General features: G+C 44.8%; 2 pseudogenes; one reads left to right on the top strand and one right to left on the bottom strand.

Annotated features, from left to right (window-relative positions):
* Positions 1–21,806: 21,806 nt before the first annotated feature.
* LOC114637623 lies at positions 21,807–22,274 on the bottom strand (annotated as a pseudogene).
* A 2,624-nt stretch (positions 22,275–24,898) lies between these two features.
* On the top strand, positions 24,899–65,934 carry LOC114637625 (annotated as a pseudogene).
* The last annotated feature ends 2,223 nt before the right edge of the window (positions 65,935–68,157 follow it).

Raw genomic sequence — 68,157 nt, 5'->3', positions numbered from 1 at the left:
CTGTGTCTCTGTGTCTCTGTGTCTCTGTGTCTCTGTGTCTCTGTGTCTCTGTGTCTGTCTCTCTCTCTCTGTCTGTCTCTCTGCCTCTCTGTCTCTCTGTCTCTCTGTCTCTCTCCTCTCTCTCCTCTCTCTCTCTCTCTCTCTCTCTCTCTCTCTCTCTCTCTCTCTTCCCCTAGTGCCATTACAAGCATGTATTACCAAGTCTGGCTTTCCCATTGCCAGGCCTGTTTAGGTGAGGTGTGAAATGAAGTTAAGTGGTTAAAAACTCTCAGCATCCAAGTCAGACTATGACTATAGTTCTGGGAGATCCAATGTCCTCTTTTGGGCTCTGCAAGGCACCCAAGCATGCAGTCAAATGAGACACAGACAGACACATGTTACATATAAGCTTTTGTTTAGAAAAAGATAACATTGAAATTCTGTAGTTTTAGACATATTATAAGATCTTTAAGACGTATTCTAGTACTTAGGGTAAAATGGTAAAACTATTTTAAAATTCTCCATTAAAACAATAAGCAGCTAGACATAGTGGCCTTTTATCCTAGCACCTGGGAGGCAGAGGCAGGTGGGTTTCTCTGAGTGTAAGGCTAGTCTAGTCTACATAGTGAGTTCGAGGACAGCCAGAGCTACATAATGAGACTCTGTCTTAAAAACAAACAAACAAACAAGAAAAAAATAATGAAAACCACCAACAACAAAAGATAGTAAGTTTTAGGACAGGAGTGTAGCTTAGCAGTAGACAGCTTGTTTAATGTATGTGGCTCTGGCTTCCATCTCCAGCACCACAAAATGAATAACTAAATAATAAATTAACTTAAGAAGTAGAAAATAAGGGGGCCGAAGAGATGGCTCAACAGTTAAGAGCACTGACTGCTCTTCCAGAGGTCCTGAGTTCAATTCCCAGCACTCATGTGGTGGCTCACAACCATCTGTAATGGGATCTGATGCCCTCTTCTGGTGTGCTGAAGACAACTACAATGTACTGATACACAAAATAAATAAGTAAATCTTTAAAAATGGGGGGGGGGGATGAATGAAACACAAACCAAACACGTTTTTACAGTGTGGTTCTGTTCTTAGATTGGGGACATTTCTAAAATCTTAAGGGACCCATCTCTCTGGCACATTTACTAGTCCCTGGGAATGTCATTAGAGTCTTGATGAAAATCTCCACAGAATCTGGGAACTCCTAGAGGCAGGCACAGGAGAAGCATCAGATTTGACCAGTAAATCTATCTGTGGCTGAGGTATAAGCAAAGTCAGATAAGCTTGGGCCAACCAGTCTTACCTAGTTCTGTTATTTTCAGTTTTGATTCCATGTCACAGAGAGAGTAAGTCTGTGTGACATCACTGGTAGGTGATCATGAATACAAAATAAACTGCCCTTGCAGCCCACTGGTCTGCACTCTGACATGACCCAGCCACATGGGAGACCCTCCCACTCGCTGCCTCCTGGTTCCCATTTCATTCAGATATAGCCAGGCTGAGTCTCAGGACTGTAGAGTGTCACACTGTCACTGCTACTAGTGTTCTACTTGTTTGTGCCACAAATGTCTCAGGAACACTTGCTCTCAGAGGCTGCACTGTGAGTCATTTATAATGACTCATGTTTGAAATTCCAGCATCCAGTGACAGAGGCAAGACCTGTTCAAGCCCAAGGGCAGCCTGGGCTGCATAGTCCGTTCCAGGCCCCTAGAGCTATATAGTGGGACCCTGACTCAAAAGCCAAACAAACCTGTAAGATTTCCATGTGTTTTTCTTTTTTAATACCCTGAAACTCTCTGCAGATGTTAAGTAGAACAATGATGAAACGTATGCACATGTAGGGGATAGTTTTATGTTAATTTACCCAAGCTAGTTACCGGAGAGGAGGGAACCGCAATTACAAAATTGTCCTGTCCTAGGGTTTCTATTGCTGTGACAAAACACTATCATCAAAAGCAAGCTGGGGAGGAAAGGGTTTATTCATCTCACATTTCTACATTATAGTCCATCACTGAGGGAAGCCAGAGCAGTAGCTCAAAGAGAGCTGAAGGCAGGAGCTGATGCAGCAGCCATGGTGGGGTGCTGCTTACTGTCTCGCTTCTCCATGGCTTGTTCAGCCTGCTTTCTTATAAAAGCCAGCCTAGGAATGGCACCACCCACAATGGGCTGGGACCTCTTCCATTGAATCAATCCTTTGGTAAAGCGGTTTGACACTCAACCAAAGCTGTTGGAAAAGTTAGGCAGGACACTGGACTCTACCTTATGCTACATGCAAATGTCAACTCCTTAGATAAAGACCTAGGTGGAAGACACAGAATTCTTTAGTTCTAGAATTAAAATGCCGGTGACAGGGGAGGACACAGTGATGAAGAATCGAGCTGAGGGGGAGGCCCACTTCTGTCTGGTGTGATTTTTAATATAGTAGGATGATTTGGGGGCTTTGAAATGAGAACGGCTAAAAGAAATAATGAAAGTAATTACTGCAAACTCCCTCGGTCAGCCTTTCGCACTGGTTTCTGCTTTTTTTAATAACCCAGGGGAAGGAGTGTGCAGCCTGTAGCAGCATGGCTGGAAAAACATTGCCTTAGATACTGTCTGTAAAGAGATGGTGGCCAGTGAGATGGCTCAGTGGGGAAAGGTGCTTGCCACCAAGCTTGAAGACCTGAGTTTGATCCCTGAGACCCACAGAATGGAGAGAGAAAACTTTATTCTCTGAGTTGCACACTTGGGCTGTGGTGTGCACCCGTATCACAACCAGATGTGTTCACATAAATAAAGAATATTAAAAAAAATCCCTCAAACCAAACACAGGCATAGGCTCAAGCATTGTCTTCTCTAGGGATACATTCTACCTCACACCTTCCTGTACACACAGTACAAAGATACATGAGTGAAAACTGGTTTGTTTGCTTACTGAAAATTAATAAAGTCAATCAAACCTTCCAAGTAGGGCACAAGTGTACAACTTTATCTGCAGAGACAAAATTATATGCATAGAATCTTCATGGTTGATGGATGTCATGGTGCTTATGACTGCTTTGTACTACCTATCATAAACAGAAATGTGTTATTTTCAAATGATACATGTGCAAAGACAAGACAATGAAAATGCACAAACTGCTGGTCACACTGTGACACATCTGTGACATATTTTGGGGACTCATTAAGTACCCTGTGTTTGCTGAATTCTAATCTTGACATATAATCACTTTTATGTTCCCATGCCGAGGATCAAACCAAAGGCCTTCTGGGTACTAGGCAAGTATTCTGCCACAGAGGCATAGCTTCGGCTCTAACAGATTTATTTTTAAAGTGACATTTACGAAATTCTTCTACTTGGAATCTGTCTTACAATAGCATCTGAAATTATTTAATGTATGATCCGGCATTTCTATTTTGTCTTGAGGCAAACGATCTCTTCACCATGCGGTGGTGGGAACACTGGATCTTCTCATATAGAGGAATGACTAGGGATTCCAAACTTTACCCTGTGTAAAAGACAGTTCAGGATGGTTAAGAACCAAATGCAGGGTCTGAAGCTGCCTAGGCATCTGGAAGGAAACAGGATGATTTTTCTGGAAATGGTGTTTTGGATATGACACCAAAAGCACAGGCAACAAAATAAAAACGGATGGGCTACATCAAACTGAAGAACTTCTCCACAGCAAAAAAAAAACAAAAACAAAACCAAAAACAACCAGCTACATGGAACAAGAACCTAACAAAGAGCATAGAGTGCTTGCCACTCACAGACATGACACATTAGCCTTGCATATATAAAGAAATCCACCCCTCAACAAAATGACAGAATTGGCTGGCTAATCAATTAGGTAGGCACTTCTTTAAAAAAAAAAAACCCACAAAGGTCAACAAGAATATATATATTTTTTAAAAGCAACTCATCATTAATCATCAGAGAAATGTGAATCAGAGCCACAGTAGGGTGTCCACATCATTTGTGCCTTTAGCATGGCCACCCTCAAAGCTAATAAAAAAGCACCACTAGAGATGCAGGGAAATTGGAGTCCTTGTGCAGCCAGCATGGAAGACAGTAAGGACAGTCTTTATAGAATAGAATCATCATCTGGCATAGCAAGGCCTTGTTTTGATCCAGATCCAGGAGAATTGAAAGCACCTCTCTCTAGAGTTACTGCCACCAGTGTGCACTACAGCATTATTTATACTGACCAAGAGGGAGAAGCAAGTTTCATTCATCAATAGGCAAATAGATAAACTGTGGTATGTGCATACAATGAGATATTACTCAGTTCCATAGAAGAAAATTCTGTTGTATACCACACCATGGATGGAGGTTGAAGACATTGAGCTAACTGAAACAAATCCATTACAAAAGACAAAGCCTGCACAATTCCACTTATAGGTAGTATCAAATTCATGGACCCAGAAAGTGGGATGGTAGTTACGTAAGGGCTGAAGGGAATAGGAAGGCAGGATGTTCAATGGGCTTACAAAATGATCTCTGTATCATATAATGCATGTACCCTTAACTGTGCTTTGCTGTACACTTAAAAATGTTACGATTGTACAAGTTACATAGCCAGGCATTGGTGGCGCACACCTTTAATCACAGAATTGGAGAGGCAGAGGAAGGCAGATCTCTGAGTTCAAGGCCAGTCTGGTCTACAGAATAAATCCCAAGACAGCCAGGGCTATACAGAGACTAAACCTTGTCTTGAAAAACAAAAGCAAAAACAAACAAACAAAAACATTATGGTAGACATTTTCAGCACCATAAACGTAGTTTTACCTTAAACACACTATTATCCAATAGATGGGAGGTTGTGGAGAACAAATTTGAGAGTGATAGAAAATGATAAAGCTGTCACAACCTAGCACCAAAAATCCTAAGGAATAAGAGAAAAGAGTCTAACAGTACTCATACCACCTACCAGATGAGATGAAACAACTCACCCAAACCTGAAGCATGCTCCTGGCACAGCTGAAACTGTGGCCATGGGTAAATGGCTTCAGGATGCAATACAGTGGCTACTAAGCTATAGCAGCCAGTGGTAACCAACATTCAGATTCTTGTCCTTATGAATTTTACCACTCTGAGTATCAAATACAAGTGGAGTCATAGAGCATGTTGGTTTTTGTGACCAAATTATGTCTGAAGCTCATCCATGGTGTAGCAGATGATATGACTGGTATCTGTGGTGTGTGTGTCACATTTTGCTCATCCGGTTGTATTAGTCACTATTCTTTATCAACATGACCAAATGCACCATGGAAACAGCTTAAAGGAGGAAAGACTCATGACTCTCTTCCCTAGCCCTTGGCTCCCTAGCAACAGCTCCTAAACCCTTAGGAGTCTCCAGGGCTCTTAGAGGGTTTTCTGTCAGCTCTCAACTTGACTAGGGCATCTTGAAGGAGTTAGGATCGAGACTGGTCACAGAATAGACCAAAGCATCAGAGGAGGGAACAGGGCTAAAGGGTGAGCTGATTTGCAACAGCTCTAGATTAGAATTGGACTGCAATATAGGACACTAATTGTACTTGAGATAAAAGAATCTTGTGTCTGTGTGTCTATCTGTCTCTGTGTGTGTGTTTCTGTGTGTCATGATAAAAGAATCTTGTGTGTATGTCTGTGTGTCTGTCTGTCTCTCTGTGTGTGTTTGTGTGTGTCACATGTGTGTGTGTGTGTGTGTGTGAGACAATCCTTCTCCAACACTATAGTGACCAGAGCTATTCAGAGCTATAACATTTTATAAAGAGAAGTATAAATATGAAGAGAATCATTTGAATTCTCCTCCGTGTCCCTAACATAGTGTTTGGTTAAAAAAATACATTTTAGTAGTAATAACATTTAGAATATAAACAATATTACAACATAATATTATATAATAAATAATGTAATATAAACAATATATTTACATATATATATTAATAAATTAAATATAACTTATTTAGTATTTAAAAGATCTAGTTTTTTTTGACAAGATTGGTGATTTTGATTCTTTTCCTAGAACTCATATAAAGAAGGAAGTGGATAACTAAATCCACAAAATTGTCCTCTCACTTCCACACATGGGCCATAGCACATGTAAACACACACACATAAGCACATATGCACATATGCATACACACACTACTCACTAACAATAACTGAAGTTTTAAATTAAAAAAACAAAACAGGAAATGTAGTCAGACATGGGAAATCATGCACCCAACATATATGTGGACTTAAGTTCTATTCCAAGCAGTATAAAAACAAACAAATAAACAGACAAATGAGATAAACAAACAAACAAACCTCTCCCATATTATTACATATACAGCAATACAGACAAATCAGAGACATCAGTGGGGAAGTTGTTGGAGAAATACAGGCAAAAGTTGGAGATGCAACCCTGGCGTGTGACAGTGCACCAAAAGAATGAAAAGGGATAGAGGTCCAGTAGAAAGGAGTGCCTGGCTGGCCAGGGAAGGAGCCAGTAAGGTCAAAGGTCATAGCTGCTGAGGCCATGTAAGTAGTGAGCACGGAGGCCTGATGGGCAGAGACGTTAATTGTTGACACAAATGTAGCAGTTCTGTCAACAACAAATAGTGTTCATAAAGCTGTACACAGATGGGCAAGGCCAGCAAGGTTGTGTACAACAGTTCACCCTGGATGAGGGGACACTTTAGTTACGTGTACATGTTTGTGTCTATGTGTGGGTACATGCATGTTGTGTGCCATCCCTAACAAGACCGGAAGAGGGCATTCGATTCTTTTGAGCTGGAGTTACAGGCAGTTAGGGGCACTGGAAAAATGAACTCAGGTTCTCTGCAAGAGCAGTGTGTGCCCTTAACCACTGAGCTGTCGCTCCAGCCCTGTGTACCAGTTTTAACTGATACCAGCAGCAACTCTATCTTACAAATGCCTGGGACAGACATCCTAAGCATTGCAATTGTCAGATTTAGGGAGAGAAAAAAACCGCACAGGCTGTCGAGTGGTGTGAGCTGAGCATCTCCCAAACTTCATGTCCTGCAACTCGATGGAACCAGATGGAGGAAGGGCCCTGAGGAGGTGATTACATCAGTAGGTTAGAGCTTTATGTCTGAGTAACCCTGCAAAAGGCCTTGGGGAAGTAAATGTTTTCTTTCTGTCCCTTTCTCCGAGTTTGTCCTGCCTGGAAGACACAGCTACAGGCACCATCTTGGAAAGGGAACCCAGGTCCTCACCAGGCACTGACCCTGATAGTTTGTTGATTTTAGATTTTCATCCTCCAGGACTGCAAAACATGAATTTCTGTTGTTTTTAGTTACCCAGGTCTGTGGCATTTTGTTGTAGCCAAAATAGACTAATTGAGCTCATCTGAATTCCAGAACCGCAGCAACCCTTAGGTATGCCTTACATACCACACGTACTGACCTTACATTAGGGATTATTTTCCTGTGACTGTGTGCATTCTATCACAGCCCCAACTACAGTGACTGCTGAAGCCCTAGGGGTCTTAGTACCTATTGTGTAGAAAACTCACCAGATTTAGAATGAGACCAATCTTTGAACCCGGATGCTTCCACTTGCTAAATATAGGACAACAGGAAAATCCTTTCCTTCTCTGGCCCTAATTGTCCACAGCGGTGCAAACCCAACACAGTGACCTCCCATGTTTTGTTCCACAGCCCCTATTCCAGTGGTTCTCAGCCTTCCTAGTGCTGAGACCCTTCAGTCCAGTTCCTCATGGTGTGGTGCCCACTAACCATAACATTGTTTTCATTGCTACTTCATAATTGTAATTTTGCTACTGAGACAAATCATAATGTAAATATCTGTGTTTTCTGGTGGTCTTGGGTGACCACTGTGAAAGGGTCATTCAACCCCAAACGGGTCACAACCCACATTTTGAGAGCTACTGCATTCATTCAACCAATCACAGACTATAAATACTCAGAAGCGAAAGCTACCATGCCTACACTGGATAGGAACCGAATTTTTCTCATCACCTTTATCTACATAACACAATGAGTCCTCGTGTAGATTTGTATTGCACTAGGTTTATTAAATCATCCCAGGAAAGGTTTAAAGTACTTGGTAAGGTTGCAGATAGACATGCCCTGAGTATCAGTGGATTTTTGGTATCCAATGAGATCTAGGACGTTACTCCCCCGCAGCTTCCAGGACTGGAAGTATTTACATGGGCTTCTCTTAGCGCACTGAACTACTGTGAGAATAATAGTGGGATCTCGTGTCTAAATAATGTGTAGGAGTTTTAGTCCCATACGAGTGTGTTACTCCCCACTCTAATAAACTGTCTCTATAAAAACAGCAGGCTGGTTCAGGGAGCTGAGTGCTATTAGATGAATCTGTCCAGAGTGTCTGAAAGGCAGATGGAGTAGAGACAGAGGGTGAGGACCACACCTGCACGAGACACTCAGTACCTGTGCTCCAGTGCCTTCTCCCGTGCAAATATCTTTAGGCGAGCCAAGGAGGTGTGACCCTGACCCACAGAGGACTGGAGGGCTGCCATACTTGTAAAAGAGCCCCACAGGCGGCATCATGTGACACCATCTAAAGTTATGCAGGAATATTGTCTACCCTTATCAGCGTTTGTGAGATTGGTGTTTGTCAACAAAACCAGACAGCAGCTCCTGGCCATATCCCAGAGAGAACCATGGCAGATGGTACAGGCAGGACCAAGAGCCCAGTGAAGATAAGGGAGGCCCAGAGGCACTGGACTTTTATGGTTGGTCACTGGAAGTGAGACTCAGGAGCTCAGGGTTTCCACATATGAAGAAAAAAATTGGAAGCAAGACAGAGAGGTCTGTCTCCTGCACCGGCACACCACATTGTACTCCACAACCACATCCAATTATTACACAACTCCAAAGAAGTAGGCTTATTTTGTTGTTTGCAAAATCAGTACCATGGCTGCCTGCTGGGTAGGATTCAAGCTTTGCTGCTCTGAGTTTCTCAGAGAGAAGCAGGGACTGCCCAGACAGATGCTCATCTCATAGACTTAATCTCAGGAGGAAGTAAAAGAAAACCGGAGCTTCACTTTGGATCCTGGAGTAGAATTCAAAAGTTGAAGTCAGTCGAGTTTAATCCTAATCCCAATCCTGACTCTGAGTAACTTCTAGGACTTTCGAAGCCTTAGTCTGCTGGTTTGTAAATTTGTTTTGGAGTTTGTGATGACTAATATCGATTGTTAACTTGACAGGTTGCCTGGGAGACACACCTCTGGGTGTGAGGATGTTTCTAGAAAGTTTGACCTGAGGCAAGAAAAATCTACCGTGGATGTGGATCACCCCAGCCTGTGGGATGAGGTGCTGGACCGTATAAAGAGGGAAAAATGAGCTGAGCAACACTGTTCACCTCTGCTTCCTGACTGTGGATCCAGTGGCACCAGCCAACCCATGCTCCTCCTGCCATGATTTCTCTACCATGACGAACAGGCATCTCCAAACTGAGTCAGAACAAACCTGTCCTTCTCTACGTTGCCTTTATCAGGTCTTGTGTGAGAAATAAGAACAGCGAGTAACACAGAGGCCCAGCATTTGACACAGTAGTTTCTTGTCCCCTGAGACCTCGTCTCAGCCTCAGCCCACAGGACACTGCCATCATTCCTTAAATAAAGATCACAAGCTCAGTGATGGCAGATCCCTGGGGTCTGAGCCCTGCTAGGCATTTGGTACGTTTCAAATCAGAGCATCTAGTCTGGCTGCAGAACATTATAAAATAGATGCTAAGTGGGGTGGAACAAAGGTAGCTTCAGCAGGAGGAAGGTCAGAGCTTGGAGGCAACAGATCCACGTGATCCATGTCAGAAGAGAGGTGACCTCAGGCCGGAGGCCCACAGCCAGACCCTGGTCCTTATCAGGACCCTCCCCACTATGCCACCTCCAGCAGTTCCACCCCACAGATAGGGGTTCAGTGGCCTCCCAGAAAGTCAGGCTCAGGGGAAATGGACCAAGTAGCAGAGAGAGGAGTCTGGGACTGGAGCTCCATCCCCATCAGTCTGTGACATAGATGAGTGTTGGGAATATAAAATGTGAATACCTTTGTTTGGTCTGTCAATCACAGAGTGAAAGGGAGCCATTCCTAAACACCAGGCAGAGTGGTTAAAATGCACAAGACTGAGACTGTCACCTGCTCAGGACCCACAAACTTTCAGCGGAGTTGCAGCTGGCTTAGTTGTTAAGGTGCTGGATGCTAGGTATGGCTAAGAGTCCCAGAGAGAAAACACTGCTCATTCTCTCTCTCTCTCTCTCTCTCTCTCTCTCTCTCTCTCTCTCTCTCTCTCTCTCTCTCTCTGTGTGTGTGTGTGTGTGCGTGTGCGTGTGCGTGTGTGTGTGTGTGTGTGTGTATCTATCTGTCCTTTGAGGGAGGGCAATGAGCTATCAACAGATGTCTGTGAGTAATGCACTCTGCAGAGCAAGCTGGAAATAGCTTCCAGATGCTCAGGCCACAGCTAGGAGGATGCCTTTCTTCCTTCCACAAGGATGTGGAAGGCAAGCATGTCCTCTGTCATGTATGTGGTGCTGGCTGAACTACTGGGCTTTCTCTGTGATGTTCAGGTAGGGCAGAGATCTATGCTCACATCACCCCCACTGTGACCAGGGCAAGGAGACTATGAAAACAGCTACAGGAAATTCTTCATCTCTACTTAAGACGAACAGTTGCTTTAGGCTAAAAGCCAATCAACTTTGTGGCCTATCAGGCCAGAGTAAGGACTAGCCCCTGTTATTCTGTCAAGGACCTGGCTTTATCCCATTCCCAGATGCTCTTTCTCCATCTAGCCTCACCTCACTCTTCAGGACTTCTCTTCTGCTTGATTCAGGGACTGCCTTGGGACCACCGCGCCTACAGCCCCAATCCATTTTGTTCTGAAATACAGTCTTCCTAAACTTCTATTGCTGAGGCTTTTCCTGAGGATCTACCATAAAGAAATCTTCAAGAGAATTCAAAATTCTGCCATTTTTTTCTCTTGGCCAGGTAGATTTGGTGGTACCTGGCTAGAAGGGGACAGAAGTGATTGGAAGGGGGAAGGACCCACCCAGGATTAGAACCAACTCCTGGAAACAGTCACTGAGAAACAATTAAGCTGAAGGTGCACATAAAAGAGGCTCTCTGTTTCAGAGGGTTTGGTGCATGGTGGCCTGGTCCCATGTGCTGGTGCAGAACAACCTGGAAGAGGCAGTGTGTAATGGAGGGAGAAGTGTGATGGAGGAGGCATCAGAGAAGGAGTGTGTGATGGAGGAGGCATGGAGAATGGGAAGTAGAGAAAGAGTGGAGGAAATGGGGACCAGGTAAGACCTTTAAAGCCACCTACTTCCTTCAGGTAGGCCACACCTCCCAAGGTCCAGAGCCTCCCAAAGAGCAGCCACCACCAGCTGGTGACCAAATATCCCACATAAGCCTGTAAGCTGAGATTCCAATGGTAACTCGCTGCTGCTTGTTATGAAAGATGTTCTTCCCTCCCCCTGTCACCTCGTTGACTTCAGGTCAGCATGCAACAGCATGTGAGACCTGTCCCTGATGACCTTGGACTACTTGAAAGTCTGACAGGTGTTCTCCAGAGCCCTGTGGTGGTGTTTCACTAGAGATCTTGCCAATGGCATCGAGCAGTTGCCACAGATTCATTCCTAGGTAAAGAATGGCAGAGTAGGTTTCTTCCTTTAGGAAAAACATGAAACCTACACTTCCGTCAGCTCCTGAAAGTAGAGACAGAAAATGCTTTCTTGAGCACTTTGTGCCTGGTAAGCCTCAGCCTGGGTGCTTGGAAGTGGCCAGTGGGTGGTCTGAATCCCTTCCTGGGCACCTATCCATTGCAGAACAGCCACACCCCTCACTCCTGGCACAGCTCCTCCTCTCCCCTGGGTGCTCAAAAGAATTTCCCCCAAGGGAAAACACCTCCTTGTGCTGCACCTGGGGCACCGCTCCTGCCCTTCCCTCATTCCACCCACAGCTTACCAGGGAATTTGAATTGTTCCCCCTCCTGCCCCACTCCTCCACGGTGTTGCTAAGTTACAGGAGACAATTAGGGCCAGCTTTGGGAGCTCTTTACCATTCCAGTCACGAACAGCTCTTTCTAGCTCCCCTTTCTTTCCCTGGGAGCGGTAGGGAACGCTTGTTAAACTATAAAGGAGAAAAACCTCCCCTGCTCAGAACAGGCTGGCAGAGGTACTTTTCGTCACACGGTTCTTGCAAACTGCACAAGTGGGCAGATCCTGCTCGATTGGATCCAGCCCTCTTAAGAAGAGCCCCAAACCATTGTATACCTGCACATGGGGGCTGTCTACCGGGCAACTAGGGAAGCAGTTACAGTCCCCTTTGGAAATGGCAGAAAGCACTGTACCTGCTCGGGTTGGATCTGGCTCCACTGCCAACACAAGGCAGTCTGCCCAAAAGGCGGCTCACTTTGCTTTCCAAAGAAACTACTGCAGAACAGATCTAATGAAAGCAGTTTTAATCTGCTCTGATTAATATCACAAAATGATTCTTCCCCACACCTATAATACAGTTCCCTGAGAAAACGGAAGCCCAGAAATATGAGGAACCTGTACCAGCTGCCTGGGGTGGGGGGCAGCCCAAGGCAGCAGCCCTCCTCCCTTGCCCCAGCAGACTGCTAGTGACTTTCAGGACCCAATTTTGCCGGCGGAGACAAGCTTAGGCCATTTCTGACCTAGCCCAGCAGGCTGTTGCCACAAACCCTTCTGTGCCCAAAGCAGATATTACACCCTGACCTGTAAGAGGGGGTGTTCTTGCCCTTGGGTGTCTCTATTGTCACCAAAAGGCATGTCTGCCAGCATGCTCACAACCTGGTTTATCCTCATGTTTTATTGTGCTGTTTATAAACACCCCTGGCCTAGGGAGAAGGCCATGGTGGTTTGGAAAGCAATAAAAATGTCCTTTAGTGAGCTGGAGAGATGGATCAGCAGTTAAAAACAATGACTTCTCTTCCAGAGGTCTTGAGTTCAATTCCCAGCAACCAATGGTGGCTCACAACCATCTGCAATGGGATCCAGTGGCCTCTTCTGGTGTGTCTGAAGACAGCTACAGTGTACTACTCACATACATAAAAGAAAATTCTTTTTAGAAATGTTCTTTAACCACGAAAATAAAATTCCAATTTTAAGTGGAAGCGTTGATGTCTGGTCTACCTTGGAAGGTGTGCTAGTTAGGGCCAACATCATCCTAGGCAGTTGATCTTGGATTGTAACTGAGTAACTGAGTGGTCCATGGAAAGCAAACCAGAAAATAGCATTTCCCCCATGTGCTGTCGTCAGTTCCTGCCTCTTGGCTTCCTGTCCTAACTTCCATCAGTGATGGATCTTTGTAACTGGAAGTGTAAGGCAAATAAACTCTTCAGTAACCGAAAACAGTCTAGGACAGAAGACTTGGGTGAGTCTGACCACTGCACATTTAGTATGAATGTCCAGCATATAAAAACTAGAAAAAAATAAGGTTTTCCAGAGAAGGCGACTCTTCTGCATGGAGATTCCTTACAAGTTTTTGCTGTATTTATGTGGAAACAACACATCTATCTGTAGCTGAATACAAGAGTTTCCATGGCTTCTAAGGACCCACATAGTGGATGAAACTCTCCAAACGTCCAGACCAGGAGAGTTTTATGCCAGGACCGCCTGCCCTACCCACACCACAGCTGTATTTGTTGGTTTTAAAACGCTAACTGACATGCTGGCTAATGTCTACCTTTTAAATCCCCCTTTGGTCTATTGATGGCTGTATGGAGGCAGGGCAAACCACATCCTTGCCTTAGCACAGCTGTGTGCCTCTGTAAAAGCAGCCTACCCATTCTAATCTCAGAATCCTTATTTGATGAGGAGACAGTGAGCTGGGCCTTGCAAAGATGGAAGTACTGAAGATGAAGAATATGAATAAGGAACATAGAACCAGGAGACGGTGACTGCTCAATCAGTGGCCACGGACTTGACCTGTGCTACTCTAGATTCTGATTTGATGCTTATGAAGAAAAGGTAGGCACTGGACTGAAGGAGAATGGTCCAGCCATTTGAGAGCAACATGGCAGCTTTCAGTGACCTAGGAAAGCATGTGACCTATGACCCACATTGGAGAGTATCTGAGGGCACACCAGTACCAGGGAAATGGGCCCCAGGAGGCTTGGGGAAGTGTCTTGGGTATTGGCATGCAAAGTAAAAAGCAATATAAGGCTCAACCCATGGAAACAGACAAGGAAAGTGGAGGTGTCGGGACACTTGAGCTGATAGGAGAATAGATAGCGTAGTGGTTCTCAATCTCAGGGGTCACATATCTAGATTATAATTAACAATCATAGCAAAATTACAGTTATGAAGTAGCAACAAAATAATTTTATGGTTGGAGGTTACAACATAAGGAGCTGTGTTAAAGGGTTGCGGCATCAGGAAGGTTGAGAACCACCAAAGGTACAACAGGAGACACCTGTACTCTTAAAATCTGCATGCAAGTTTTACCCAGTAAGACACACGGCAATTCCCCACATAGAACGGTTGATGTGTGCTTAAACATCCGCTCACATGTGTAGCTGTCTTTCCCACAGATGTTCAGATATCCACATCCAGCCATGTGCCAAGCATGCTGTAGTGTCAGGGGGTAGAGAGAGGGTCAACAGGTATGCAGATGAAGTGAGAAAGAGGTAAATAAAAACAGGATAAAAACCTTGTACAGGCTCTTAGTGCATGTGGTATAATTAACCCTTCGCTTTATGTCAAAAGAACAAGGTGGTTTCTTTTATGTGGCTTGGCTGTGATTTTTGTTTTTGTTGTTGTTGTTATTTTAACAAGTCTAATTTTGTTTATCAGTTCAATGGCAAAGGCGAGCTGTAATTCTCTTTCAGTTCTGGCTGATGTTTTAATCCATTTTATGGCCACGATTTTTAGCCCAGTGCTAGGAATACAACAGGCAGAGAGTAGATGTCAGTGAGGGAATAAAACAAAACATTGCTTTCCATGCTGGATGCCGCTCCCTGTGCTGGGCAGAACTTGGGACTGAGCCAAGCAAACATGGAGGCTTTGTGGAGGCACAGGTATTTGTGGCTGTAATGGAGAGAGGAGCAGCCTTCCAACCTCTGAGGTTGGCCTTTTCTTAGCAAGGAGCAAAGGCTGGAGTGATGCAATCTTCCTCACAGCCCCCTGCAGTGCACTGTAAGGACTCAGCTTCTCAAGCACCATAGCTTGTCAAAGGGGACAGCTCGTTGACTTCTAGGGGGAGGTACATGGTTTATCACACAGTATAATTGATACAGTGTGACAGCAAGGTCACAGGCCACATCTCAAACCTAACTGCACATTTAGGGGGAAATTGCTTTTCCAAGTGACATATGACACACCAAGATTGATGGATTCCAGAGTCCAGCCTGGCCAGGCTCTGGTCCCGTCATCACATGTGTGCACAGGATCCCTGACTTTCCCAAGTCAATATCTCTGAGTTGAGAACACATCATTTGAGCATTTCCCCCTCTCTGAAGCAACACTGCCCGTGACAGAGACAAATCGCTAGGCTCAGTCCTCAGTCACTTATTCTAAGCTATTGGCATCCATGTAATCTCCCCAAAGTTCTTTCTTCCACAAAAGGGACTTTCTAGTTTGCTGTTGTAATGTATCTTTGTTTTTCTCTAGCAATAAAACTCGTTGGAACATTCTTTAAGGGCCTTATCCCAGCACTTATGTTTGACATTCAGTCAGTGGAAGGAGATAGATGGTGAGGATGAACTTTGAGGCTAAAAGGGTTCAGGATTTAACTTTGTCAGCTTTTGATAAAGGTTCAAAAATTCCAGATTATTCATTCCTTTCATTTTCCTTTAGTTTGGAGGAACTGAAGTTTTCATAGAAAATCTCTCATTTCTGTTCTGAAATAACGGAATTTTGGCAACCACAAATCATGCCTTACACAGGAAAAGCTGAGGTCATCACTCGAGAGTTGAGGAGAGAGATTAGCCCTGTGATTGATTGTAAACAGCATGTAGCTGTCCTGAAGCAGCATTGTCCTCGAGGGACACTGAAGTCAGGTACATGGGACGATTTGTCTAGGGATGTGGTGGCCATTGGTCTAAAGACAAGAGATAGTAACTTTAGATGGAACCCTTGTAATTTGCCAAGAGATCAGATTTTTGAGTTCTTTCTTATGATGCAGGAGAGAGAAAAGGAAGAGAGGAGAAAGCAAACTCATTATAGTTGTCTTTTGGTATCCAACGGGAATTAGCTCCAGAATGGCTCCTGTTGCAGCACATCAGCAAGAGGCTCAGAGAGGCCAGAGCTGGGGAGAAGGCAGGCTGTTGATCTGGTCTTTTCCATCTGAGAGATTCTGCTAAGCTGTCTTGGCAGGTCTAGCTGAGGAGCCTGTCAATTACTGATCTTTTCTTTTTAATTGTGTATATTGCTGTAGAGTAGGATGGCATAGTGATCTTTTCAAAGAGGACCATGGTTCATATCCACCTTCTCAAAGTTGCAGATGCAGATAAAACTCTGAAGTGTTTTTGCAAGACCCTGGGGCAACCTGGTCCTTGTTTGTTTGGTCAGTGTCATTTCACACACCAGTTTCTGTGGCTGACTACACTCTGGTCTCCATACCCCAGGGCCTTTGCACTACCTGCAATGCTCTCCCTCCCACTTTTCCCTTTCTCTCTCCCTCGTTTTCTAGTTCTCAGGCCTGTGACCCTTCCTCTGGGAACCCCTTTCTTATTCTCTGATTAGATCATATCCATCAGCTATCACTGAGAACCACCAGCCATCCTTAGAAGACTTGCCATGGAGGGATGATTTAATGCATGGTTTACCAAGCAAATGGCTGTGGGACTGTATAAGGGTATCCTGGGTCATGGTTGAGCAGGTACTTAGAACCCCGAGATTCTCCGTGGAATTCTGCGTGAGAACCGGCAGGAGTTCGGTACCTCCCATCATCTAGGATCCTGAAAACAGCCACATTTCCATAGAGTCACATAGGCCAGGCTTTAGGCCTCAAGCCCTAGAGATTTACATACTAATGAAGGCCAGAGGGCAGAGCAAATTAAACATTCCTCCCCCAGATCCTCCCCTAATCCTCCCCCTTTCTCCCTCCCTATATAACTCGGAACGGCCCTGAGTTTTGGGGGGTACGCCTAGATCCATCTATTATCCGTCATGTCAATAAACCTTTTTGGAACCAAGGACTTCCTCGTGTCACTGGGGCCTGCCGCCGCCAAGGCCCTCAGGCCGCTGGAACCATAGGATCTTCTTCCCTGATGTGGGACCCACCACGGCGGCGCAAGCTTGTGCCGCTGTGGTGGCCTTTTTAAAATTTTCCCCACAAATGGCAAACTCTGGTAGAGTTGAATCTAACTTGCAGATAAGTCCACAGTATCCGGAGCAGTAAGGGAAGATGCTGGGTGGGCCAATGGATGATGGAGTGAGCAAGCTGGAGGGGACCTCTCATCACACCACAGGATGACAGCTGGGAAAGCTGCGTGTGCTTGGCTGGGCAACTGACGACAGAATTACATATGGAAGAGAGTGACGTCATTGACTAAGATGACAACTGGCTCCACATAGTTACACCACAGGGTATCACTTGCCTTCCAAGGGTCTAAGCTGCCAGATACTATGTAGGAGCTATACACACATATATAACCTGTATATATACAGGTTAAATGTATAGACTTGAGGTCCCACTGACTGTTGTACTTTATATCAATTGTCCCACAAGCCTCCATCAAGGTGTGTGGCTTTGGATTGAACACATCTCCTGTACTATGTGCTCCTGCACTGCACTGCCATGGGTCCAGTGCAACTGAGTCTCACAGCCTTGCACATATCGATAGATAGATAGATAGATAGATAGATAGATAGATAGATAGATAGATAGATAGATAGATAGAAAGATAGAAAGATAGAAAGCTAGAAAGAAAGATAGATAGATAGACTTTACCTGCAAGTGTGTCTGTGCACCGTGTGTATACCCAGTGCCTTCAGAGGACCAAAAATAAGGTTGGATTCCCCAAGACCTTGACTAACAGATCGTTGTAAGACACCATGTGTGTGCCAGGAATCAAACCTAGGTCCTCTACAAGGGTAGCACGTGCTCTTCATTACTGAGACGTCTCTCCAAAGGGCACCCCACTCCTTTTTGATTGGTTATCTCTGGCATCTTTACACAGTCATGAAAAACAGATTGACACACAGCATTAGAAAACTGGCAAGAAAAAAAAAAGCATTGTGGTGATTTGTATATGCTTGGGCCAGGGAGTGGCACTATTAGGAGGTGTGGCCTTGTTAGAGGAAATGTGTCACTGTGGGAGTGGGCAATAAGACCCTCCTCCTAACCACGTGGGAGCCAGGCTTCTCCTAGCTGCCTTCAGATAAAGATATAGAACTATCTGTTTCTCCTGCACCATGCCTGCCTGGATGCTGCCATGCTCTTGATGATAATGGACTGAACCTCTGAATCTGTAAACCAGCCCCAATTAGATGTTGCTCTTATAAGAGCTGCCTTGGTCGTGGCATCTGTTCACAGCAGTGAAACCGTAAGACATGTGATATTTGATGCAAGTCTTGAACGAAGAGAACACAGTGTTTCTGTTTCCCTCTCAAGAGCACATATCTGATGATGCCTATTATCTTCAGACGTGGCCATCGGCCCTTGTACTGCATGCATTCTAGGACAGCTATGAACACAGCCCAACACATCTGTAGATGGCAACGTTGTATTTGAATGCTAAAGGTTTCACATCCCTGGGGCAAAGCCCAAGTCAAGCCTTCCTCTGTTTCTTAAGTAGGAAAGTGGGTTTCCATGGGTGGGAAAGGCAACAGTTCACTCTGCGTGCACGTGCACGTGCATGCCAGCATTTCAAGATGCTGGCATTTTCCTGCACACTATTTCCTCATTTTATGTCTGATTTTTCTGTTCTAGATCATTGTTAGTCATATGTCTCCTACTTCAATTCTTTCTATAGCAATTTTTATTCTACACAAGAGGACTATGAGAAAAGATGAGGTAGCAATCGTTCTGTAAGCAGGGCTCTCCTCTCCTGTTCCCGTGGGACACAGCTATCCCCCAGGTCCGGTGCAGGGGTAACAAGTGCTTCATGGCCAGGCTCTGGAATTTTAATTGGAGGTCAAGGTGGAACTTGCATCATCTTTAACCAAGCTAGAATAATAGACGAACTTAGTGTCTCCTTGAACTAAGTGCTTAACTTTCACAGAGCTACACATGCAGTGTTGTCCCTACATTTCTGGTTGCGTAGCTGGAAACAACATCACTGTCGCTTGTATAATCAGCAGGTCTGCTCCAAGGTGCCAGACTGCCGTGTGGACATTAGAAATAAGAGTGTGTAAGTTTAAAGTAAGACTCCTGCTTAACTCGAGCTCATTCAAACTCCTGTCCCATGGAAAGATTCCTTTCCTTGTACTAACACTTGCTTTTCTTTTCTTACCTTTCTCTCTCTCTCTCTCTCTCTCTCTCTCTCTCTCTCTCTCCCTCCACCCTCCCACCTTCCCTCCCTCTTTCTTTCTTTCTTTCTTCCTTTCTTTCTTTCTTTCTTTCTTTCTTTCTTTCTTTCTTTCTTTCTTTCTTTCTTTCTTTCTTTCTTCTTTCTTCTGCCAACAAATATCAACTGAGCCCTTGCTGTTTGCTCCATGACAATCTGCTTTTGAGGATATGTGAGTGTAAAGTAAGTGTGAAGTCTGTACCATGTTGGGGCTTGTGTTTTAGAAGTGTTGTTATGATCAAGAAGCAAAGGAATATAAATATTCAAGGAGGAATTGGGGCTAAATTGAGTTCTAGAATAACTGCCTCCTCTTAAGCAAATGCTGATTTGGGGAGGTGTGAACACATGAGCAATACCCACTCCTACCCTCATGGACCATGTGTCACACCACACCACAGACAGGCTACCTGGAAGCTCACAGGAAAACATTCTGCAGTTATAGCTACCCAGTAGGCTTGAAAGCCAGACTGGGGCTTTGAAACCTGTTCTACCCCAAGGGTCGGTTCCCTGAGACCCGTGTTTTGTGTCTCTTCATTCCCACATTGGTGATGTATGAATGGCAACGCTTCCTGACTCACAGGGATGGTATGACATTTGAAAGAGTTAATGTTTATTTCATTGGTGCCTGTGATGTGGTCAGTACTACACAGGGCGGTCATCATTGCTAGAATTAAAAGGGTTAAATAGGTTAAATTTTCAGTCTACCGTTCTCAACAGCCCCCAAATGGAAACAATGTAAAAAGACAATGGGGGGGGGGAGTTGCTGAAGAGATACAATGGAATACGACTTGACCTTGAAAACGTAGGAGATCCAGCACATTCCTAGCATAGATGAACTTTAAGTCTATTCGGATGAATGATGAAAGGCAGTTACTTATGGACAGATGCTGAATGATTCCATTTCTGCGCTGCACCTAGAGTTATCAAATTTAGAAAGAGAAAGCAGAATCAAGGTTGCCAGGGCCTGGGCCTAGGAGAGGGAAAGTTGCTTAAGAGGCCAGCATTTCTGTTTTATAAGACCGAAGAGTCCTGGAGATATCAGCATGATTGAACTGCACACTTAAAATGGCTAAGAAGTAACAGTGCATTTTAGGCTGGATTTTACCATGACATGCCTCAAGGGTATTAAGTGCCAGTTAAGGTTCAGATGAGCATGGAGCAGGTGGAGTGTCTGCGCTGCAGGGGAGGTTGATGGGGGAGGGGGTTTGGCTCACCAAGACTTCCCATGCCGATCTGGTTCTGTAGAATCTGTGTACCATGAGAGCTCAGTCCTCAGAGTGCCTTGATAGTCACAGAACCCCTGAGCCTCATTTAGAACCCTCTCTAGCTCACCCTTTCCATTGTTCCTAAGGGTCCTCAGATGGACAGAACGCATGCAGCCGAGGGACCACCTGTAAGAACCATGCCATGGATGTCACACATGTTCCAGTGTGAGGGCAGACCAAGAGGTGCCTGTACTAGCTGTCGCTAGCAACACCTAGGATGAGTCCTACTGCCCGGTTACTGCATGGAATACCTGAGGCTTGAATGGACACTTCCTATAGGCAACTTGTGGGTAGGGTGTTACAGCAGCTGGCTGGGCCCTGGGTGATAAGGGCAGGGTTAGAACAAATTTCCTGGGTTCCTGTCTTGGGGTCGTTGGATTCATAAATCTGGGGACATTTGTTTTTAAATAGCAAGGAGAAAAGTGCAGAGCATTACTACCCACAAGGAGTAGACACTGGAAACCACAGATGACACCAAAATCTGTATTTGTCCCTGTACACATACATTCATGGCTAAGCGTAGCTCAGAAAGTGCAGTAAGAGACAAGCAACAATGGTTAGTAATAAAATACAATTACAACAATTTTATGTTAAGGGCTATGCGAACACGGCCTGTCTTTTTTTTTTTTTAAGTAAACATGTTTATTATAGAACATTAAGAAAATGACCCAGATGACTGGTTAAAATACACAAATCCCACACTACTATACATGACAAAGTCCTGAGAGCATGCAAATACTCTAGGCTGGAGAGCCATGTCTGTTCCTGACAAGCCACTTCTGAAAAGTCTTCAAATATTTGAATCCAAAGTGAACGTATGAGCTTGACATGATTCAAAGAGTAAAATATAAATATAAGGGCAATTAAACAAAGGCAATAAGTAGTTTACAAAGTCATTCCTGGACAGTAACTGGAGAGCGATGTGTGTGTGTGCCCTGTGTGTATATACACACAGAATCAGGTAAAAAAAAAATCTAGGGAGCGGCCTATGCCCACATTTTTGAAGCCCATCTGTCTCAAGAACAGCACATTTCCAAAATTATGTGTTTCTTTAGAAGGAAACAGTGTTTTAACCAGCACAGATGACAGGAAGATGAGCTCAGACCCTGCTGTGGTCACAGGCATCCATTTTAGTCTTGGGGCTTTAAGAACATCTTCTTAGTTTTAATAGGTTTTATATTTCCATTTTCATCTTCTTCATAATTGGCTCCGTCCCTTTTCTTGGCAAACTTTTTTCCAATGGTTCCTACCAAAGTCTCATATCTTCTTGCCATTTCTTCATCCGACACTTCGACTTCTGCTGCCGCGGCCCTGTTCTCAGCACTGGTCTGAAGCATTAACTTCTCCACGTCAGGATTAAGCCCTCTGAATGACATCCTTCCGTAGAGAAGATCCTCACACAGGGAGAAGCTCTGCTCTTCTATGATGAAGCTCTCTTTCTCCTTCAACTCCGGCAAATCCAGGTAGCAGTGCTCATCGCTGAGCAACTTCTGTTCCTCCTCTTCTAGTTGTTTCTTGGTTTCCTAGTCCAGGCCCCTTCGCATGAACTTCGTGCGCAGCAGGTTCTTGGATAACTTAATCTTGCGCTCCGACACCATGTTGGACATACTTTCAGAGGCTTCCTGCCGCACCGTGCTTGGCCTGTCTTTCAAAATAGATCCTGTATACACATCTCTGAGGAACAGTATGAGAGGACACGGTGGCTGTGTGATGACACGTGTTGTCACATGACACAGGCAGTGTGACAGTGTCCAGTTACAGTGTACCACTTGAGAAGAAACACCACAGTGCCTGTACAGTCGCTCTCAGAACCTGGCCTGAGTAACTTACACAGCATATAGATGCCAGGCACAGTCGCTCTCAGAACCTGGCCTGAGTAACTTACACAGCATATAGATGCCAGGCACAGTCGCTCTCAGAACCTGGACTGAGTAACTTACACAGCATACAGATGCCAGGCACAGTCGCTCTCAGAACCTGGACTGAGTAACGTACACAGCATACAGATGCCAGGCACAGTCTCTCTCAGAGCCTGGACTGAGTAACGTACACAGCATACAGATGCCAGGCACAGTCGCTCTCAGAGCCTGGACTGAGTAATGTACACAGCATACAGATGCCAGGCACAGTCTCTCTCAGAGCCTGGACTGAGTAACGTACACAGCATACAGATGCCAGGCACAGTCGCTCTCAGAGCCTGGACTGAGTAACGTACACAGCATATCGATGCCAGGCACAGTCGCTCTCAGAGCCTGGACTGAGTAACGTACACAGCATATCGATGCCAGGCAGAGAAGGGTTCATGTTCAAAGCATGTTGGAGTAGGACACCACAGGATTTCATCACAGTATTCAAGATGGAGTGCTATTTAAACTTACTAGCTCTGGAAATTTCTATTCAATATTTTCACAGTGCAGATGACCGTGGGTAACTAAAACCTTGGATAAGTACACAGTCTATACTTAATGGCCATGGTCTTATCTAAAAAAATGATGCATCCAACATTGTCTAAGACAGAGAAAGATGGTGTCATAAAATAAATGTGCACAGGGGTTCATCTTGAGAGACTCAGATCAAGAGCTCAGTGGCTGTTGTACATCAGTTTTTGGGCAGCTTGTACCTGCTGAGGAATCAACTCCATTAACATTCAAAGAGTATAAAGGAGAAGGAGCCCAGCCATGGATGTCAGACGAGCCATGGAAAACACAGTTGGACACGGCAGGCTCACAAATGTCATCCGGAATATGGGATGGCAAGACAGGATGAGCCCTGAGTTCTGGGCTAGCCTGGGCTACAGAATGAGAGCCTGCCACAAATAAGCAAGCAAACAGAAAAGCTATTAGGAGAGTTAGCAGGTAAGTGACCCAGGGGAGCAGGTTGTTGGAAAATTGTACACACAGATGCTGACGCTGAGGAGGAAAGGTATCTCATGCTTGACAGGACGGCAGTGGTGAGACTTCAGAGCATGTCTGTGATGGAGTCACAGGAATGGACGTAGAATGAGAGGAAAGGCAATACAAGGGAGGATCGAGTCTAAGCAAGCATATCATGACGTACTTCCATACTTCCATACTTCCATGTCCTTCCCTACTTCCTCAAGGAAGTAGGGAAGGACAGCTTATCTCATTTTTAGAGGTAAAAACACAACACCACCAACTAGATAGCTTGTAAAGAAAGGCTTGTTTTGGTTCATAGTTCTGACCCATGATCAAGGAGCTGATATAGAAATGGCTCTTGTGTTGGTGGGTCCCAGGAAGCACACAGCAGCACATGGCCAAGGGTATGTGAATATCTATCCACTGCTGTTCTACAGATCCACTACTTGGAAGACAACCCATGAACCCCCTAACCACAAAATGAATTAAAGAGTAAGGGAGGAACTCTAATTATCTCTTCAAAATTTTTTTTGATGATTCCTTTTTATTCTTTATATGTATTGGTGTTCTGCTTCCATGCATGTCTGTGTGAGGGCGTCAGATCCCCTGGAACAGGAGTTACACAGTTGTGAGCCACCAAGTGGGTGCTGGGAATTAAACCAGGGTCCTCTGAGAGACCCTGGCTCTTAACCTCTGAGCCAGCTCTGCAGCTCCTATAATTGCCTCTTAAAGAGCTACTTCTTGTGGTGGAGATTAAATTTCAACAGGAGTTTCAGAGAAGATGAAAAGCCACAGTGGATGGAGATGGAGGGGTGGTCTGCAGCAGGTGAAACAGGACAGCCATTGTCTACCCGGACATTAGCACACACCACTGGGGGATGAAGAAGCCCAATCCAGCTTGAACTCCATCGCTCATGGGTCCAGCTCATATACACTCTTGGCTTCCCATTTGCCTTTCTGCAAGAGCCTGCTGGATTTACTCAAATGTGAAGATGGTTCAGTAAATAGTAGTTTTGAAAAATGAGTGTGTAAAAAGAAACACCACTTTGAACAATGATTTGGGGAGTTTTTCAAGATAAAACTGGGACTGGAGATACAATTAGCGGCAGACTTGCCCAGAATGTGTGAGGCCATAGTCTCAAACCTCAGCCTCAGAGGATGAAAGTGGCATCCCCGTTTGCATCGGCCATTCTCTTACTCATAAATTCTTCAAAGCCTTGTGGTGCCAATGCTTTTATTGACATGAACACAGAGCGTCCGGGCATGTAGGCAGAAAGCCATGTGAGCGCCAATGCCACTTCACTAAGCACCATCGCAGGCAAAGCGACGAACATCTGTCAACAACCATGTCAACAGAGGATATCAAACCTGACCAGACAGTGGAAAGAGGCCATGTGGACATGCAGCTAGACACTCACGGGGCAGAGGACCAAGCCACTGAGGCTGTCCATCTCCGAGTTCTTGTTTCCTTATTTCTACCTAAGAACGGATGTCCGGATGAACAGGTAGGTAGGTTGGTGGTTATGTGGGCAGGTAGATGGATGGATGAATTTTCCTGGCCGTCCTGATCTCTCGAAATCTCTGACTAGAGTATGTTTTCCTTTCTGCTTGCAAGTTTTGTCTGTGGTTCAGTGTGTTGTTTGGGGTGAGAAGCGTGCAGCTGGATTAACAAGGATGTTCTTGCCTGTTGGGCCCCTCGTCTCTTCTCCTCGTCCATGCTGGTGGTGCATAGAAGGCAGGGGTGCGGCTGCCTGGCCCATATGCCAACCCAGGCGCACCTGCCGCTGTGACCTGTGGGGTCCCCACGGACTCATCAGGTGCTCCTCTGCCCCCATGCCACTCACACGGTTTGCACATTCCACTCAACCCTCTTCCCCCAGCCGGAGAGGGTGGCTGGTCCGGTGTGGTGCGGTGCATGCCCTTCCCGTCTAGTGTGTGCACGCTGTTGGGCCCCATTTTAGCCCCTGTTTGAGCCTTAAGGACAAACCCAAGTCTGGCTCGAGTTTGAGACCTGTCTTAGTCACTTCCTACCGGGGTGACTCAACAGGACCTGTTTGGTCCTGCCTCTGCTCAGCTGTTGCTAATGTAGAGCTTTGCCATTGGCCCTGTCAGTCACCCCATACCCTCTGTCACCTTTTCCTGCCCCCTATGTCATCTCACTCCTTCAAAACCCCTCCTTCCTATGCTCCCAGTTTATATAAACAAAAGGTTGTTACATTAAAGTTGAGTTCCTGCTTTGACAAGACTCCTGGCCAGGTATGTTTCTTTGGGCCACAGACACTTATCATTCAGCTCAGCTCCGCAGAGACCTGGTGGGACCGGGACCTCTCTCCTCTCACCTGGACCTGCCGACTTCAAAGAGCTGACACTTGTCAATTGCTTTCCTTTGACTGACATAACACAGAGAGAGGCTGAGCACAGGCAGTAAAGCGTTTGGGGGTAACCATGGGCTTCGAGTTTCTAAATGAAGGTTTGTGTAGAGGGGTTGTAGAGCTTATCTTAGCACGGAGAGCTCTGGTTTGTCTCTTGTGGGTTCCCTATGCTTAACATCTTCCTTCCTGTGGAGCAATTGTCACAGCCATGAAACTGGGGTTATCACACAAACTATTAATTGACCCTCTCACCTGGCCAGATGTGGTTGATGGGCTCTTCATGCTTTTCAAGGCAGCTTAGGGAAGTGCTGGCTAAGCATTTCACAGAATTTCAGATATTGGGCTAGCCTGGTCTTCTCATAATTAGCTTGGGAAAGGATATCCCAAAGGTGAAGTGTTCTTATCAAGATGGGGTGCACTGGAGCCTCTGGTACAGCCAGTTCTCATCACTGGTTATGGTGGTCCCCACTTGCAGGGACTTCTACAACAACACCTCATAGATTGGCTTATAGAGCATAGAGAGTGACTTCTCACAGTTACAGAGGCCTGATGTCTAAGAGCAAGGTGCTGGCAGCTGTGGTATCTGATGAGGACACACTTTCTCGGCTCTCTTCCCTGTTATTTTGCTTTATTTAAAAGCATGAAACAAAAACAAGTAGAGGGCTGACCTCTCTTCCTGCAGAGGACATGGGAGGAGTCCTGGGCACTGTGGCAGGCTTTGTACAAGCTGTGTACTTGAGTGATAGCCAGGGTTCAGTTCAGAGAGGTCAGATGCTTGGTAGGAATGTAAGAATGTCTGTTTTCCTTGAATTGAGGGCTCTATGGGACCAATGATACATATTAAAGGGCAGACAGCTGAGGACTGAGGGACAGGAGAGAGGAGCCCTCAGGAGAGGAAGGTGGTTGGCTGGAGGGCTTTGCATCTGGTCATAGATGAATCGTTATAATGACTAAAACAGGAGAGTTGTGATAGCTGCTTGTAACCCCAGCAACTCAGGAGGCACTAACAAAGCAATCCCCAACCCCAGGGCAAGCCCAGGGTTAGCTAGACTGAATCTGGTAAGTTCCACTGTCCAGTGAAAGGTCTTGCCTCAGTAAGTACAGTGAAAAGTGACTGGAGAAGTCACATGGACACATATTTGTATAACCACTCTCATAGTTACTTTGTTATAACCAGGGAAATTTATGGAAAAAAGAATTTATGTTGGGGCTTACAATTTCAGAGAGTTAGAGTCCGTGACCATCACGGTGGGGAGCATGGCAGCAGGCAGGCAAGCACAGTGCAGGCACAGTGGCTGGAAGCTCACATCTTGATCAAGCACAGAGGCAGAGAGAGCTAACTGGGAATGGTGTGACCTCTTGAAACCTCGATCTCAGCTCCTCCAACAAGGCCACACCTCCTAATCCTTCCTAAACAGTTCCTCCAGCTTGATCAAGCATTTAAATATGAGCCTATGGGGGCCATTCTCATATGAAGCATAGTACCCACACACATAAACACACATGCCATGCACTACACATATATACATGTACATGGAAAAAATGAGTTAACAGTGACTTGATAAGAATGTAAAGAAATGTGTGTGTGTTAATTAGCTTTATTTGGTCACTTCAAAACACTATACTGTACATGATAAATGCATGCAGGTTTATGTGTTAATTAAAAGGAGAACCATGGTTGATTCACTACTTCCTCCCATGAGCACTTGAGTGATTTCCCTGTGTTACTGGGGGTCAGGGAAGGCAGATGCAGTGTGGAGAGGGCTCAGGGGATGACCTACTGGAAAGTAAGACCTGAGAGAAGCAGGTAAGTAAGGGAATAATGTGGACCTGGGCTGCTCCCTTAAGGAGAACGGTTCAAGAGGCATGATCTTTAAGCAAAAAACTGAGCAGACTGGTGGGGGCGAGCAGGAGGGCATCCCTCTTGTCAATCAGAATTCAGATGCTGGAGCATTATGCATAAGACATGTGGGAGGAAGGAGGCAGGACGGATCAGAAGCCCTGGCCTGGTCTCTGGCCTTCATCCTGAATGCAGTACAAGGACAAAGTCTTGCTGGGGTAGCTTTAAGGCCTGACTTTTCATGGCCAACTTGATCTGGTGTGCTGGGGCAGCTTGAGGCTATCTGAAGCATTCAGTCTTCCTGTACCTATGGAGACACAAGTTCCCAGGTCTCTCAGAGACAGAGTTGTGTCCAGATTAGTAGTCAACTAAGGGTAAGCTGGCAAGTCTCTGACTGTGGGGTTGGGGTCCAAAATTCATCAACATCTCAGAAACAGAAGTGTTCCTAGATTGGATGTGGTGTCAGCAAGGGACAACCTCTATCATGATGGATCTCTAGACCAGGGACTCCACCTTCTATCTGAAGGAAGGAGGCCCCAGGTTCTGTGGAAATGGCACCCTACTAAGTGCAGACTCTCAGGCTGTTACCCCAGTTGCATAGAAAAGCCTTCCTGTTCAAGACTGCTGCCACATAGACCCCAAGGAAGGGATGGAAAGTGTGTCTTTCATCCTCTGCTTGGTCCTGGGCTCCAACCATGTCTGCAAGGTCCAGTGGTGAGAGGGAATCAGGAGGGCCAGACACTGCTGATGGCTGGACTGCGGCCTTAGCCAGAACAGAACCCACTAGAAGCTCACAGTCAATAGCAGCTTCCAGTCTGACTTTCTGGCCAAGCCTATCAAAGCTTAGACATCCTGATTGCTCTGTTACTTAATCCTGAAAAGAACCATGAGGAACAGATGATGACAGATGCAGGCATGAAGCCAGGGCACTCCCACGCAGGCATGTCCACACAGACCTGGACCCTCTGTGGAGTGTAAGTATGTTAGGGTTTGGATGTGAACCGTCCCCAGCAGGCTCATGTATGTGAACACTTGGCCCCCAGCTGGCCACAATTTGGAGAGGCTATAGAGTTGTGAAATGGTTTGAACATGCTCGAAAAGGCTGGATTTATTGATTTCAATTTGGCCAGCATTCTGCCTGAACTTTCTTTCCTTCTTGTTGAGCTGCTAAGATGCAAACAAGCTAACCTACAGTCTATGGAGAGCCAATCCCACCACCACCAATGTACCACGCTTCCCCACTGTGAAACTGCAAACTCAAGTAAGTTCTTCCTGGGCCTGGGGATGTGACAAGGCAAGGCTGAAGAGCAAAGTTCAGATCTTTGAACCCACATAAAATGCCTGAGTAGGCATGTCAGCCTGCTTGTGACTCCAGCCTGGGTCAGGTGAGCAAGTGAGACTAGCCATCTCTGTGAGCTCTGAGACTGATTAAGACACATACATTGGGCTGGAGAGATGGCTCAGAGGTTAAGAGCATGCATGGGCTAATCTTCCAGAGGTCCTGAGTTTAAGTCTCAGCAACCACATGGTGGCTTATTACCATCTGCAATGGGATCTGATGCCCTTTTCTGCTCTGCAGGTATACATACAGGTAAAAACCCTATATACATAATAATAAATCTGAAGAAGAAGGAGAAGGAGGAGGAGGAAGAGAAGAAGAAAACTAAGAAGAAGAAGAAGAAGAAGAAGAAAAAGAAGAAGAAGAAGAAGAGGAAGAAGAAGTAATTCTGCTGTTTTGACACAACACATGCTTAAAATCCCAGCCCTTAAACAGCACAGGTGGGAGGATCTTAAGTTTGAGGCTAGCCTGGACTATATATTGAGATCCTATCTCAGGAAAATCAATAAAAAAAGCATAGAATAAATGAACAAACAAGAAACTATACCAATCAAATGATGATCATAAAGCAATCTGCAAAGTAACTGTGCAAACTCAATCCAGGGACTATTGCACACTGAGTATGTGTTTCACAGTGAGTACGCCCTAGCCTTTGACATAGTCCTTGAGTCAAAGGTTCCCACGTTCAATCTTGGTTCTGGCTGAGAATGGATAGCTTCATGATTGCAGGAGAGTGCATTACCAACCACAAAGGGAATTTGCTATTCAATGTTCAAAACTGGTAGGAGAGGCAAGTGAGATGGTCAAGTGCTCGGTCCCCACACAGCAGCATTAAAGACGCTCTCTGCCTCCAGCTTTGAGCATCAGCCTCAGACACTGCAGTTCAAATAAGTGTAGGGCTGACCACGCAACACTTTAGAGATCTGTGTGGTGTTTAATGAGAATTTCCTCCATGGTCTCATGTGTTTGAATACTTGGTCCCCAGCTGATGAAACCGTTTGAGAAGAATTGGGAGGCGTGGCCTTGTTAGAAGAGGTGAGTCACTGGCGGTGGGCATTGAGGTTAGAGAAGTCTGCAGCAGGCCCAGGCTCAACCTTTCTCTGCTTTTGCTTACAGATCAGGATGTAAGTAAGCTCTCGGCTACTGCTCTAGTGCCGTGCTGCCCACCGTCACGGCTGTGGACTAAGCCTATGAAAGTGTAAGTCCCCAATTAAATGCTTTTAAAAAAAAATTAGCCGGGCAGTGGTGATGCACGCCTTTAATTCCAGCACTTGGAAAGCAGAGACAGGTGGATCTCTGTGAGTTCGAGGCCAGCCTGATCTATAGAGCAAGTTCCAGGACAGCCAAAGCTACGCAGTGAAACTCTATCTCAAGAAACAAACACAAAAAGTAGCATTTGTATTGTCTATTCAAAGCCATAGAACAGTAACTAAAACAATGAGTGAGATTAAGGACGGTCTGGAAAGGTTTGAAAATAAATGTGCCATACTGTAAGTTAGCCAGCGATCTCATACAATATGTATCACCGTCATCACCATCACCATCACCATCATCATCATCACCACCACCATCACCATCATCATCACCACCACCACCATCACCACCACCACCATCACCATCACCACCACCACCACCACCACCATCACCACCACCACCACCACCACCATCATCATCACCACCACCGCCACCACCACCACCATCATCATCATCATCATGTTTTTGATACAAGGTCTCACTCTATAGCTCAGGCTGGCCTACAAGTAATTATGTGCCCAGGCTGGCTTCAAATTCACAGTGGTCTCCTGCCTCAGTCTCCCAAGAGCTGGGATTATAAGTGTGAGCCACCATGGTCTGCAACAGACATCATACAGCAAACCAATCACTTCTCTCCAAAGTTAGTTCTTCACTGGTGTGCCATGTTTTACTAACTTAAAAATAACAACTCAGCAATAAGTTTGAAATAAATAATTTTCAATAAATAAATAACTGGATAAGCAATATTTTGAATTGTGTAGGCATCTTGCAAGCCAGGAGTTTCGAACCAAAAGAGATTTTAAATTGACAGCTTCTTCTGCTAGAATCTCTGAGTCAACAATTACGTGTTACGTAACATGTAGTCCGTAAGAAGTAAAGATAAGTCTAAAATTTGTGGGCTTTCTTTCATCCTATGTACAACAGTGGCCATGGTAGGGGGCTTAGATGTCTTGTATCTAGTCTCCATTCCTTCAATTATAAAATGGGAACATCAGAATGACCCTGTCAGAGGGATGGGTGAAGACTGAGTTGATGCTTGCTCCTCTTGTGATGGGGTCATGTCCTGACAAACCCAATATGTAGGCTGGTGAGAATCTCACAGGTTAGTATAATAGCTAATCTGCTGAGCATCCGAGCTTAGCCTGGCCTCTCAGATGTCCTCAGAGCACTCCCTTTAGCCCACAGTTGGTCAAGTTATCTACCACCAAATGTTGACTATCCCATATGATTTACTAAATCCTGTATATTCTTTAAACATTTGAGGAAGGGGAACCATGTTAGGCTGGAGACCACCTACCATTAAGTTGGCGCAGTCCTGGAGTTCAGAGCAGTTTCTGTTCCCACTGCTGTTTTGGTCTGACGCCCACAGCAGCAAGCAGTGCCAAGGTTTCCTATGCTGGCACCCTCACCCTATCTTCCCATATGACTGCCGGCCTCATCCTAAGTAAGCTTTCGGTAAACCCGAGCATCACTGTTATCATGTAAAAACGAAATAAGCAGAAAGAGAGCCTTCCAAGGAATACCCACCCACTGTGGAACCAGTACAGAGCAGTGAGGAACCACAGCAAGAGGAACAGACAGGAGCCACAGCAGGGGAGCCACCGGTCGGGTCGGGTGGCGTGGGATGTAGCTCATCCTGCTGGATGAACATTACTCTGCCGGAAGCAGTTTGCCACGTTTGGGTTTGACTTTGAACATCTCTCTTTTTACTCTGTAGCTTTTTGCCACAGGGTCTACAAAGTGCGTGCCAAGATTCAGAGCATCCACAGAGAAGGCATCTGTTGTTGACCTCAGCATTATTCTCTGTCTCCGTTTGTCCCCTCTGATCTTCTAAGAGGATCCTCTGGCTAAGACCCCCCACACTTGCAGGCCTGGTTTAGAGTCCTGGTTCCAGGGGAGGGCAAAGAATAGAGCACATTCACACGCTGTGGAAGTTTCAAAAACAGATACACAAGCCTTCAGCAAGTCATTTTGAAGTCATAGCAGGAGACTAGGGATGTAGAGTTTATGCTCTAACAAGATAAATTAAATTCCATGCCCTGGATCAGAATTTTCTGCACCTTAGATTACCAGACATTTGTGGAGAACGCTTCACTAATCCAACAAGGACAGGGTCACAGGACTCTGAGAAAATGCCCAGCTGAATTTATTGATACATTGGAGCGCAGCAGAAAAACATATTACTAGAAGCAAAGAGACACTGTTGTAGACAGAAAGAGAAAACTCAAGCATTCCACCAATAGCTGCAAAGATATAACAAGCTGCCAGAGACCAAGGAAATGGCTGCATGAAGATGTACCCCACCCCTAGTGACCGAGCATCCTACGGATGCTGGAAGCCTCAGCAGTAAGTAAGGGAAGCCACTCCCTTTTTATCTGAAGGACTTGCAGGACAATCAGACTCCCGTCCAGCTCAGCTGGGGAATCTTACCAGTCACATGTGGCAGCTTTCTCATTCCCTGTCACTGTCCTCTCTAGGCAAAGCCACCAGAACACAGAAATCATGAGCAGCAGGCTTGAGTATGGTCCTGGTTGGTTTTTGTCAATGTGACACAAATCTAGATACATTTGGGAAGAGGGATTCTTAGTTAGGAAAATGCATCCACGGGATTGGTCTATAGCAAGACCAATTGTGGAGAGTGTCTTGATTAATGATCGATGTGGGAGGGTCCTGTCTACTGTGGCTCGTCGTGTCCTGGGTTGTACAGGAAAGCAGACTGAAAAAGCCATGAGGAGCAAGGCAGTGAGCAGCACTCCTCCATGGCCTCTGCCTCAGCTCCTGCCTCCAGGTTCCTGCCCTGACCTCCTTTGATAACAGATTTCTAAGGGGAAGTGTAATCTGAAATAAACCCTTTCTTCCCCAAGTTTATGTTGGTCGTGGTGTTTTATCGCAGCAATAGAAACCCTAATGAAGACAAGTGCCAAGTATCCTTCGATCAGAAGGCAAGCCTTCTAAAAGAAGCTACTCTGTTCACTCGTGCAAGATTGTCATGTGTCTATGCATTCACTCCTATGTGCCAGCATTGTGCTGACTCCAGGGTTCAATAGTTCAGGTAATCCAGAGCTCAAACTATAGAGGAAAAGAAAGCACAGAACAAGTGGTCACATGACACCAAGGACTGAACCAGCGAGCTCTGGGGCGTCTGCAGATGAAGCTGTAGAGGAAGTCGGTAGCTGTGGCTATGACTTGACAGGAAATAGAGTAACAAGCCCAAGGTTGAGTTTATATGTGACACCTCAAAATGAGCCCTAAAACTCATCCAGGAGGATGCCACCTCAAAGCCATTCCTGGCACTGTCTCCTCATGATTCCCACTCTCCCCTCCCCTTCTCCATCTGACCAAAAGGTGAGTGATTCCCTCTATATGGTTGTTTCAACATTCATGACATGCTGAAGATGTCCCCTCCTCCTCCTGCAAAGAAGCTACGGCATCTTCAGGGTTTTGTTACAGAGAAATGTGCTGTGCTGGCTTCTTCCATCAGCAAAATCTCTTCTTAGGATGCTTTCCAAATCGTCCAACCTGATAATGTTTCTATGGGCTATCTTTACAGCCCCTCATATATCAAACATCTAAAAATAACTTTCCACAGTAAAGGCCAACCTTGGAAAGATCATTTGTCTGATGTATCAGCTTATGCTACTTTGTGGATTGGGTATCAGAACTCTGCCAGCTGGGATGGTGTTTGACAGAAAACACTTGACTTAAAATTAGAACATTCCAGGACATTGTAAAGTTGGAAATCATTTAGAGATTGTGCATTCCTTTCACCATTGAGGAAAGTTGGAGGAGGCTGAGTGAATTAGCCAAAGTCATCAGGCTGGTGATAATTAGCAGCACATGAAGACAGACAGGGTATCAGAGACTCTAACACTTTTCTGTGAGCATCACAAAAAGCCTATGTTGAAGTGAATGAACGATTGCTGACAGCATGCTAACCCTGTTCAAGGCCTCTGGGCTAGCACATTTGCTCCCCTAATAGTCTCGGGCAGTAGGTAATATTAGCCTCTATCCGCTAAGGTAAGGAAGAGACTTGGCCTGAGATAAAAGAGAGAGAAAAGGTAGGGCAAGATTTGAACTCAGATGTCTGCCTAACTGCATCTGTGATGTGTACAATGTTGTTCTGATGGAGAAGGGATGAATACACAACATTTTTAACACTAAGGAAACAGGAGAGGGCTGGGGAAACGACTTGGAACCCCCCAACAGTGAGAAGATATGAACTGAACATATGCGTGGAACCACATGCTGGCACATGCGCAGTGCAGCTCGAGCACCCCTGGTCCTACACATAACTTGCAGCCTTGGGGCTAATGGAGACTGTCGTTTATACACAACCTAACCCCCCAAGGCTGTGTGAAATAAGACAGGGTACAGCATTTCCGTTCTTACTCAGCCTTGTTTTCTTCATAAACACCTTGAATGATGAGTGTGGGCGCACAGTCACAGTAAGTCCCCTCTGAAAGGGTTAGCTAAATTTGCTTATTTTTAAGCGCTGGCAGGCATATTATCAGAGGGATTAGCAGGAGCACTGCGTGTTCTGTCAGCGTTCTGATCCTCACGCGACTGCACGTCTCGTGCAGCTGACCCGGGAAGGCCTCTGCTGGCAGGCTGGGATTTTAGTGTCTCACATTGCTACCTCTGAGAGCAGCTTAGCAATTAATTATTCCCAGGAAACCTCCTATTTAAAAGCTCTTTTGGACAGGGCTCGTTTGTTAAACTTGACACGTGTCTATCCAAGGCGACTGTAAAGTGCATTTGTGGATCTCTGCAGTTCCACCGTGCATAGCTTTTCTTCCTGGCTAATGGCTGGACCTGGACCTGTGGGATTACACATGTGGTCCCTAGAGTGTGCTCTTCAGTATGGGGGGAATGGAGACTCCCTGGCACAGGGAGAGTATGAGGATCCTTCATGGCGGGGCTTTTTTAAAAATACACTTTGTTCCAACTCGTGTCAGGATTTTTTTTTTTTAAGTATTAGTGTCTGTGTGTGTGCACTCATCTCCACGGGGGCATGTGGGGGTTAAGGACAAGTGTCAGGAGTCACCTCTTCTCACTGTGAGTTCCAGGGATCAAACTGATGTCAGGTTTTTGCTGTGAATGATTTTACCCGTTGAACTATCTTGCTGGTCCTTTCACAGTGTCTCAGAGTGACCCCTGGCTATAGTTTGTATCTGGAATGTCCCCCAGAAGCTCACGTATTGGTAGCTTGGTATTACTGAAGATGATGGAACCTGGTTAAGAGTTGGGTATACTGGGAGGATTTCATTCCACAAGGATTGCAAGACCCCAGTCTCTCCTTCCTCGTTTTCCTTTTCGAGTCTGGCCATGGAGTGAGAACATTTGCTCTGTCACACACTGCTACCACCATGTGCTTCGTGCCAGAGACCCAAAGCGACTGGGCCACATGCATTGACATTGTGACCTAACACGACCCTCGCCTCTTTATAAGTTGATTGTTTTGCATATTTTGTTACAACAATGGAATGCTAACACATTCTTCTTTCTGGACAGCTAGAGCAGCATTTATTTCATTTTCCTGCATGGACAAAGCTATGCAGGCCTCCATCAGGCTAGAGACACAGACCAGCTTGTCACAGTTTTAGGACCAGTACTGTAAGCACATACGCCATAATTGCTCTTCCTCTGGGCTCTGTGTGAGCCTGATGATGTCTGAAAGGCTTCTGATAATTTTTTTTGAGACAATGGTATTTAATTTTTTCTATTTATTTATTTATTTATTTAACATTCACATCGTGGCTTCCTCTCCCTCTCCTCCAAGTCCCCTCCTTTTCCCCCTTTCTCCATTCTCCCCTCCCTTTCTCCTCAGTGAAGGGCAGGCCTCCCATACTATCAACCCACCCTGACGTATCAAGTTGCAGTACGACTAAGCTCATCTTCTCCTGTTGAGAAGGCAGCCCGCCCAGTTAGGAGAAAGAGTTTCAAAGGCAGGTAACAGAGTCAGAGATAGCCTCTGCTCCAGCTGTTAGGGGACCCATGTGCAGACCAAGCTGCATGTCTGTCACATGTATACAGGAGGACTGGACCTGCCTGTCTGTGAGCCCCTATGTCATATAAATGTCTACCCATAGCACACAAGAATCAGCTCCTGAGATTGGAAATGGTTTCTAGTCAGGGTTCACACGGAGGGCAGAACAACTAAGGAACTCTTTTATCCCTCGTGTATCTCTTAACATTTGAATCTGAATTATAATCCAAGCTACCAGCCTCTATACAAACTGATAACCTCTATACAAACTGCTAATACTCGTTCCCTCTTAGCAGAAAGACAGGACAATGTCCCCCATCCCCATCTCAGCCCTGCAGATGGCTAGATGTGCAGATGTGCGGATGTGCAGATGTGCCGGTGTGCTCTTCTCCACCATCTAGTGGCTAGAGAGAGAAAAGTTCTCCAGAGCAACACCAGTGCTGGCTTCCACTTCCTGCCTGTAACTAGGTGAGCTTACAAGACTCTTAGGTACCCAGCTGGCTCATCACTCTCTTTCCTTGGTGTAATCTGGGGTAAGAACGGCTTGACAGATTTCACACACCTACTATGTGATGCTGGGTCTTAAATCCCAAAGGCTTCTTCTATCTGAATACTGACATGAAGGGAGTCGAGGCTAACCAAGGGTGAGTGACAGTTTCAGATGGTAGAGAGACAGCCTCTGTGAACCATATTCACAAGGTGTTCGCATCTGAAGCAATGGCGTTCCTCAATACTATTGCTTAGCTTCTGTCAATCGTGATTCTGAGTCAGGACTAGCTTTGAAACTTCAGGCAAGTGAATTTCTTCTAAGACCTCGTCTAAATGTTGTGATTGAAAAAAAATGAAAGAAATCTGAAACATTGTGGCTAGCTAAACCCTTGATGCTTTATATCTAAAGTAACAATGTCACAGAGGCAATAACTGAGCTGGAGATACAGACGGGTCTTACAGACCCACAATAAAATGCTAAAGGACTGACCCCAAGAACAGCAGAAGAGGGCGAGATTTAAAGAGAACTGCCAACTATAGCCTCATGCAAGGTGGAGGGGAAATAACAAAAGCCGAGGTTCTTAGTCCCAAAACAGCCCTTCAGGAAATTCCATGGAACAACGGTCTTCTATGGAAAACAGGAGATGTATCTTATAAATAATGAGGTGGGCAGAACCGTGAGGAGACTAGGCGCCATAGCGGAAGAGGGGAGGCTGGGCAGAGGCTGGACCTTCCTGGCCGGAAGAAGACAGCATCCGGTGCAGTGATAAGGAACAGAATATTCAGGTGCTGCCTACAAAATATCCTTTACTCAGAAGGTGAGTGTATTTTACTGTGCTAGACAGCTCTTAAAGTAACCTCACTTTACATTTCTCTTCTCTCTTTCTTTTTTTTTTTTCAGGTTGGTGTTCACTGAGAAATGAGGAAGCAGGGAGAGACGATCTAGAGGGATTCCTAACAAATAACTATAACATGACATCTCTTGTGATGGACTAAAAGGATGGGGAGTGTGTATCAATACATATACAACAATACATATCTGCATACATATTGCTGTTTCATTAGTAGTGACCTTGAACGTAAGTGTTGGTCACGCAGAATTCAAGTATCAATAAGTAACTATTATAGTGTCAGTGAGAACCCCTTCGAGTCAGAGCCTTCAGACCCAGGCTCTGTCTCTCCTTCCTCCACCTGGTGCAGCATTAACAGCAGAGCTCTGAGGGACCCCAGAAGCCCACAGTGGGCGGGTGAGTAGAAAAAGTTGATCCCAGCCTGAGGACAAGTGACTCTTCCCCATGAAGGACAGGAAGGCTGAGATAGAGCACAGACACACTGGGAAAGATAGGTGGGCGGAGCTGCAAGTGGGCCAGGGCCAAGGTGAGAAAACTAGCAGAGAGCTCCTGGGAGTTCCCAAGCCAGCATACCTCTGCCTCATCTGTCCCCCCAGCACCCACGCTTTGTCCTCCAGGTCTCAGGAGCGTCTTCCACCCCAGCTCTTAATGGTGCTATCTTTAATTTCTGCCCGTCTTTCCCTCTCCTCTCCCCAAACCACCCTCCTCCATCAAGTCTGTCATATGACCTCATTTAGGGAATTTCCTGAGCTCCACTCCTGGCTGTCACTGAGGAACATTCTCTAGAGAACTGCACAGTCCTGGGCCAGTGAGGAGCCTGGCAGAATTGTAACAAAGCCATTTTCTTCTACCAACCCTCACACAGAGAATCCCTGAACCCAGATTATGCATGTATGCACCCAAGTGCCTTCCCCTGGGATGCCATCCTGGCTGTCACTCCAGAACCCCTAAACAGGAGATAAGGGGGAAACAGTCTTAGGCAAAGACCCTAGAAGTGCAAGTAGTTAAGTAGACTGAGGTGGCATGGCTGGAACAAGACAGGCGGGAGGTAATTTACAAAGGGCTTAGGATGTGCCAGCTGCAATGCAGCCCTGCTGACTGTGGGTGCCCCCCTACCCCATGTTTCCAATGGGAAACAGCTTTGTTACCTTCACATTTTCTTGGGAGGTCAATCAGATTCTGCACCCATGAGAAAAAAAGATGCAAGGTGCTGAAATCTCAGGAAGGCTGCCCCAGCAGCTTTCCTGAGTCCATGAACTTTGTCCTTCCCACACACAGTTGGGAAAGGCTGGAGATGAGACTGATGGCCAGTGGGGATCTAGAACCAGGCTTAGCTCACAACATGTACTCAGGTAAGAGTGTTCTAGAGAAAAAAAACCACAATGGTAACACAGTCTTTGTGTTTTGGCACAAAAGCCAGAAAACAGCACGTTTTGGAGAATAAGGTAGGCTTCCTGTGACAGGGAAATAGTCCATACTTGCCTCTGCTTTAGTGCCTGAGTGTTGTGTAATGGTTGCAGCTGTCTGTACGGCAGTGTCCCATGGCACACCGGCTACGGTTGCCCATACTCTGCCAGAGTTCTGGCTCTGAGTTGAAAGCAAGTCGCAGAAGACACACAGAAAGTTCACAGATAACCCTTTTTGCATTCAAACTCCTGGCTGGGACACAGGTCAGAAAATGACTTCATCTTTTCTGGATTCTCGCCCAAGGCTGAGCCCTGGCAGCTGCCACGCTGGGCCCTGGTGCTGTTCTGGCTGGACACCAGCTAGGCTCTTCCCTTCTGTCTTGGCTACTGGTTTCCCTCAGGGACAGCGGTCCCTGGTTGCTCATTCCTGGGTCTAAGCCATCCTCTGAGCATACACAGCAGATGGCACCCACTGTGCCATCTCCTTTGGTTTGTTCTGCCTTGACATCAGCTCTTTTAGTATGGGTTTTTTTGTTTTTTCTTTTTTTCTTTCCTTTTTTCTTTTTTTCTTTTTTCTTTTCTTTTCTTTTTTTTTTTTTTTTTTTTTGAGAACTGGCCAAGCAGCGCTTCTGGGGAAAGTGACTTATCAGTGTTATCAGATTTCAAGGAACCAGTCTTCTGACTCGGAGGACTTTTGTTTTCTGTAACAACCATGGGCCACCTACTGCTTAGTCACATTTTACGTGTTTAATTCAGGCAGTTCCTTGGACACACATGGGTTATGTCAATCCTTGAATTTCCTCAGGTGGTAGAAAGGCTGGGACTGTCTGCAAACGAGGTCACGCAATTTGTCCCTGCCTGGCTTGTGGGAGTTCCTGAAGGTACCATATGCTGACGGCATGGTCAAGGGACTCCAAAGTATTTACACATGTGGGGTGGGGCCTCCATGACAAACAAGTTCTCTACCTTCCCTGTAATGGTGTGTAATATTCTCAACAGTTGGCTCCCCATGGATTCTGCATCTTTGAATTCAACGAATCACATACTGCAGAATTTTTTTTTTTAAATCTGTTTGTACTGTGTGGTGGTTTGAATATGTGTGGCCGAGGGAGTGGCACTATTAGGAGGTGTGGCCTTGTTGGAGGAGTTGTGGCCTTGATGTGGGAAGTGTGTCATTGTGGGGGCAGGCTTTGAAGCTCTGCCAGTGTGGAAGAGCCAGTTTTCTCTTGTTTGCCTTTGGAACAAGATGTAGAACTCTCAGCTCCTTCAGTGCCCTGTCTTCCTGCCTGGACGCTGTCATGCTTCCTGTCATGATGATAATGGACTGAACCTCAGAACCTGTAAGCCAGCCTGGATTAAATGTTGTCCTTCATAAGAGTCACTTTGATCAGGGTGTCTCTTCATAGCAATGGAACCCTAACTAAGACATACTGAAACATTTCAACCACCTCCTGTCATTACTCCTTGACCAACAGAGTCCAGTGACCATTTATGTGACTTTTACAATGTGTTGCAAATTCCAGGTTGTCTAGAGAAGATGTCAAGTGTAGGAGGATGCCTGCTGGGTCTATGCACATATGACACCATTTCAACCAAGGAACATTTCAATCTCTGGGTTGTGGTGTGTTTGACAGCTCTGGAACCAACTGTATACATGTATATACAGTAGACTTTCCAAAGAGACTTCTGTATACTGTACAACATAGGATGCACATTTTAGTGTCCTTCATGACCATTTACAGGACCCACTGATGTCATTGTTATTGCTGCTGCTATTGATATTTTACAGCAAAGGAAATCAACAACTGTAGAATCAGGAGATTTAGGCTCCCCAGCATGTTCCGGGTTAGAACTCAGACATTTCCTGGGCTGAATCCTAAATCTGAGTAGCAGAGCACTTATCTTCTGTGTCTGTTCCACTGTTTGTCAACTTAATTGTCTAATTTTGTCCCTTGTCTTAAGTTCTTTTTTCCATTTCTTTTTGTTGTTATTTTTTTGTCTTCTAGTTTCTTAAGATGGATTCTAACTCGCATTTTAAATTTTCTATTATACTAAAAACAGTGTTTAAAGCTATTTTCTCTAAATACAGTGTTTTGTGTATGGTGTAGGTCTGCTGTGATGACCCGCGGTGTGTGTGTGTGTGTGTGCGTGTGCATGCTACTTGTATGTCACTGCCAGAAGAGGGGGTTGGATACCATGGAGTCACTGTGTGGGTGCTGGGAACCAAATCCTGGTCCTTTGCAGGAGTAGCTGGTGCTCTTGACTGCTGAGTCATCTTTCTCTTGCATGCTTGCTAAGTAGCACACTTTCAGCCTTGGCTTCCTGTTTGCTCAGGAACATTTAATGAACGTACTTTGTTTTCTAAATATAGAACCTTTATATGAATCATCTGTTTGGAAAGGGAGTGGGAAGAGAATGATGAGTCTAAACTCTACTTTCTTAAACTCTGAAATGTCCTTCATCATCAAATTTCTGAATGGATTTTTACAAATGCTCTACAATTTATCTTTTGAAAGATAAAAGCAAGAAAAAGTTACATATTTTCAACTTTGTGATGCAAATTTCATATATATTTTTGCACAAGGTAAGACTGCCTTAAGAGTCTATCTATCTTTGACTATCTGATATTGAAAGCCTTCATTACATCTGTGCTCTGTCCAGTTCTGTTTACGTTTATTTCTGTTGCTCCATGTGTTTGGGCCTGTACTGTTGGTACAGACGAGTGCTTTGATTTATTTAAATGGCATGATGTAATATTGAACATGCAGTAGGTTTGTCGGCCATCAGGGGTTACAGATAAAATGCACAATGAGGCACATGACGTGTGAGAGGGAAATTACATATCAACCTGCTGTGCTAAGTGGTGCCCAGTTAGCAGGTTACTAACTGCTATTTCTGGGTATGCCTGTGAGGGTGTTTCCAAGAAGGACTGGTGTTTAAACAGTGAACTGAGCATAGGAGGTCATCTCTCCCTAGTGTGAGTGAGCACCATCCAATCAGTCAGGAGCCAAGTCAGGACAAAGGGGCACAAGATAGAGTGACTTTGGTGAAGACAAGACAGCATCGACAAAACTCACAGTGACCAAGAGGGTAGAAGGAAGCCAGGCAGCTGTGCCACTCTAGGCCTGCCCTTGGGCTTGGGACTTCTAGTACTTGTCCCTGTGGACTAGGGACAGCATTTGGAGTGATGCTGGCTTCCCTGTTCTCAGATCTTAGGGTGTGGACTGAGCACATCACCAGTTTTCCGGGTTCTCTAGCTTTCAGAGAGGAGATCCTGGGACCTTGTAACTTTCCCGGTAGTATCAGCCAGTCTCTCCAAGTGAATCTCCTTCTCTACATCTATGCAGAAATACATAAACTGTATGTTTATATTCTGTCGGTCCCGTTCCTCTAGAGACTCCAAACCCAAAGAAAAGAGATTTCCCTACTGCTTGTTGAGGATGAAGGCTGCCTACACTCCCCTGAGTATATTGGGATTGACTGAAGCTGGTCAATATTCTTGCCTTCTGCTGAGCAGTACAGGTTCAACAGTAGAAGGCACACACAACAGTTCGCAGTGGCACAGCTACAGAGTCTGCACTCTGCAAATGCGAATCCTGTCAGTGTTGGAATGAAGAACTGAAGTATCGGGCGATGGGCATCTGTAGAGCCAAAGGAACGAACAAGCTACTGTTCTACACATGTCATGGTATACCTTGCAAACAAGAGCGAAAGAAGTCAAGCACAAAATGGTACAAACTGCATGCCTCCATTTGTGTACATTGCAGACCAGACACAACCTGTCCATAGGATGTTAGATAGTGGATATAGAATAGAGGGTGCCCTCTAGTGGTGAGTTATGAGCGGGGGGGTGGGGGGGGGACAGAAGGAGGGCTTCTGGAATCCGTGTCTTAATCTAAATGGTAGCACATAGGTTTGCAGGCTGGGGAAATCAAGGGAGCTGAACACTAGCAAAATATGAATGTTTCTGCATATGTAATAACCTCCAGATGTTTTGTTCTTTGTTTTTATCATCATTCAAAATCTAATATAGAGCTGTGCATAGGATTCACAGTGAGGTAGGAACTGCCACGATTCGTCTTCTTACAAGGTACATTCAAATCTCAGAGGAAACTTCAGGCACCGTGCTCATTTCTCTGAGAAGTCATATGGTTTCCTTTCCTGGGCTGCTCAGTGGGTGTGAGGACTGTAACCCCATTTCATAGAGTAAGAAAATGGAACTCAAGGGCTAGAGATGGTTCAGTGGTTCAAAGCACTGGCTGTTCTCCCAGAGGACCAGGCTTTGAGTCCCAGTATCCACATGGTGGCCCACAAACATCTGTGACTCCAGTGTCAGGGATCTGACAGGTTTATCTGGCCTCTGGGCACCAGGCATGCGTATGCTGCAAGACGTACAGGCAGACCAAACACTAATACACATACAATCAAAAAATACTTTCAAAAAAAAAAAAAACAAATGAAAATGAGCCCAGCCTGGAATCTCTCTGCAGACACAGCTTTTGGTTATAATCTCTCTGACTAAAGGCAGCAGCCCTCAGCACCACCTTGGCAGACCATCCAAGGACCAGGGTCCATGCTTTCCTGCTGGAGTCCCAGTCACAGGAAGCCTGTGACTCTGCCTTTTAATTTTTCTTCGTGAAGTACAAAGATGATCTATCTTCTCTAAGACATTTTACATGAATTGCTTAGAGAGACTTCAAAATTCACGTTAAGCTTCAGTGCCCCTCTATCCAACTGTGAGCTTTCTTTGTTCCTTGGCTCACTGATCTGTGTCATAAGCCTGCTACTGTCAGTGTCATTTCACGACCAAACTTCTTCTATAAGAACATTTGCTCTGAAGCATTAGCTCGGGGTACTTAAAACAACAACAATAGCTTGTACTGTGTGATCTACCCAGTTCAAATATGTGTGTGTGTGTATGTATGTGTGTTTGTGTGTATACACATACATGTGCGAGTGTGTGCATGTGTACAGGTGTGTCTGTGTGCACGCACGTACGTGTGGTCTCTCTGTGTGTGTGCATGTGTGTGTTTTTGTTTAAGACAAGGTTCCATTCTGTAACCCAGACTGACCTTAAACTTGGGGCATTGTTTTTTTGCTGTAGTCTCTTGAGAGCTGGGATTATAGGTGTGAGGCACCGTATTCAGCTTTCAGTTTAGTAATCTTATGGCTTTGTTTGGGGTGTGGAGGGGAGGCCTGGGAAAGGGAGAGGAGGAACAAGAGAGAGAGAGAGGCGGGGCTTAGATGAGCAAAGGACAATGCTAGTGTTCATAAAATGTCGCAACAAAACCTGGAACTTTATATGCTAACTCTATAAATTAATTAATAAAGCACTTATTCAAAGGACCATGCTTCCAAGAAGCTTTGGCTCAAAATAGAGTAAAGCTGGAGTGTACTCTTAGACCCTCATCATGGGAAGGGAAAACATCTTTAGGGTGCTCCAAAGGCCACGGCTGAATGCTAAATTCAGCTCTGGGCTTTCTGGAAGAGAGTTATAAATCTCCTTTGATAACAGGAAGTAGGTCAGTTATTAAAAGGAGACAGTTTTTCAGTTGCAGATTATGCCAAAAAAGTCTTCTGAAGGTCCTGCAGGGAGGGCACCTGGTGGGTGAGGTGAAGCCAGAAATACCACTGACAGGAGAGGCTCACAAACTCAACGGCCTCGAGTTTTCATTTTTAGAAAATAAGTTCAAAGAGGAAAAGCATTCAAAGGAATAATGGAGGAAAGAGAGATTTGGGATTGCAAGAGAGGCCCAGGCAATGCGGGCAGGGAGCAGCTCAGCCCCTGAACCTGCCCTGGCACAAGGTGCCTGGAGTCACAGGTACGGGCAAACCATTCACTTTCTATGCTTAGTGTTCCTACCATGGAAAGTGGACAGGCCAGGGCACTCCAGTGTCCTCCCGTAAAGCAAAAGGCACGGTGACAATCTATCAACGTCTATCTGTGCTACCACCCAAACAGGAAAAACGAAATGTGCTCACTTCTGTGTCCCTAGGGCAGAGGTGGAGTTAAAATGCCCCACTATCTTCCCGGCTGCCCTGGTCTGGAGGAGTATCTCGCTGTTCTGCGTGTGGTCCTCAAGTCTCTCAGGAAGGATATTTCTTGGAAGATCCCAGTATGTTGTGAGTTAGCACAGAATTACGAAATTGGATTGCAAAGAATGTGACCTTTCACTATGAGCTGCAGTCACACAGTATTTTGTCCTTTCTCTATTTTGAAAGGACACACACTTACTCATTAAAGCTATCAGAGGTGCAAAGCTTGAGGATGAATTCAAGGAGGACCCTATTTTTCAAATAGTCATGCTCTTGGGACTGTGGAGATGGTTTAGAGGTTAAAAGTGCTGGATGCTCACACAGAGGACAGGGTTTGATTCCCAGGGCCAACACAGTGACTGCAACCATCTCTAACTCTGGTTCCACAGGAATCAATAACTTCTCAAGGTCTCCATGGGAACCAGGCATACACGTGGTGTATAGACATACATACAGGCAAAATGCTTGTGCGCATAAAATAAATAGCAAAAATGAAAAACGTTCTTTTCTCCTCCACTGATGATGATAGTGGTAACAAACCTAAGACCGTGGGGTTTGTAGAGGAGTGTAAACGTGTTCACATGGTCATGTGTCCTCGCAAGCCCAGAACCTGGGAGACGGAGGGTCTCTCTTCTTGATGTCTTGCTTTGGTTCCTCCAAATTGAAAACTCCCCTCCTATGTGGAGGAAGACCTGTGCAACTCTGGATGCTTGTAGGACTTCAAAGCTCAGGCAGCTAAGGAAACTGCTAGAATCACACGGGCCCTGTGCAAGGCTACAAACACAGGGAGACCTGGCTGGAAGGAGACTCTAAGGACCTTGTTGCCTACAAGTTGTGCAGGGGTGCAGCACATGGGCAGAGCCACCCATCGTGATTGGGAATGTAAAGGAAAGAGCCCAGCTCCCCACAATCCCTTTCGAGGTCACACTTCCAGTGACCTATAACCTCCCATGAGGCTCCACATCTGTAAGGTTCCACCATCTCCCAATGGTCCTAGGCTGAACACCAAGATTTTAATACAAGGCTTGTTGGAATCCAACAAGCACCCATCATATAAGAACTCATCCTCCCTCCTGTTCCCCACCTTACCCTTGGCATATAACTTCTCATATTCGTCACCACCAAAGCTCATGCCCATGTAAGACGGTTATGACAGGAGAGTGACGTAGTACTGAACAGGGAGAAGACATGCAGAGCTGAAGGAGAGACAGGACCACACTCATATCCAAAGATACCCTGGCCGTGAGCCTGTGAGGAGCGCTCCATCCGGATGAACGGCATTGATGTTACTGATGAGATCCTTCATCAGTAACTTCGTGATTTACTCAGTCCAGTCGATCTTTTCCCAGGGACAGATTCGCATAAGATCTGTGCCTAGATTCTATCAGCTGTCAAACCAGTGCCAATGCCTTGAACTTATAACCTCAACCAACAGGAGATTCCCGAAGAGCCATGGTTTTCTTTGGGGGGGGGAGTGAGCTTGTTTGTAGGGGAGAGGGCTTGTGTGTTTTTGTTTTTGTTTCGAGCTTCTTTGGGTGCATGACCACTGAGCTGCATATACTTTTTCTTGTGTGTGTAAGTTTAAGGTTGTGTTTCTGTATGCCTGTTCTCCAACCTTGTGAGCCTGAACCAATGAAGAAGGCTTCCTCTCAGCCACCCTGCTGGCTAGCTGGGGCAGGCGCTCCAGGGGATGTTCATTTTGATCAAGCTCCTCAAATTATATGACCTATAATGACATGCATGGTGCATTTAAAGGATTTCTGTCCCTGCCATTGACTCATTCAGAAAGACGGCAAGTTAAGGGCATGTGTAGAACCGCACAAGCATCTCTGGTCAAAGTGATCTAGGGGCCTGCAGCTTCTTCCTCTTCCTGCCAACGCAGTTTAAGTTACTTTTCCCTTCATCTCTCACTCACCAGTTAGAACTTAAAATTCCCACTGAAACCAACGGTGCTTACCCATAAACCTTTGGGACAAATACAACATCCCCAAGATGTAGGAGTAACAGGAGGAGTCACACAGATGGTATCTTCTGAAGGCTGTGTTGCCTTGTGATCCTACAGTGCTCTCCAGCTGACACTCACCCTTATGTACACAGGCTATGCTGTGAACTGTCAGAACCTGGGCCTCTGGTCCTAGAGACAGTCAACTTACCTCCTATGTGACATAAAGTCTGTCTCTGTGTGCCAGGTGTGACCCAGGAGTGAGGTGTCTCTACTGCATTCTCAGAAAAGGCTTTGTAAAGAAGCATTTCCTGACAGGACTATGAAAGGCTCATGCTGTGGGTGGGGGACCCCAAGCCTGGCCTTTAGCTCCTGATGCTGATGAGCCTTCTGAAGCAACCCCTGGTCACAGATTCTCTCTCAGCCCAGAAGCAGCCCAGGGACTTCTCCCTTTGAGGCACAGTGTGATGTGACCTTCTCTTTGATGGACTGGGGATGAATGTCATACCCTAACACTTTTGGTACCAGGGCTATTTGCATGTGAGATTCTGAAGTGGAAGCATTGGCCTCAGATAGGCATAGTATGTTCCCAGATGTTACATTAGTCAACTAACGTAACAGCCAGCCACACAACCACAGCCACACACATATGTGTGCACATTTGCATGTATGTGTGTATGCCCGTGTGCATGAAAAAAAATGCTATTTAAAAGAGCAATAGTAGTAACACATATAATCTTGATTTGCCAGGCAAGTGTAGAAAGGGAATGTGCTGTTTTTATTACAATAAACAACTTTTCAGAACCTCTAGCATAGCGGGAGGAATTTTATGGTCTGGTTTAAGGCTTGACTCAAGCTAAGTGGACAGACTTCAGCCATTTTAGAACATGGCACAGACAGAGGGCAGGGTATATTTTGTACCTATGCCTATGTAGTGGCTTCCCATGATTCTCCAGGACCCAGCTACCATCTCTACTTGCAGGACTGTCTCGAGGCTTCCTGTGGACCACACTACAGTATCTTCAGTTATACTATACTCTCTTCTGAAGAGTTGCCTGTGATTGGCCAACCATAGCCTGGCCTCAAAAATAGGGGAAAAGTTCCATAAAAGAAGTTGTTCTGTGTGCTCTCCTCCCGTTGTGCTAAAACACTGACCAAAAGAACTCTGAGAAGAAAGGCTTTATTTAGTTTATACTTGCAGGTCTGTCGCTGAGGGAGGCCAGGCCAGGGACTCAAGGAGGAACTAAAGCAGAAACACAACAAAACACTGTTTACTAGCTGACTCTCAGCTAGCTTTCTTATACAGCCTAGACTGCCTGCTTCTGTATGGTGCTACACACAGCGGCTGGGCCTCTCATGTTGTTAATCTTGTATCAGCGCAGCCTCTCATAGACATGGCTACGGGCCAGTCTGATCTGGACAGCTCCTCAGCTAGGTTCCTTCTTCCCTAGGTGACTCCAAGTTGTGCCAAATTAAAAATAAAAACTTACCCAGGACAGGAATTATAACAAAGAATTGCCCAAATCCAGAGAGAAACAATGTAAATTACCGCAGGGTTTAAAGTTCAAAGCCCAGAGGCTCCTTTCTCTCACTTGGTACAATTTGTATCCACAGTGGAGAAGCCCTGACTGGAGTCTCTCCAGGCACTTCCTCCTCATGGAGAAGGGACTTTACACAGTGGGTGCTTGCCTGGTTTTGTGTCTTTGTGTCTTCTTTCACTGAGCCAGATGGTGGCATCTGTGCCTGTCTTCCAGAGGCCACAGGCTCCCAATGCTATCTGCCTTTCCAACTCTCAGTGGGCCTTAGAACACAGAGGTGGGTTCACACCTGGCCTCGGGGTAGTAGGATCAGTTTCTCCTTCTAGCACTCAAATTACAACTCAGTATGCAGTGATTAAGACGTGGAGGCGTCTTGGCTCAGCTACCTGCCACTTTTACGACTTAACCTTCCATATTCTCAGAGGTTCAACTCTTCTGACTTGAAAATTAAAAGTTTGTGATATGTACAATTCCCTATTTATAAGCCGATTTGTTGTTGTTGTTGCTAAAACAAAATTCCAAGAACTGAGTACTTCATAAAAAAAGACTTTTTTTTTTGCTTGCCTGCCTGCCTGCCTGCTTTTTTCCCCCTCCTTTTCCTTCTCCTCCTCCTCTTCATCCTCCTTCTCTTCCTCCTCCTCCTCCTTTTTTTTTTTTTTTTTTTTATTAAAGATAAGGTCTCACTAGGTAGCTCTGTCCATCCTGGAGCTTACTGTGTAGGCTAGGCACAGAGATCTTCCTGCCTCTGCCTCCTGCATGGATTAAACTCATGCCCACCATGCCATGCCCAGCAAGGAAAATGGTTTATTTTGTTTGTAGTCATGAGGGCCCAAAGCCAAGACTGTTCAGTCTGTGGAAGTGACATCATGCTGGGTGGCTCTGTGGGAGTGCTAGTTCTTTCACAGTTCACTCCTGTGGGAACCGGCTGGGGCTCTCCCATGAGAGCCCTGCTGCAGTTCAGCTGTGTGAGCTACAGGCTCCTGCACTGGCCATCTGGTCTAGCCACTCAGCATCTCAAGTCTGGGAGATTTCCTGTTGAATGGGTTTTAGCAAAAGGTTAGAGAAAACGGTAGCTGAGACGTTCATTGGAAATGTTCCTGTGGCCCAAAGGTTTGTGGGGCTGTCCCCACATGACTGCGTCCTAAGTCTCCTTGTGTCTTCCTTCTGTCTTCTCTAGTGGGGACCACGATAGTGACCAGAAGGCTGCATTTCTCGGAAAGCTGCACTGATAACATTCATGGCTGTCCTAAAGCTAAGTTCTGGGGCACAGAGCTCAGGACTCAGGCCATCTCTAGGGGTTCCTCTTAATCACAGGCAAGATTGAGACAGCAAATGACAAATCAGAAAAGGCAAGGAGAAGAGATCACTCCCTATAGTTAAAGACATACAGAGTGAGGAAAGGAAGAGGCACAAAGCAAAGACAGGTGGGATGCTTGCCTAAGGCCTCCTACTGTGAGAGCCTGTTAAGAGCCTTTGAGGAAAGTGGATGAGAAAAGGAGAGCTGAGCAGGCCAAGGCTCGGCCACCTTTCAGATGTGGCTTGTCTCAGGCTCTTCTGTCTCTGAATGACTCTGGTTGGGAGTTGTCAGTCTCCAGGCTCAGAAATCACGCCAGGCTTTCTCCTACCAGGAAAGCGCTGGGGCAGTTTTCCACATTGGTTTGGTACTAGTAGCTGGTCCTGGGGGAGTGGCTACAAGCTCTGGCTCCTGCCTGTGCAGAATCAGAGTTGAAGTGGACTGTTTGAAGACCTCTGTTGACATCACACACTTGCTCTTTTATTCATCATTTGCAGGGGACAGAGGAAGAAACAGCTCCAAACTACACAAAGACAGAGCAGAACCGAGTTTCCATGCCTTCTCCTTGTTCATGTGCTGTAGACTGTAATGCTTATTATTGTCTCTCATAAAGGGTGTGTGGAAACTGAGGCAGGATCGTAAACATCGCCCCCATTTTTCTTCTAACATCAGTGGGCTGCCTTGTCTGAACCATCGCCTATGGGAGCTACTGCCCCTGAGTTTGAGGGCTCACTCCTTAGCCAAGGGTCTCATTACATGTTGTGAGTGAAAGGTAGAGGCCTGGATTTTACCCAACTTGTCAGTCCTGTGTTCCTTGATTCTACAGTGAGAATCCATGCATCCTTATTAGCTATGAGTGAGGCGAGAAGCTGGCACGCTCCTGCCAGGGGCTCCTGTACACACTAAAGACTGAGACTATATGGGACATGCTAATGTACAGCAGATTTCAGAGCACAGCACACTGAAGACTATCAACTATGTACCCTCAGGATCCTGGCACTGCCTGGAGCTGATGCTGCCACAGGGGACTGGCATAACGAGAGGGGATTAGACTGTATATGTCCAAGCTAAGAAAAAAAAGTCCAGATTCAAAATTCCAACATTTTCTACTATGCCCGTAGTACTGTGTGTCACTTCTGCAGATGAGAAATTGTCTCAACTTAAGTTGGGTACCATCTGTAAGACATTGGTCCAGCTTCCCTTATTTAGAAAACTAGCCAGGTATTTTCACAGGAAAGACCAGATGGAAGGTTGTCTCACAAGCAGACCACCTTGGCTGAAGTGACCAGGTAGTTGGAATTCCACAGTGAACATAAAACAAAGGAGAGAAGAGCCCATTGATGCAGCTGAGAAAAGGCATAGCTCTTAGGTCAGAGGGCCAGAGCGTCCATCTGGTGGCTTTCCTGATCATACCTAGCAAGGCTTTCCTGATCATACCTAGCAAATCTGTGCTTTTCAATCCTCCGAAGACTAATATGAATATATCTGACAGGAATATGGTTTGGTTGGTTTTAGCTCTGAGAGAGGAATGAAAGAATTAATAACATAGAGGAAAAATACTTTAGGCACAGATAGCCACAATTTTATTTACAGTTTCTGGGTGTGCACACAAACCTGACAAATTTATCCATGAACCCTAGATTGGGAAACATAATTTTTGGTTTTGCTTCTTGTGGGAAAAACAAAAATTTATTCAAGAAACTCTTCAAGGACCTAAACTAACCCTTAGACACTTTTTTTTTTTTAGTAATTAATTGACAGCATCTGCAGTTTAGTGCTAACTAAACTATTGACAGCTGCATTGCTAGATATGAGAAAGCAAAGCTACTCCTGAGGCTTAAGGAAGTGAGAAAAACATTCATGGAAGAGGTGGGATTTGCCCATGACCAGAGCACCAAGGGTGTAGATGCCCGGGGAGGAGTGGGCATGACTAGGCTGCAAAGATCCTGGTGTCTCAGTCATCACTGTAACCTCCCCATGTGTGAGCCTCAAGCAGGGCAGACTCAAAACATGCGTAAAACTGCCACCACCTCGAACATCCCGATGTTATCAGATTCCACATGGCGATCAACCTTAAAAATGCACACGCATGTATGTCTACGTGTGTGCATGTGCCTCTGGGTGTCTGAGGAAACAGAAGAGGGCATCGGGTCATGTGGGGACAGTTACAAGCCATTGTGAGTCACCATTTATGTTCTGGGAACCCAAATCAGTTCCTCTACAAGAACAGCCAGTGTTCTAAGTTGCTGAACCATCTCTCAGATCCTTTCAGAGATCTCAAACTCCACTTCTGAAGGGGCTCAAACAAAACCGTCATTATCTAACCCCCTGCTTAAGTGTGCCTCTTTCCACTTACTTATCTGGGTGAGGCCAGATTTTCTTCATCAGCTACAACCAAGACAACATATTTCGGCAGATTCCAATTAAGCCTAGAGCAGATAGGAGACTCAGCTGTCTTCCATTACAGCCTACACGGAGAGGATCTGCAAGGTTCCAAAACAGTGCCCTTATGCAATATCCTTGGCTCTGGAAAATGCGGTTATTTTTATAAAAGTATGTTCGTTGTATAATGGGATTACTATTTTTTTAAGGAATTAAGAAGAATGTAGAAAGGCTCCCAGTTATAATATCTAATGCTGGAAACATTAGATCTAGTCCTTGCCAACCTGAAGCTCCTCAGTCTCAGCTTCCAAAGCAGTCAGCGGGCAGGGCGATGGCTTCCGTTCACTAAGTTCATGCTGCCGAAGCACTTTCCTGTCCTCTTGTTACAGAGTGGTACCCAGTCTACTGCTTGTGTTTCTACATCACTTTGTGTCTAGAGCCTCAAAGACGAGGCTGCCCCTGTGGCTTTAGGAGTGCCTGTCATTCTGCCTGCTGTTCCCTGGTCACAGTTCCAGCTGGTGGGCTGGCTGGCTGGCAAAGGAAGGTTCAACTCACACTTTGGTTACGGATGTACTTTTGCCACACGACAGTGGACCTTTAGAGCCCCCAAGCACACTCCTTAAGGGAAAGGAAGTTTGTGTGATGTGAAGGCTGTGGTCACCTCTGACATCCTCAAAACATCAATCAATATGGAGAAGCTGGCTGCTGCACACCTCTCTGTGCTTGGCTGCCTCTGTCTGTCCGTCTGTCTGTCTGTCTGTCTATTATCTATCTATCTATCTATCTATCTATCTATCTATCTGTTATTTATTTATTTATTTATTTATTTATTTATTACTGAGTCTGGCTTTCATTTTTATTACATTTTAGGGAGTCTATTCTGAGCAGTTCCCTTCTGTTTGGTGGGATCAAACAGTGTGGTGGCTATTTTGACATTCTTCTGCTCATTTATTTCTCAGGCTCTAAAAATTCTAATGTCTTAGTTTTTACGGTTTTATGGTGCTGGGAATGGGCCTCACTAAACACGAGCTACATGTCCAAGAAGCTTCTTGTTCGGTGCTGCTATAAAAAGACAAGAAGGGAACCTTTTCTTCCACTCAGCCATGTGAATGACCGTAGGAAAGCAACTCCTACCCCAACTACAAATAACTCCCCTGCCTCCTTGGCAGACAGGGGTCGATCTGGACCAACTCCCAAAGGACCCATTTCCGGAACAGCTACACGTAGACTCTGAGCACCACTGTGTGGACAAAGTCCTATAGGAATACACAGCCTGTAAACAGTAAGAAGAAAAGCCCTCGGACCCGAAGGCCAACCTGAAGATACGGGATCAGCTGACGACATTGTTCGTGCTTACAGAAAAGAGCTTTCTAAATGGAGGTCCAAGATTATGGACTCCCTAGGATGGGTCGTGGCAATGCTCACCTTCTTAAATGCTGCCCACTCCTCTATTCTATCACCTTCCTTCTCTTTTTGGACACACCACATATTTAATTTATTTTAATGGTTCTTAAAATTTCTAGGCAGTATTATTTGAATGATTTACTCCAAGATTTAGTACCCAAACGCGTATACATTTCGTTTAAGGTTAAGCAGCCCCCTCTTGTGGCCAACGAAGGAAATACGGTTTGTGGGTCCGAAGAGCTGTGAGGCCAAATTTTCAATTTATTTTCAGAACTTAAAATTTGAAGTGGTTCTTAAGCAACTTCAGTTTTGAGATTTTAGATGAATTACAACAAGAGGGAGGTTTTATTTAAGATAAAGGTCTTATTTCCATGCACAGGATAAATATCAGTTGTTTCAATATATAGACCAACACTTTCCATTTCGTATTTTAAAATGTGCTTATTACTTAAGCATTGTAAAATGTTCTATTAGGTTAAAGTGAAAAGCTTTCTGGAAGTGGCGTATACCTTCCCAGCACATGAGACAGAGTGGACCCAGTGACTCTGTGGCAATGCAGAGTGCTGGTACGTTTTGAAGTGAACAGTAGTCCTGATGAACAAAGGTCCGAGCACTAGAAACAGAGCCAAACACTCCAAAGTGGGCGGGCTTTGTGTTGAGAGGGAGAAGCCGTCTGGAGCAGGTCAGGCCTGGCTGTTGGTGCGCTGTCAGGGCTGTTAGGTGGGTTTCCCACAGAGCAAGCTGGAATCCACACCTCATACAGTAAAGAGAAAAGAGTCTGAACGTTGACTCTGCCTGGTCGGAAAACCTCAGAGAGGGACGGAAAAGCAAAGCTACCACGCCCACCCCACCAACATGGATATCGACTGACACCCAGCGTTGCTCATACGATGATGTTAAAGCCACAAGCTTTGCCTACACACAGGGAGCTTCCATCCAGCTTCCTTTGCTGTAAGGAACCTCGGATCTGCGGGGGTTTCTAGAAAGTCTCTCCAGACAGCAGAACATTTTAGTCTCATTCTATAAAGCTTACAACTATAATTTTATTTTTGAAAATTAAATCTGACCTCAGAGAAGCACCTTTATTAATGATATTTAATCCAATTATAAAGTGATATTCACCCTAATTATAGGAGAAAACAAGAGAGACTGTATCTTGTGATGTTCTCTTAAAGAAAAGTTAATAACCATACTGTTTATGACATTGAAAACTATTCCATAACAGAGCCCGGTGTGGTGGCTTATGCCTTTAATCCCAGCACTCAAGCAAAGGCAGGCAAATCTCTATGATTCAGAGCCCAACATGGTCTGCACAGGGAGATCCAGGCCAGCCAGATTGAGACCATGACTCAAAAAACAAAAACAACAACAAATTAAACATAAACCTACAGCTAGGTCTCTTAGAAATGAATTACAAAACAACTAAACAAAGCCAAACAAGCACAAACCCACCAACAGCATGAACAAGATGGAACTGGTCCCATTTGCAGTTCTTGTAGTTTGCGAAGTTGAAGTTGATTGTAGTGAGAATTTTGGTTTCTTTGAAGAACACAGAGATATTATGGTGATATATTCCATTTTAATCCCAGATGTGGGATATGAGGCTGCTTCAGACTGTCCACAGCAGCTGACTATGATTTGCCTCGTGTGCTAACAGGGGCATGATTTTGCCAGCTGCAGATAGTTTCTGCAGTTGTGTGACATTTGGAATTCTGGGGACTCTTCAGAGGGTATATAAATGCTAGGTCACCGGGAGAGGGGGTGGGTTGTTTGTTGGTTTTGGTTTGTTAAATAGTCGTGCACAAAGAAGGAACACCAAGAAAAAATTAGATAACCTGGTAGCAAAGATCAAACTTGCTCCAAGGAACTTGATACCCGTAATCAGCAGGAAGTAGTCTTAGCTGCTGAGGGCTGAACTGTATCTGCTACACAACACATGTTGAAGTCCTAAACTCCAGTAATTTAAGGGCTGTCTTCATTTGGAAATAGGGGTGCTGCAGAGGTAATTAGTAAGGTGAGGTTAGGAGGGCTTGCCCTAAGCCAGTGACCGGTCTCAGTGTACGAATCTGGACAGAAGGCAGCCTTCAGCAACAAGCCACAGACATGACTCTTGTGGTCAGGGAGGAAGGGACTGCTTGTTTCTGCCCCTACAAAATTGTTCCCCTGAATCTACAGCCTAGTCCTCTGGGGCATCATCTTTGCTTCCACAGAAGAAGTTCCTACTCATTGGTCAGTGTTTGGATCACAAGTCATTTTTGCTCTTTCTGGGGTCACAAGTGTCTCCAGATAATGAGCCTAAAATGATGTCTGGAAAGTCTTCCTAGGAACCACGTATGTGCTCATGAATTAGTGATTCCAAGATCCCATAAAAATTCAAGTGTAACAACTTCCTTGTGTCCCAGGACCAGGAAAAGTTCTTTCTTTGGGGGAAGTAAGGGCAAGGAACCTGGCTTTGCTCTGTTCTCATGGCTGGTCTTAAAATTCAAGGCTCAAGTGGATCCCCTGCCTCAGCTTTACATTAGCTGGGACTACAAGCGTACACCACTATGCCCAGTTTAAGAAAAAATATTAATTCAAGAAAATAAGTTCTAATGAGTACTAACTATACTTGCCTTCTGTGCGACCCCTGCCCCCACTTCTTGTCCCCCACCCCACTGCTCCCACTCCTGTCTCCTGCTCTTGACCCCCCAACCTAGCCCCGTGCACTCCAATATGCCCATTATTACACTGATGGGAGCCAGTACTACTCGAGATGTTAGTAAAGGCCAGGACGTGACAAGAACATGCACATCACTAATCTGTCATCTGACAGAATCATGGCTACTCACGAAACTGCTGCTGTTCTCTGTAGTTCACACTGGAAACTGAAGAAATGTCACCGGCACCTTTGGTCCGTCACTTCCCACCCACCTGCCCCCTTCCTGGGATTCTCAGGGAAGAATCCAAGCAGGTCCTCGTGGAGGCAAACAGGTGATAAGTGTGTAAGAAGCAGCACAGTGTCTGGCCAAAGGTTGGCTGAAAAGGTCAAGAGGGTGGAAGTCTTAAGGAAGGAAAAATGTCAGCTATGCTGTTATGAGCGAGAGCAAGAATCCACTCCTCCATTGTCAAAAATGTCCAGACTGCCGCTTGCTCTGCCCCAGATCCAATTTTTAAGGCTGGCTTGCAAATTGAAAGGAATGTGCATTGCTTGGGGAACGGTCCTCTATGTTTTGAGTGGCCTCGGAGCCACTAAAGAGATGCTTTTTAACCGTTCTTAATCATTTTGATTTTCTGAAGAGTTTTGCGAGCAAAATATCTTTCCTGTGCCTCTCCCACACCTCATTCCCAATCCCAAGTGGTAGTGATTGAAACACGTGGATTCATTCCCTTATTAGATAGTCATGGGGTTGCAGCTGTCACAAGCTAATCTGTATCCCCCCCTAACATCCTTAAAACTATTGCTTTCTTTTTATTTTAATAGAAGATCTCATGTAGACCAGGCTGGCCTCAACTCATAATGTAGCAGTGGCTAACCTGGAACTCCTGATTCTTCCTGCTTCTTCCTCCCATACACCTTCAGATATGTGCCACACACCCAGTTACTGTTTTTGTTTGATATCGGCACACACATTCCATGTTTCATACTTAAATAAATATGAGCTCATGCCCTGTAGCCTTTCAAGTAAGCACCAGCTGAACACTAAGTGTGTGGTGTATCAGCCTATGGTAAAGATACAAGACAATCCTCCGGTGCCTCTAAGCCTATGTGTGTCTTTTATAAACATGGTTCCATCCATCCGTCATCAATTCATACAGCTATTAAACATTATGAGGATTAGAATCATTTTGAAATGTGAGCATTTTATATCAGGTTTCCAAGAAAAAAATACTAGTTCGCAACTAAACCCTGACAATATTTCCTGCAGTCTGACCCCTCCCCCACGTCAGAGAAGTGGGCGTCTTTCAGATTACAGATTCTCAGAGAATTCCACACATGGGGAAACTCTTCAAGCTTTTAAAATCAGAAGCAAGTTGACAAACATTTCAGATCCGCCATGAGAAGACAGTGAGGTGAGGGGACAGAGACGCCGTTCAGGTGCATCATTTGAGTCCTCCTTACACCCGGGAGATTGTAGAAGAGCAGAAACCCACGTCCAGTGGTTTTCTCTGGTGGATATCTCAAAACACACTCAAGGGCAGCTTATTTCCATCAGTGCCCAACCAGGCTCTGAGGGATGGCCGGTAGACCTCATACCTTGTGCTCATTTTCATCAATAAGCCCAGAAGAATGATCCAGTGTGTTCTATAGTATCTACCCTGAGGCAGAGAAGACATGAGGATAGTCTTCCTTCAGAGAGCCTCTAGAGTCTATGGTGGAAGCTTCTTGCTACTTTCCATCCTTGTAGTCTCATTAGCGACATGAGGAATGAGGATATCCCAAAGTCCAATACAAGGGCCCCATCTGTCTACAACTCAAGCTGTGTAGACATTTTGTATTTTCCCAAGCTACAAAATTTCCCTGAAAAACCCATCAGAAGCTCCCCACAGGGCTCTTCCCAACTGAGCTCTTTCTGCTCTGTGGAGAACAGCTCTATGGTGAATTTTATGCATTTTAGGGAGTGTGAAATGTCATCTTTTTGTGTTTCTAATGAAAAAATTAAGTCAATAGCAGAAAGCTGGTTATGCATTTTAGCCCTAGAACTCATGAGGCAGTGGCAGGCAGGTCTCGGTGAGTTCAAGGCCAGCCTGATCTAAATGATAAGACCCTGTCTCAAAACAAACCAAAGAACAAAGGCTGAAGAGGCATCTGACTTATTTTCACTTTAAAAAAACAAGCAAACCTAAAACCATAGTTTCAAATGTATGAGACTATGGTTTTCAAATAGCAGATCACAGGTAATTCATGGCAGTGGCTTCCTGAGAAATGACACAAAAGAGGGAAACGCTTTTGTTGTCAAAGTCAATGACCAGAGGGGATCCCGTGCAGCTCAAGGGAAAAGCGTGGGAAGGGTTGGGTGTCTGGGAGGACAGGGGCTAGCCTACTGAGGACTAGGGTTCAGTATTGTCTGCAGGATGCATCAGATTGTCCCAGCTCCAGCTACACACCCAGCATAATAGAAGCCAATACCCAGACACACATTTTCTTTCTTGGATGAAAATAAGAATCTATTCCAATAGTACATGAAATGTAAAGTACCTAAAATAGCCCAAATGTGGGGCATCTGATCTGGGGACTTATAAAACTTCAGTTATTAAAATAAGCTGGTATTGTCGGAAAGATGGGAAACTGGTCATTGCATAGAATAGGATCTAACAATAGATCAAATACGTGGTTGATTGATTTTTCAGCGAAAGCACACAGACCATTCAGTGGAAAAACAGATTATTTTGTCAGAAAATGGTGGTGGACCAGATGGACATTCTTATGCAGAAAGATGAAGCACAATCATGTCTGCACCATATGTGAAAATCAGCTCAGAGGCATCCCAGGCTCACAGGCAAAATCTAGCTGTGTAATTGGTACCAAGGAAACTGGGGTCCCCTCTTGGAGACTTAGTCTCATAATAAAAGAATTTAAGAATGATCTCAAATAGGAGCTTGAGGAAAACTTTTTAGACTTGATTTTAAAAGACCAGAGCAGGCAAGCCTCCGCCTGGAAGAAGAGAGAGAAGAGAGAAAATGGTCATGTCATTTGAGTTAAGCTGGGGTGGAGGTCAGCCATGTGATGCCAGGCAGCCACATGGCAGGGATTGGGAGGGAGAGTGCTTTAAAGAAAGATCAAGGAAGTCCAAAGTCTTGGGGAAAACATGTTCAGAACAGAGACAGAAGGAAATTGCAACTTATGCCTTTCTGAGTAATTCTGAAAAGCCAGTAGACTTATGATCCTTAGCATGACTTGAAACAAACCCATCTTCTTAAAGTAGTCCCTTGGCTAGGAGACTGATGGGTAGCTGAAATGTCAGGTCTCCATGCTGGCCAGAGAGATTCCATTCTCTTGACCAGAGGAGATTTCCCTTAATGGCTTCTACTGCTCTGTGTCAGAGCATGGAGGGGCACATGCTGGGTTGTCTATAGCAACACCTGACAGCATAAAATTTCATCAAGATTGAGAATTCCAGCTGTTACTGAGGGAATGGACAACCAATAATCAGTCCAACTTGAGACTCATCCCAGGGGTAAGCACCAATCCCTGACACTATCAATGATCCTCTGTTATGCTTCCAGACAGGAGCCTAGCATGGCTGTACTCTGAGAGGCTCCACCCAGCAGCTGACTTAGAAAGATGCAGACACCAATAATCAAACAGTGGATGAAGCTTGGGACTCTTATGGAAGAATAGGAGGAAGGATCGAGGGGCCCAAAGGGAATAGAAACTCCACAGGAAGACCAACAAGTCAACTAAGCTGGACCCTTGAGGCTCTCAGAGACTGAACTACCAACCAAGAAATATACACAGGCTGGACCAAGGCCTCCTCACACATCTGTAGCAGATGTGCAGCTTGACCTTAGTGTGGGTCCTGAACTGTAGTGGGGACTATTCCAAAAGCTGTTGTCTGTATGTCGGATATGTTCTTCTAGCTGGGCTGCCTTGTCTGGCCTCAGTGGGAGAGGATGCGCCTACCTCTGTGGAGATTTGGAGTGCAAGGGTGGGGAGATACCCTGAGTTTATTTGACTCACAGTTCACATCACCATTCATTATCAGAAAGTTAGGACAGGGACTCAAACAGGGCAGGGACCTGGAGTCAGGAGCTGATGCAGAGGTCATGGAGGGGTGCTGCCTACTGGCTTGCTCCTCATGGCTTGCTCAGCCTGCTTTCTAACAGAATAGAACTACACAGCCCTCCACCAATCCCAAATCCTGCCCAGAGAGAGCTGGTCTCCCAGGAGTGCTCTCACTCCTAAGCCCAGAGGTGAGATCAACACTTTTGCTACAATAATTATCCAAAGCTGGACCTGCCAGGAGTACATGGGGCACAGGAACAGCAGAACAACTGGGGACAGGATCCTTCCGGTCTCCATCTATGCCCCTGAGCTAAGGCTGTCCCACAGCCCTCCACACCCAAATCCCACCAGGAGAGAGCTTGTCAACCCAGGAGTGCTGACACACCTAAGAACACAGGCTCATAGGCCCACAAGGAGGAACAAGCTCCAGTCAGAGACAGCAAGACAAACTAACAACAGAGATAACCAGATGGTGAGAGGCAAGTGTAAGAACCTAAGCAACAAAAACCAAGGCTACTTGGCATCATCAGAACCCAGTTCTCCCATCACAGCAAGCCCCGGATACCTCAACACAAGGAAAAGCAAGATTCGTATTTAAAAATCACATCTCATTATGATGATAGAGGACTTTAAGAAGGACATAAATAACTCTCTTAAAGAAATACAGGAGAAATAGGTAAACAGGTAGAAGCCCTTAAAGAGGAAACACAAAAATCCCTTAAAGAATTACAGGAAAACACAACCAAACAGGTGAAGGAATTGAACAAAACCATCCGGGATCTAAAAATGGGAATAGAAACAATAAAGAAATCACAAAGGGAGACAACCCTGGAGATAGAAAACCTAGGAAAGAGATCAGGAGTCATAGATGCAAACATCACCAAAAGAATACAAGAGATAGAAGAGAGAATCTCATGTGTAGAAGATACCATAGAAAACATTGACACAACAGTCAAAGAAAATGCAAAATGCAAAATGCAAAAAGCTCCTAATCCAAAACATCCAGGAAATCCAGAACAAAATGAGAAGACCAAACCTAAGGATAATACGTATAGAAGAGGGTGAAGATTCCCAACGTAAAAGGCCAATAAATATCTTCAACAAAATTATAGAAGAAAACTTCCCTAACCTAAAAGAAAGAATAATAATCAAAATACCAAATGCAAAAAACAAAGAAAGAATATTAAAAGCAGTAAGGGAAAAAGGCCAAGTAATATATAAAGGCAGACCTATCAGAATTACACCAGACTTCTCACCAGAGACTATAAAAGCCAGAAGATCCTGGGCAGATGCCATATAGACCCTAAGAGAACAAAAATGCCAGCCCAGGCTACTATACCCAGCAAAACTCTCAATTTCTCATCTCATAGATGGAGAATCCAAAATATTCTATGACAAAGAATATTTACACAATATCTTTCCAGAAATCCAGTCCTATGAAGGATAATAGATGGAAAACTCCAACACAAGGAGGGAAACTGCAGCCAAGAAAAAGCAAGAAAGTAATCTTCTTTCAACAAACTCAAAAGAAAATAATTATACAAACATAATTCCACCTCTAATAACAAAAATAACAGGAAGCAACAATCACTTTTCCTTAATATCTCTTAACATCAATGGACTCAATTCCCCAATAAAAAGACATAGGCTAATAGATTGGATATGTAAACAGGACCCAGCAATTTGCTGAATACAGGAAACACACCTCAGTGTCAAGGACAGATACTACCTCAGAGTAAAAGGCTGGAAAACATTTTTCTAAGCAAATGGTCTCAAGAAACAAGCCGGAGTAGCCATTCTAATAGCAAATAAAATTGACTTTCAACCAAAAGTTATCAAAAAAAGATAAGGAAAGATACTTCATACTCATCAAAGGAAAATCTACCAAGTTGAACACTCAATTCTGAACATCTATGCTTCAAATGCAAGGGCACTCACATTCATAAAAGAAACTTTACTAAAGCTCAAAGCACACATTGCACCTCACACAATAATAGTGGGACACTTCAACACCCCACTCTCAGTAATGGACAGATCATGGAAACAGAAACTAAACAGAGATACAGTGAAACTAACAGAAGCTATGAACCAAATGGATTTAACAGATATCTATAAAATATTTCATCCTAAAACAAAAGAATATACCTTCTTCTCAGCACCTCATGGTACCTTCTCCAAAATTGGCCATGTAATCAGTCACAAAGCAGGCCTCAACAGATACAAGAAGATTGAAATAATCCCATGCATCCTATCAGCTCAACACAGACTAAGGCTAGTCTTCAATAACAACAAAAACAACCGAAAGCCCACATACACGTGGAAACTGAACAATGCTCTACTCAATGATAACTTGGTCAAGGAAGAAACAAAGAAAAAAATTAAAGACTTTTTAGAATTTAATGAAAATGAGGAAACATCATACTCAAACTTATGGGACACAATGAAATCAGTGCTAAGAGGAAAACTCATAGCTCTGACTGCCTCCAAAAAGAAACTGGAGCGAGCATACACTAGCAGCTTGACAGCACATCTGAAAGATCTAGAACAAAAAGAAGCAAATACACCCAAGAGGAATAGACCGCTAGAAATAATCAAACTCAGGGCTGAAATCAACCAAGTAGAAGCAAAAAGAACTATATTTTCTTTGAGAAAATCAACAAGATAGATAAACCCTTAGCCAGACTAACCAGAGGACACAGAGACAGTATCCAAATTAACAAAAACAGAAATGAAAAGGGAGACATAACAACAGAAACTGAGGAAATTTAAAAAATTATCAGATCCTACTACAAAAGCCTATAGTCAACAAAACTAGAAAATCTGGATGAAATGGACAATTTTCTAGACAGATACCAGGTACCAAAGTTAAATCAGGAGCAGATAAACCATCTAAACAGTCCCATAGCTCCTAAGGAAATAGAAGCAGTCATTAACAGTCTCCCCACCAAAAAAGCCCAGGACCAGATAGAATAGAACCTAAGACCATCAGTCCAGGCATGGCACCATCTACCATGAACTGGGCTCTCCTTCAACAACCACTAATTAAAAAATTCCTTTCAGCTGCATTTTATGGAGGCATTTTTCTCGATTGAAGTTCCTTCCTTCCAAATGACTCTAGCTTGTGTCAAGTTCATATAAAACTAGCCAGGAGACCTGCTTTTAGGTATGACAGAAAAAATGATCACATAAAATCTCAACAAATATTGTTACCTGAACACTGACAACATCAACAAACACACTACTTATATGTTATTATAGTTATTTAATTACTAGTGATATGACTATTTAATCATTACGTTATAATGATTTAATTAATAACAAATATAACTATAATATTTTATTATATTACAATGATTTATATAATAACAATACTTAAAGAATTAGAGGTCTTGAATTTGGGAAGGAGTAGTGGGGCATGGGAGGAGTGAGACATGAGAGAGAAGGTTGGGAGTGGTGTATATACAATGGTCATACATGAAACTAGTGAAAAAACAAATACAAAGTACAGGATAAAGCAAATCAAGTAACACGCACATAAAACTTCAAATAATGCAAAGTCACTGGGACACAGTGTCAGCGGAGAGTGAAATGACATTAACGTCTTTGAAAGTTAGTTTAGCAGTCTCTTAAAAATCTGAACACGTCTACTCAATCCTTGCATAAGTAGGTCACATATGAGGAGAAGGAGAGTCTACATCCATTGGGTAAATGATGGGAAACCAGCCTTTGCCTCCCAAGTGCTTGGATTAAAGATGTGTACCACCACCACCTAGTGGTTATGCGGTTTGGGTTTGTTTTTGTTTTGTTTTGTTTTTGTTTTTGTTTTTTTAGGTTTTTGGAGACAGGGTTTCTCTGTGTAGTCCTGGCTGTCCTGGAACTCACTCTGTAGACCAGACTGGCCTCGAACTCAGAAATCTGCCTGCCTCTGCCTCCCAAGTAATGGGATTAAAGGCGTGCGCCATCACCGCCCAGCATGTGTTTTTGTTTTAATCACCATAATAGAAACTTAATTAAATATTGCTGAAAGCCGCCCCATGTGGTTTCTGGGAACTGAATTCAGGCCTTCTACAAGAGCATTATATGTTTTTAATTGCAAAGCCATCTCTTTGGGTTTTTTTTTTAAACCTAAGCAAATAAGTAAAACCCCCTTGGATTTCTGGGATTTGAACTCAGGTCCTTCTACTTAGTACTACAAGAGCTCTTAGCTGATGAGCTGTCTTTCCAGCCTCAACCTGACATCTAACAGAATGAAACAGTTGTCCTTGCTGATATTTTACACAACATAATTCTTAAGGGCTGCTTGGTGCATTATGGAGTGTTTACCACTAACCCCAGCTTCTACTTGCAAGTGCCAGTTAACACCGTCTACCATATAATCATGACAAACCCATATATTTACAAATGTCCACTGGGAGACAAAATCACCCCCACAGGAACACTGGGTCAAACAAACCCAAATTTAAAGGATCAAAACAAGTGTCTGTAGTGATTCTAACTTTTAAATGTACCTTTTAGCCTAAAATGTAAGGCTTGGTTACAAGCTATTTTCTCAGTATTTCCAAGTAACTGTAGAGGGGGAAGAATCTATTACCTATGGACCATTAAAAGCCTATATTCAGTCATTTGTGGAGAGACATAGATGAGTTAAGTTTGAGTTCGTACGGAGGCAGACAGCTCCATCGAATAATACAGATCTTTCCAGGCCTCAGCTGCCAAAGACCCTGTCTGGTAGGACACGCTAGCCAGGCATCACGAGTTGCTGCTGAGTGATTATCTCGGGACTAAATCCAGCAATGAGGGAGAAAGATGTGGGAAGATTCTCCAAGGGTCACAAACAGATCGGAGAAGAGGTTTTGGTTTTGTGGAATATGAGATGATGGTGTGAATATGAGATGGTCCCAGGGGATGCAGAGGATCCCTTTGATGAACTTGGTGGAGAGAACTTTACAATGAAAGTGTTACTATTGAACATGTTTGGGCTCGGGCTTGAGGTGGATGAGGTAGAGGATGATGCTCTGACCATTTTAGTAGTTGCAGACCTCGAAACAATAGACAAAGTGCTCCACGTGTAAGAACAAAACATCGACCTATAAGAGTCTGCTGGCAGGATCTCAAAGATTTCATGAGAGAAGCTGGGGAAGTAACCTCTGCGGATGCAGTCGACCTAAACTAAATGAATGGGCAGTTGAATTTGCCTCTTACTGTGACTTAAAGAGTGTTATTGAGAAACTTCCTGAAAAGGAAACTAACGGGAGAAAAATCTAATTAATTGAAGGCGGCAAAAAGCACAGGTCAAGAAGCAGGTCACAGTCTTGGACTAGGAGGTCCTCTAGGTCCCACAGCTGACCTCATTTCCAATCCAGGAGCAAGTATTATAGCCAATCAAGGGACAGGAGTCTGAGACGGAGCCTGTCCAGTTCTGGTAGTTGGTTTCCTATGCCTGAGAAGAGCCAGAAACGTGATTCTTGAGTCAGTCTCAAGCATCTATGGATCGACAGAGGTCCAGGTCTCAGTCAAGGTCCAGATCAATTGACAGTGGGAATTAAACTGTAAATAAGTTGCCCTGGGACCTTTTAAAAAAAAAACCAAGACAACAAAACAAAATTTCCCAGCCATACTTGCTAAAAATTCTGGTACATATGTGCTTTTCTGTGGGAAGGGATTTGGAGGGAGGTTGGGCTGTATTTCTCTGTAGAACTGTATTAAATGTCCTCTGCTAAGCATCTGTCCATACTTTTGTGACTGTCTGAAGTATATCGTTTGTGTATATCAATAGAGTTCTTTTATAACTAAATCATTTAATTTTTTTGTACTAAAAAGCTTTTGACTATTTTAGTTCATTGTTCAGATATGTTCACTCAAGATTAGTTTAATTACTCAATTAAACTCATGAACAGCTTTGGACACTTTCGAAGAGCCCTAAACTCACTTGTAAATGAAGGCCTATTATGAATTTCCCTTGTTAGGGTCAAGGGTGTCTTCTCACCCATTAACAGCTGTAAACAGACATCAAAGCAATTGTTTGTTATTGATAGTAAAATATCAAGTATTATAAAAATTCTATTATTCCTAATAATTAGTGCAATTTATTCTTTTGTACTCAGACACTGATTTTTCAAGGTAGTGAAGGAGGAGGAGGAGGAGAAGAAGAAGGAGAAAAGAAGAAGAAGAAGGAGGAGGAAGAGGAGGAGGAGCAGGAGGAGGAGCAGGAGCAGGAGCAGGAGGAGCAGGAGGAGGAAGAGGAGGAGAAGAGAAGAAAAAAATCCATTCTTATAAGTTTTATCCTTACTCCTTGATACTGCTTACTGAAGAACTGCAAATGCTGCCATTTCCATAAGCAATGCCTGAGGCCAGGCTCCCAGTTACAGAGGAGGAATCCAGTGCAAGGCATCATGGACATCAGAGTCAAAAGATGCCTGGAATCTCTGCTTCCTGTTTTGTTGTCATAATGGAACTGTGGCTTTGGTTCAGGAAGATGATGTCATCCCTAGCTTCCACTTTCAGTCTGTTCTTAGGATTCTGTAGATTCAGCATTTACAGAATTCCTCCTTTACAGTGCAGCTCTTTAAGACTTGCCTTCCATTTGGACCGTTTCAAGATTCATTTCAAACTCTTAGCAACCAACACTGTGACCCCCCCACCCCAATATCGCCTTTATAGCTACTGGCTGCCATAGGAAATGTTTCTATTTGAAACCTTTTCCAAGTTAGAATTCAGAGTCCCAGAGAGACATCTCCTTTACCCTAGTCTTTAAGAGTTCTAAGAATGTGCCCAGTCCACCAGAGTGGGCTGACTCAAATCGTAGCAGTTTCTTCATGACTGAGAAAAAGTACTGTTGCACACTGACCCCTTGTTTCTTACAGATAACAAAAGATCCAAGGGCATGAAGCATATCTGCAACTTCCCAAATATCAACAGGCCACACCTCACAAGGTGTCTAAAGCCTAAGAAGTGAATTGAACTTCTGATCACATGGTTAGTCATATACCCAGTAATATCACTCATATGACATAAAAGCCCTGGCTAAGTGAGCCTTTTGTCATAGCTAGAATATTGCTCTTGGGGTCAACTCAGTTAGCTGGTAGTCAAGTGAGGTATTCTATAGCAAAATACATTTCAAGACACTTGGGAAGTCAAGCCTACTGTTTGCCCTCTAGCCAAAGGAAGGTGAGTCCCATGGAAAATCTCTGCACTGAGAAGATGATAGATGATTTCCCAAAGGAAAATCTGGTTTGTAATTAGAGGGAATAATATTTATCTACTGGTTAAAAAAAAAAGAACAAAAGAAGGGCTTTTCAGAGCAGATACTGAGTTAGTGCTACCTCACTTGAAAAGACTAACCACACTGCAGTTGGTCTGGGAAAGGTTGGAGCTGTACAGGTCAAACGCATGTGAAATCAGTGTCCTGGCTGAGAATGCCATTGCAGAACCTGGCATGAAGCGTTTGATGCCAAGGTCTAGCCCAGCACCCCGGCCTAAGGAAGGCAGCAAGGGTGATACTGTTGATCTGGGGCTAAAACCTGATGACTTTTGGCAATTAATTCTTTAACTCTTTGCTATTCTGTGGCCAAAAGCCCTGGGTTCTGGCAATTCACTCTGACTGATAGCAGCAGGGGATTAAGAAAAGAAGTTTAGTTACTCAGACTTTTTCCCCTTTTACTGAAAGGGCCCTTTTGCTGATCAGGCAAGAGACTCAGAATTCATTAACTCTTCATGAGCCAAAGAGATGAGGAAAGGAGAGGAGAGGAGAGGAGAGGAGAGGAGAGGGG

This window comes from Grammomys surdaster, unplaced genomic scaffold, assembly GCF_004785775.1.
Source record: "Grammomys surdaster isolate TR1022 unplaced genomic scaffold, NIH_TR_1.0 125357, whole genome shotgun sequence".
NCBI lineage: Eukaryota > Metazoa > Chordata > Mammalia > Rodentia > Muridae > Grammomys > Grammomys surdaster.
Note: the sequence above shows the minus strand (reverse complement) of the source record. Positions and strands in the feature narration are given on the sequence as shown.